The sequence below is a fragment of the Chaetodon auriga genome, chromosome 20, assembly GCF_051107435.1.
Source record: "Chaetodon auriga isolate fChaAug3 chromosome 20, fChaAug3.hap1, whole genome shotgun sequence".
In the NCBI taxonomy this organism is placed as follows: Eukaryota; Metazoa; Chordata; class Actinopteri; order Chaetodontiformes; family Chaetodontidae; genus Chaetodon; species Chaetodon auriga.
This window is the reverse complement of record NC_135093.1, coordinates 22,783,638-22,855,726: the sequence shown is the minus strand read 5'-3', so window position 1 is coordinate 22,855,726 and position 72,089 is coordinate 22,783,638. Positions and strand designations below refer to the sequence as shown.

At 41.2% G+C, this 72,089-nt stretch overlaps 1 protein-coding gene across 1 annotated transcript; it reads right to left on the bottom strand.

Moving 5' to 3' along the window:
- Positions 1-44,846: 44,846 nt before the first annotated feature.
- LOC143339331 (uncharacterized) lies at positions 44,847-56,795 on the bottom strand. The gene is made up of 4 exons (XM_076760505.1): positions 56,645-56,795; positions 46,192-46,294; positions 45,370-45,542; positions 44,847-44,914 (listed from the first exon to the last, which is right to left on the bottom strand). The coding sequence occupies exons 1-4, from the start codon at positions 56,793-56,795 to the stop codon at positions 44,847-44,849; spliced, it is 495 nt and encodes a 164-aa protein (XP_076616620.1).
- Positions 56,796-72,089: the final 15,294 nt, after the last annotated feature.

Sequence of the window (72,089 nt, the reverse complement as noted above, 5' to 3'; positions counted from 1 at the left end):
AAGTTTTGGCCCACTCAGAAATATAGTTGAATAGCCCTGTGTTATGCTATAAACGACATTTATGTTTCATAATGGCAAAAGGTAAATTTCAAGCACTTAAACTAAAATCCTAGCACTTTTCAGACCTTGAAAATACAACAATAAAATTCAAGCATTTTCAAGATTTCAAGCAACCCTATGAACCCTAAAGTTATCACATCACATCTAAATATCGTAACTGCTCTTAATATAAGCAAAGTCCTCTGATATAAGCTAAACTTGCTATGCTAACGTTACCCAGTTCAAAAGAACTAATTTTATGTTACCACTTAGATATTAACAGTCCTTGTATTCATCCAAATGTATTAAAGTTCTGTTTAACATGTAACATTAGCTACACAATTTGCACCGCGAGTGTTATGTAGCAGCTGTACATTAAATAATTAGTGGGAATATCTCAGCATAGCTCATACTAGTACTATTACTATTATTACTATTACTATTACAACTATTACTATTACTTCTATTACTACTGCTATTACTTTTACTACTATTACTACTACTACTATTACTTTTACTTCTACTACTACTACTTCTACTACTACTCCCACTACTTCTACTACTTCTACTACTATTTCTACTACTTCTACTACTACTGCTACCACTCTTTTTTACTTTTACTAGCTTCCATTTCTGCCACTTTTACACATTTCAGCTTCCACATTTTTCAGCGTTACACTGTGATGCATTTTTACTTCAGATTTCAGTTTCAGGCATTTTATGTGAGATTTCTGCATTTTCAGCAGCATTTTTCAAATTCTTTTCAGCAATGAGCATTCCCACTGTATTTTCACCAGGAAATGCAATTTTTCTAGTTAACTTTACCTTTTCTCCGAAGTGCAACGTGTCCAGCAGAGCAAGATGTGCATCTAAAACTAGCTTAAGAGCTACCGTTAGTCACACGCTTGCAGTCACGCAAGCATGACTTGCGTGACTGCAAGTCACGCTTGCAGTCACGCGGATCACCTGATCAAAACAATGCGTAGGAGCTTGCACATTGCTTGCACGGGCAAGAGAGAGGATGACACGTTTGAGGCGAGAACTCACCACATTGCTGCGAGCACCGGACAGTCTGAAACACAAAAGAGATGTTGTGTTGTGGATGCTGAAGAGGGGTCTTCTTGAACGGCAAAAGTTGTGCAGTCACTGCAATTGTCCAATGCAGCTCGCGAAGACCAGCCGTCATGATGGCTATCAATGGTGAGCAAAAATTATCACAGGAAACTCCAGTCTGTAAATTAATTTAGTGCATTTACTCAGATAGTGCACAGTCTTAGGTAGCATACTTGTGCTTTACATTTCCATGTGACGCTACAACTGAACAACATTTCAGAGGGAAATATTGCTTTCTACTCCACTACATTTATTTGACTTTTCAGATGAAGATGACATAGTAATAACATTTTTTAAAATACAACACATTGTTAAAGATGAAACCAGAAGTTTACAACCTTTTTGGCTTTTTGACGTCTTACAAAAAACAGAGTGCTCCATGGCTAGTGATTTTTTCCTCTAAACTTCTCACAATTGGTGTAATTTCAGTCATGTTCACATGATCCAGGAAAGTTTTAGAGGTCCTGGAGAAACAAAAACATACACAATGTAGTGAAACACCCTCGTTTCGGTTATGACGGTGTAAAAAATTTTAAACAAAGTATGCAAAAATTTAAGAGAGTGTGCCTTAAATTTACTTTACAGTAGCTCACATTAACATTACTGCAATAACAGACCTTTCCTTTTTCCTTTTAGGAAATGCAGGAACCACCGTTCCAAAGGGCGCACAGTGTCTGTTCGCAAAGGGTCCATATTCTACAGGTCACATGTATCCCTGATGAAATATGTGGAATTTATTTACAGGTTTGTAACATAATAATGTTACCCTTATTTTTGATTGATTTTTAAATTAATGTGTGTGTGTGTATATATAAACATACTGTCTGTGTGTGTAAGTGTAAGTGAGCAAAGGAACAAAAGAGCAAGATCCTTGATGGAATGGCTTGTGCGATGTACCAGTATAAAGCCTACCCAAGTGGCAGAGAAATCTTTCAGGCTGCTGAGGCCTTGGTGCACAAACATACATGTTTACAGGAGACAGGGTCCAAAAATGGCTGGGATGGCTGGAAGGACAGCCTTACAAACAAAGTGAACAACTACTGACGCAAGCTGTGCAAATCCGGATGCCCAGAGGTCAAGGTAAACAGCGGCAGGAGGAGCAGAGCCAATCCTGCCACTTCACCACATGCCTCCATTAAGTGGCCACTACGTGCAGAAGCTAATTATCTGCCGCGGCTTCCTTATGGGGAAACACTTGACACTTTGGACATGCTCAGAGTTGACATGGTGTTGAAATTAGAGAAAGACAACATAGATTTCTCAGTGACAGTGACACCAACATGAGCAAGACCTTTGCTGCAAGAAGGCTTGAGATTGTAAATTCAAGTCCCTCTGTGGCGCATGTTCAGGAAAGATGGCCAGCTCTGGAGCAATAGGTAACATTGCATAAAGTGCATATATTTAGAGGTATGGAATGTAGTTGATTTGATTGTTAATTTTTGTACTTGTCACAGTATCTTTTCTTACATACTTGTCACATTGTGTGTTGTGGTTAGCTATCATCTGAGATACATAGACTGAGATATTATTATTGGTATGTTTTTCATGTTAAGGGGGACTGATTGAGGTCACTTTGTTTTTATCAGGTTTGCACAGACTACTAACGCATCAACAACCAGCAGCTGCGAGTTGAACTGTATGCTGCATTGGATCAACACACAGCTCGTAAAACATCCCAACTTTTAAGAGTTATTAACCATTTGGACTGTTTACAAGGAGGTGTGATTTCGGAGAGGGACAGGATGTCTGACTTAGAAACACCTCTTCCACATTCTTTCAGGGGAGCAGATGATACAACCAGTTCAACTTCAAAGGTTACCTTTCACCTAGAGTGTCTCCAATGGAGATGCTAATTCTTCTTTACAACTCCACAACAGATACAGACAATAAAACCATCTGGATGGAGAAGTGCCAGGCCCCAGAAGAATCTCCAAAATCAGATAATGCTGATAGGCTGTAAATTAGACATTCCTGAAGCAAACTATTTTTGTATGACTGTGTGCCTCTTTTCCCATCACACGAGGATAATGAAATCTATCTGTTTGAGTTAACTTTGGATCTTCTTACAGTATTAAACCCATAATCTGTATGCTATCAATGTTTTTCCGGTGTTTCTAGCTTATAAAATGACAAAACCGTGATTTTAATTTTCCTAAAAAGTTTGTCTGAGTTTCTACCATGGAACCATACTGCCATCTAGAGGTTTGTAGCGGTTAGGTTGTATATGCTTGACATGAGACAGTTATTAGTAGTAACGATAATAGTGCTAACCATTTCTGCAAATATAATCTGCCTTTCTTTATTTCTTTGCCATATTAAGTTAGTTATATCCTTAGTCATCATGTATATTAGGACGAGTATTAGAAAATGTTATCATGATTATTGTTGAATGTTGTTGTGAACGATGTTGAAATGCCATTGAAAATTGATCATTTAAAATATATGTGATTGACCATAGTGAGAAGCAGATGAGTCCCTCATAGGAATCATTAGTTAATTTTCACTCTATAAGGTGAGATCACATTGCTCTCCTAAAAGCCATCCCACATGCACAACAGCGTATTGGTGATTAGACACACCCTGGAGCGAATATACCATCTGCAGCGTAGGGCTGGGCGATAAAAGACATGTAATCAATATCAATAAAAAATGTGTTCGATAAAACATTCAATAATTTGGTAACACTTTCTATGAAGGTCTAGTTTATAATGCATTAGGAGCACATGCATAAGCCGTTATAATGCATTTATAATGCTTCATACATGTCATTATAATGGTGTATAATCATGTATAAGAACTTATACCAAGGTTTATAAAGTATTACAAGTGTGGACATAATGTATTATAATTAAGTGCTTATAATGTTTTATACCTGCATACTCAAATGACAAGTGTTTGAATAAAGAATCTGAAGTCCTGGGTCACATAACACATTATAACCATCCTTACTCTAGCCAGTAGTAAAGACACACATAGAACCTCTCAACATAGAAAAGATACTAAATGCTCGGTTACAGAAAGGGCATAATGCCTTATAAATATCAGTAATATGCTATAGGATGACTTTAAGAGCTTTTAGTAAAGTGACAACACTGTATAAAGTTATTAGCAATTGTATGACATTATAACGCAATTATAATCACTTAGGAGCAGTATTTTGCTGGCTGTAAGTAAAGCGTAAGTTAAAAATGATACACCGTAATGATCTTTAAAACAACTTTATGAGATGAGAGATGAAAACTTTTCACCTGACTCTTGGAAGACTCTGCTGCAATAAATCAAACACACACACATTTCTAAAACATTAATTCATATTTTTTCTTCTTCTTGTGTTTCTAGTTATAACAAACATTGTAGAACAATCCAAGATGGTGGATGTCAAAATTCAAATGTGTGAAAATTCATGTAATAACCCAGGAGCAACACAACCTGACATATAATTGATCACCTGAACTAGATGATGACTCCACTGATCTGTTCCCAGATCTGACTAGTTCCCTCATTAATTCAGCCTTGCTGGTCAGTTCACGCTGAAGGTAGTCTTTATCTGACTTCAGCATTTCGATGGTTCCTTCTCGGAGTCTCCCGCGCTCTCTCTCTGCCTCCAGCTGAAGTTTGATCATGGCCAGCTCATGCTTCATAGTAGGAGCTGCACACAACACATGGAGCAAGGATCACAAAAAAGAAAACAAAAAATGACTTGTGTAAATATTAAATTTAATTATTTTAGCTAAAAGCTATGACAGGGATGCTATTCAAAGTTTGAAACACAATCTATAACCTTTTTAGGCCTATGCTGGATATGACTCAACCAGGCATCATCTAACTTTAAATTTTCGAATGTACTAAATGGTTTGAATATGACTGCAAGTTTCAGCTCTAACTTACACGCTTCAATATTATGAGCAAATCCCACATTTAATGATGCATTTTGGACAATCTACAGAAAAAGAAACAGCCTAAAATGGCAATACATACCCATTTTCTCTTCCTCCACAGCAGGAGTGGAAGCCCCGTTGCCTTTTGGCGGCGGCGGATTCACAGCTCCCCTTCTTGTGGACATGGCTATTCATAAAACATAATCAACCGAGGGTTAGCATTTGAAGCATTATGCTTTGGCTATTGTTAGTTTGAATTTGATTCAAACTTTACAGCAAAGCTCTCCCACATTAACACTAACGTTTGCTTTTGCAACATGTTGGCTGGATTAGCTTACCCATGTGGCCTGGATGCTAACCTTTAAGCTTGGCCGACAAAACTTAGGCCAAAAGCCCCCAAAATAACTATATGCATTTTGTTCATGTTTTACAGTTTGTGTTGAAAAATATTACCTTAGAGTTTGGGTTCGTTGCCTTTTGCAGACCGTAACCTCCACCACCTTCCTTTTCAAACCTGCAGTCAAGTGCGTCTTCTCTCTGTCGTCTTCGTGGTGCCCTGTGCTACGTTCAGGACTAATCAGAACTCGGAGATTCTGGCTTCTGACAATCAAATTTCGTTCATGCTGTAAATAAATTCAATTGCTTGATTTCAGTTCACTTGCATAACCTTTCAGCTAATGTTACCTGCCAACACAGGCTAACTAATTTAGTCAATACAATAGCAATTAACCTCCACATATTGCTGTAATCATAGTGTAAGATAAACTACGCAACCATTATGATATATAATTACAAATGAAATGTATGTTGAAATGTCAACAAAAATTAGATTTGAAAAGACAGCAGAATTTAAGACTTTAAACTAAAGAATTGCAAGTTGGAGAAGCATTCAATTTATTTTTAACAACTCGGAATTCCCTTTTCCCAGCGTTCCGACTTGTGTGAACGCAGCAGTCCCAGAAGGCAATTTTGGACGCAAGCGGGAGATCGCATGGATCCATGGGACATCGTAGCTGCCCGCTCTTCAGGTGAAGGATGCCAACATGGCAAATTTATTGAGTGATGAAATTCGTCGATTAATACGACAAGAAGAAGAAGAAGAAGAAGAAGAAGAATCAGGGGGAGACATTCCCCTTTATTGTCACACACACGCGCACAGCACACGGAGGTGAAATTTGTCTTCCGCTTTTGACCCATCCTGGTCGTCCTTCCTCCGTGGCAGACCAGGAGCGGTGGGCAGCCAGACCGGCGCCCGGGGACCCATTCTTCTGTCACCATTGGTCAGGTGGTGATCTTCTTGCATGTTTTTAGTGGGGGGATATTTTTACGGAGGATACCCCAGGTGAACACGGGGAGAACATGCAAACTCCACACAGAAAGGCCCTCCTCGAGCAGCAGGCACCGAAGCATGGTGGAGGACACACCCAGTGCCCGCAGCGAGATTCGAACCCGGGACCTTCTTGCTGTGAGGCGACAGTGTTGCCACTGTGCCACCGTGCCACCCAAGAAGAGGAATCCTAAAGCGTTGCATGATCTGCTCCACCTGCACCGTATTTAAAACCTGTAGAGCTGTAAAAGTATTTTTTAAAGATGAACAAAGTAATATGCATTTTTTCTGATTTTGATTTGGCAAGAGACTTGTTTTTTTATTGACCTATATTCTTTCCATAGGTCAATAAACCATTTTGTTTCTGCAAAATAAAGAGTTGCTTTAAACATCTTTATGGTTGACTTACACTTTACTTACAGCCAGCAAAATACTGCTCCTAAGTGATTATAATTGTGTTATAATGTCATACAATTGCTAATAACTTTATACAGTGTTGTCACTTTACTATTTTAATTTGTGAGCTATGCAAGCTTTTTTTTTTTTTTTTTTTTTTTTTACAGATTTAAATTGTATTGATAGGTACAGAATAACATGCACCTTTTCTTTATATTTTGTTTTTGCAAAATAAAGTTGTTTTAAAGATCATTACGGTGTATCATTTTTAACTTACGCTTTACTTACAGCCAGCAAAATACTGCTCCTAAGTGATTATAATTGTGTTATAATGTCATACAATTGCTAATAACTTTATACAGTGTTGTCACTTTACTAAAAGCTCTTAAAGTCATCCTATAGCATATTATTGATATTTATAAGGCATTACGCCCTTTCTGTAACCGAGCATTTAGTATCTTTTCTATGTTGAGAGGTTCTATGTGTGTCTTTACTACTGGCTAGAGTAAGGATGGTTATAATGTGTTATGTGACCCAGGACTTCAGATTCTTTATTCAAACACTTGTCATTTGAGTATGCAGGTATAAAACATTATAAGTACTTAATTATAATACATTATGTCCACACTTGTAATACTTTATAAACCTTGGTATAAGTTCTTATACATGATTATACACCATTATAATGACATGTATGAAGCATTATAAATGCATTATAACGGCTTATGCATGTGCTCCTAATGCATTATAAACTAGACCTTCATAGAAAGTGTTACCAATAATTTTTTTCTTCGTCGGAAGAAACCAGAAGTTGCGAAGCAAGGTTGGTTGCATGAACAAAGGCTCTCTGGTAACCTAGCAATGTAGGGAGTAATCACTGATAACTGGGAGTGACACACTATCAGTCAATCATGTAACCGTATCTTTTCGGTTACGCCATCGCGTTGTCTCGTGTTTAATTCTTCGCGAGGAGCGAGATGAGAAATAGAAAGCGAGCGCTGCAGCGAGCGAAGAAATTGACGATAAAACAGGGAAAGTCAGCTCGTCAGTATGGCAGTTTTTTGGATTTTGTAAGTCGGACCGTAGTGAGACCAATGTGGTCTGTAAAGTATGCAAGACCGTCATCCCCACCAAGACCGGTTAATACCACAAACTTCTTGTACCACCTTAGCCGCGCTCACCCTTCGGAGTGCAGCCGTATTCGCCAATGTCTAGCAACATCTGCTACCGCAGCACCACCACACAAGCAGCAGACTGCCATGCAGAGGTGCTCTGCTTCAGTGCCTTATGACAAATCATCTAAAAGGCACAAAGACATAACGGAGGCAGTGGTATCATATAGCTAAAGACATGCTCCCGCTGAGCACTGTGGAGAAGCCAGGCTATAAAGATCTCTTACACTTGCTTGACCTCAATGTTATACCTGGCCGAAAGTACTTTTCCGAGGCTGCCATTTGTTTTCTATGTCACAGATGTAAAGTCTACCTCAGTTTATTTTAATTTCTCTTATGTTTATAAAACACTGCACATATTTTAAAACACTTTATTCACCAGAAGATTAATGAGCTTGTGAACGTCCTGTCACTAAACCTGCAGAAAAAAAGTTCTCAGGTTTCTCTATGTTTACAATTTTATACTTTGCACTATTTTGTTACACTTTAGTAAGCATTTGTTACGTATTCTTTATTTTTGCACCTTAATGTTAAGATATAATTGTTGAGTGTTCATTGTGATTTTAGACTTTTATTGACATTTATTATGTGAGTGTTTTCCTTTCCTTTCTGCCTTGATAGCTGAGGGGATTATAATCAGAGGAAGGTTAAATTTAAAATAAAAATGTTTAGATTTAATGTATTTATCTCCTGGTCCTTATTTTAAATAGGTCATAAAAATATCAATAATTATCGATATCGACCGATATAAAATACTTATATCGTGATACAGTTTTCAGCCATATCGCCCAGCCCTACTGCAGCGTGCAGCAGATGCTCAGTCAGTTTTTCGTCTTTTGTTAGTCTCAGTCTTTCAGTTCTTTTCAAAATTGTCTTTGTTTTCTCTTAGTCTTTAGTCTGTCTTTGTTTGTCTTCATTGTCATCTCTTGCGTGTAGTAGCTTGACTTCTTTATTCAGAAAAACTTTTTTCTTTTTCTAATCTTCATGAAACTTTAATCTTTGCTCACCATGTTTTCCAAAGTTAAAATTCTAGTCACGTAATAATAACTTTGAAGACATTTTCGACTGGACATCGAAGAGTTTCTCAATCATATTATTATTAATCTAAAGTCTTGCCATACAGTTGCCAACTCAACTGAAGACCTGCAGCCAGTTACTGACCTGCTGGTTCGGGTTAAATAACCATCAGAAGCCGTTCCTCGTCTGCAACCGGCACCGGAGATCTTCAGCTCCTGAAACATCCCTGTCCAACATCGGCTCTCAACCATGGTTTGCTTGATTCGTCCGACAGACCGCAGCACAGATTGGAGCCACGGACGGCAGCTTGGAGCCCCTTCATGCCAGTTCGGAGCAGACATCTACAGGGGCGTCGTTGGCCAAGTAGGCATGCTTAAGCGGGTTTGAATAAGAGTTGGTCCGTGAGGTTATGATACTGTCAGTTTGCTTAAATTCTCTCAACCATTCATTCAAGAAATTAACTTTACTTAAAACTACTTCTCACTATGACAAACTCATTTTGCCATTGTTTTGCCAAGTTTCTATCTGCAGTTGTTTGTGTTACTTCATGTCATCCATATCATTTGTCATATTATCCATTATTCATATTCATTCTTATTATTGTGCTTAATAAATAATACTTTTCATACAAGTCGTGGTCAGACAGTGTCCTTTTGAACTGGATATAAGTAATCCCTGTATCGAGAAATTACGCTTCAGATTATCAGACTGGTCTACTGTTGGTTCATTCGTTATCATTACATCAGCATTAAAAGAAATGATAAATGAATTCCTTCTGAGCTAAGGATGGTTGGTGCCCCATATTTTATTAATGAATGCAACATTAACTTAGAGGGTTAATAAACTGATTCCGCTACACGTAAATCATAGGAATGTCCTGAGCAGACCTAAGGATCAGTACAGGGGCCGATCCGAGCACATTTTAATGGAATAGTATTGACCGAAATAACCCTGATCAAAAGCTGATGCTTTCTTTACTGTACTTTATTTTGTTTTGTCCACCTCACTTTGCACAGTGCTGCTCTCCTTTACAACAGCCTACAGTGCAAGGATTTTGCTTGTATATGCGAGTGAAAATTAGATTATATGAATATGAAAAATTATTTGGGCAGACCAGTGCAAGTGACTGAGACCTGGGGTTGGCAAAACAAGGACTGTAACTAACCATAAACAAATCTGTTATCTCTCCTTGTAGCACCCAATAATGTAATAATTTCCTGAAAATGTAATAAAATTTGCCCTTGACCTTGAACAAAAATGTAATAAAACCCAATAATGTAATAACTTGACCAATAATATAATAAAATGCTCTGACTAATAATGTAATATCATTTTTACTCCAGCAGATTGATAGGTCTTCTGATGCTGATCGCTTCTTGTCAATTTCAGGAGTCACATTTTCCCAGTTAAACATTCAATCATATCCTATAAATTATATAAGCTTATCAACTTTATAGTTTTCTCGCTCAATATCAGTTGGGATCGACTCCAGCCCCCTGCGACCCAAAGGATAAATGATTATAGATAATGGATGGATGGACGGATGGATGGACGGATGGATGGATGGATGGATGGATGGATGGATGGATGGATGGATGGATGGAACCAGAGAACATCAGCAAAGAACTCGGACTGGGAGCTTATCTGGGACATCCCTAGTAAACAGAGTCTGCAACAAAGTGTAAATATTTGTATATGGTTGGTATTTTAGCATATCGTTCTCTTTTCCCTCATGTTTCATGCCAGCAAACACAAGACATCAATGTGGACCGGATTGTAGATCTCCAGTGTCTACCAGTGTGATTAGTAGATTAGTGGTAGAGCATTATTTCATCCCTCAAAGGATGAAATAATTACAGAATTACTTGTCATTGGGTCTGATGCAGAGGGATTTGGCACACCGTTTCAAAGTCCACCAATCCACTGTAAGCCGCATCATCAACACATGGGCTAATTTCCTTTATACGTGCTAGGGGCTGTGGGTATTTGGTTGGATGAGGAGTGTGATTGCAATTTCAATTCTTTGTACTTCATCTCCCTGAGATGCCTGACTTCCCTTTATCTCACCAGGATGTCAGGTCTTTTTGTGTTCTAAATTGTGATGTCTAGACCTCTTAACACCAACATACAAAATCCTGCAGGATGCCTCCTGTGTTAGCCACCCCCTAGGGAGTCGGCTCCGATACCCACAGCAGACCAAAAGGTGCGAATACACACCTTTGGGTAGGGGAGGCGTTCCTAAGGTATAAATGTTTAGCTCTCCTCATGCTTGGGGTCTTTCGTCATTCTACCGCTCGGGTGATGATTGACCTTTTCTTTGCAAAGGAAATAAAACCTTGTCGGCCGGCAGAAGTCTCTATTTCATTCTTCACCAGCAGCAGAGAATTTCCACAACAGGAGACAGTGAGAGCTCACCTGCCAGAGGTGTTTAAGGATTACTCCGACACTCAGATCATTCTAGACTGTACAGAGCTACGTTGTCAAACATCAAATTCTCTTCTACTTCAGAGTGAGGTGTTCTTAAGCTACAAATCACACTGTACATTCAAAGGATTGATTGGGATGGCCCCTCACGGAGCAGTGACATTCGTGTCGTCTCTCTATGAGGGTGCCATCAGCGACAAGGAGATTCTGAAGCAGTCGGGTATTGTGCCTCTCCTAAACCCAGCTCTGGCCATTATGGCTGACAAGGGTTTCCTTGTGGAAGACTGTGTGCCCTGCAAAGTCCACATACCGTCCTTCTTATCTAAGAGAGCGCAACTGTCTGGGCCAGAGGTTACAAAGACTCAGTCTATTGCCAGACTTAGAGTCCACGTGGAATGTCTCATTCGCAGGGTGAAGGAGCATAAATTATTCAGTACAGTAATCCCCCTTTCACTCACGGGCAGCATCAATCAACTTTGCACAGTTGCCTGTCTTTTGGTCAACTATCAGAATAAGCCCTTAGTTAAAGCCTGGGCAAGCAATCGGTAATGTCAGTGCTGAGAGACAGATGGTAATGCATTGTAAATAATGATTGTCTTTTTTGTCGTCTTTTTGTTTTGTCTTTTAAATGAATACTTTAGGACGTGTACAACTATGGAAAAAATAGGCTGTGATGTGAAGGTATGTAATTGATTGCATGTAATTTCTTGTTACTTTTTAAACACATAAAAACACAGAATAAAATGTGTCACATACAAATACAAATACAATATGAAATTCAGTTGAAAGAATAAATTTGTAAAAAAAAAAAAAACAAAACATTGATTATGTCATCATTTTTGTCTTTGATTACTTGCACATGGAGAGGTATTTGGGCATATAAGTGTTAAAGAAAAACAAATCACACTTTTGTTTTATCTCCCTTAGCACAGCACTATCTCTATAAATGCGTTCAACAAACATGTCATCATGGGCACAGACAACGAAATCACACCACTGCATACCAGTAACAAGCAACTGTCCCTGGACTTGCCAATAGTAACAGTGGCTCTCTTTCAGTTTGTGTTCTCCATGGTCAACCCTAAGAAATTTGCAATCAACATAACTTGGAGCATTTGGGCATTTCATTTCGACAAGACCAATGATGGTCACTCAAGTGGATCGAACACAAGCCCATCAGGCGATGCACCCAGCCAAGGTGCATCTGGATGCACAACAAGCCCACACTTGGTCAGGTTCAGGTTTTTTAGAACCATGTAGTCCTTTAAGGCACCTGCCTACATTTCTATTCCCCTTTTCATGAGTGCAGTCTGTGTTGTCCCTCTAATCATCCTCTCAGCCAGGTTTTCTGCTGTACTTGAACCTCTTACATGGCTTACCTCCCTGAAATGTGAAGCAGTCACCCTCTCCTTCCTCAGTGAATGCCACTCAGGTGTTGCACTTTGGTTTCTGGTTGCCTCCTCAATCATATCATGGATGACAACATTGTCAGCCAGAGGTGGACAATGGTAAGACAGCACACTGCCAGCTTGCACCTTGCTGAAGATGGAATCGACAAGTGGCTTGTCAGCCGAAATGTTCATTTGGCAGATGAGGGGGACATATTCTGCTGTTATTTCAGCGTAGGCAGGTCCAGGGTTGAGGGTGGAAGTGGCTGGGAGATCACCACTATAGCCCTTGTAAAGTTTAGATCTGAAATAACATCAGGCAGTCAATAACATGCATTTTTACAACACATTGTAGTCTGATAAACAGCAAAACAGTCTGTGAATCATGTAATGTCATCTAAAATACACAGGTAATGAATCAGGTAATGAATACATTTTTTCTTACAACACATTGTAGTCTGCCTATTACATCATCTAAAACACACCTAATTCCACTGGCTGTGGTAGCACCTGGTTTGGCCTTTCTGACAACCATGGTGTCGACGGGTCCTGGCTTTACTCCCTATTTATGTGAAAGGTGGTGTTAGGAGGAAAGGTACTTGTAAAGTGTGAGTTAGACTAGATATTTAAATGATACAAACCACTGTTCGTGGTTTATGCCACTTCTGCTCAGTTTGTGTGCAGGCATGGACCGGAGGTACAACAGACATTCCACTTTGAGAGTAATGGGCTCTCTGATATAACAAAGCAACCAAGTGGTTGCACATTCCACATCCAGCCACACAGGAACAGTGGCTGTTCACCAAAACAACTGGCTGTGAGTCACGTAACGTCACCTGAAATACACAGAGACGAAGTTGAATGGATTTTGAAAAGATAGCCCAACTAGCAACAGCAATAGGAGCAAAACCAGAGGACAGGAGTTGGCGAGAAGCAGGGTACAATGTTGCAGACCAGGGGTCTGTTTCCCAAAAGTTGCTTATAACAACTTAGGGCTATGAAGGTTTTGGGAAACGCTACCCTGATTTGAGTTAGAACATGCAGTTTGAATAGCTGAGTGAGTGGAATATAACCTTTGTTTGCAGCCATAATGTTAGGTAAAAGCACGACTCAAAATGTTATGAAGTGTGACACTCCCATTTGTTTACTACAGCCCACACCAAGCTAATTTCCACACAGCTACTCTGAATCTGCATTTGGCTTCCAACTTTTTTGAAGCAAAGCTTGAACAGTAAAAGAAGTAAAACCAAGGATAGAACTTGTGTTGAACAAACCTTTGAAACATGTTCAATAAAACTTTGAACGTGACACAAAACAGAACTTTGAACAGTGTCATTTTAACTAGTCCTACTCTTAGCTGGTGTGGTGCCTCTGCTTTCTTCATTGAGCGGTAGCAGTGAGCTCTCACTGTGAGTTCATTTGCCCTATTTTTTCCTGAGACTTTAGTTAAAAACCACAAACATTAAAATAGTGACATTTCTAGCATCACACTTTCTAACACATGAAGTTAACGTGAAGCAGGACACATGACAGCCACAGCTTGCTCAGGCTAGCAAGAATACGTGTTAGCAACTTACCTTCAAAATCACACAGATACGACGACACATAAAACTTGAAACCTTTTTCAAGTTTAGAACTGGGCGTCTTGCTGGCTGCTCGGACAATCCGACGTACCTTATTAATGCTGACTTTTGGTAGCTCTAACAGGCACTGGGTAAATTTCATCTCAGCCTCCGCCATGATGAGCTGCTGTTTACTTCCGCACTCCAAACGCCGACCGGAAATATCATAACATCCTTTACCGAACCCGGAACTGTGACGTGCATAGAGGCTATGCATGTCAAAGGGGAGGAGAGGTGGGAGAGACTGTGTGTGTGTGTGTGTGTGTGTGTGTATGAACTTTTTTCTTTATGTAAGGTACTGTTTTTGCTAACTATTTGTATGATGTGTGTATGTTACCCATGCCAGACAATGGACAAAACAGCGGTCTGCATTTGATTCTTCTCACTATATATACAGTATATATAATATATTTGCAACACTGTCAGATGAATGAATGTCAGAGATCACAATGTTTAATGTTGTTTCTGTCTTAAAATATAATAGGTTGTAACTGTTGGCTATTGTTGTACTGTACTTTATTTGATTATCAACAAATATGAGCCAATTAATCCACATTCTTTCCAATTTTACAGATATAAAATGCAGAGTGAGAAGTTAGGTTACTTGATTTGCAGTAAGACAGCTAGCCTTCATTAAATGTTAGTCACTCTCTATAATCACTTTCATGAGAAAGACCATGCTGTACTATACTCAGACCTGCCAACCTGTTATTTATACAGTTTAAACATGTAGCCAACAAATGTTTTGCAGCAAGTTTTGCAACCATTATCATGGCAGATGAGGAAGATGAAGACAGGGAGGGACAGGGCAGCAGAAGTTTTTGAGTAGCCATGCTTCCGACCCTCTAAAGTTCCTCATCATGCATTTTGCACAGTGTGCAATTATGATGTAGACATAAGCCACCAGGGAGCTGCAGGTAATATATAAATTAGCCCTGGTGATGTGTGCATATGTGCTGTAAGCCAATTTAATTATTACATTCTTGTAAACAAAAACACCTATTGCAATATACAAAATAAATTATTACCATTTTAATTAAGTACATATTAAAATAATTTTTCATTAATTTTAATTAAATAAATATTGAACACTGACATGATCAGTGCTTTGGTGACAAGAAAGGTGAGCATGGCTGCAAAAGGGACCATCTGTCATATGGAGGGTTTCAGTGATGCTCTATTAAAGAAGGCAAAGTCAGCAACCTATGAGGCAAAACAGTCCAGAGCAAGTTCCTGTTAGGTGTACGAACACCCTGAGACCAGAGGAAGGCGAACTCAAAGTGAAGGCTACAGGGATCACACAGGGCACAGGCAGGTAGAAACAAAAAGGGTTTATTAACTAAGGGTGTCCACAAAAACGGGAAAACAAAAGGCGAGAGCACAAAAACCACTCTGTACAGTTCAACTAAGGGAGTCCACAAAAACGGGAGCAACACAAAGCGAGAGCAAAAACACGCTCTGAAGAATCTGAGCTCCAACTCCTCTCACAACCGAGGCTGGGCTGAGGGCTATCCACAGGGCGAGACGCTCCTAAAACAAAAAGCAAAGCACAGGTCAGCGGACCGAGAAAGACACAGGGGATCAGAAGACTGGCAGAGGAACACACAATACCACGGAGGTAAGCAGACGATCTGACGAATACTGGAGAGAAGAGCCGGGGTTAAATGCATCCGTTGATTGGAAGGTGATGAGATGCAGGTGTGTGAGAGGAGGCGGGTAGGAGGGGCTGCCGAAACAGGTGCAGCCACTTAACACGGACCTGGACAGACAAGGGAGGACAGACAAGACCACAAGGGGACAAGGAAACAGGGAAAACACAGGGAAAAAAGGGGAAGACAGAGCCCTGCCTGACAGTTCCACTCCAGAAAGGAGTGTTTACTGATGCAAAAACTGTATTTAAAAGGGCATCAGGGTCAAGGTCAACAAAATTATAAAAAATTAAATAATACAGTTACCTTGTTTTGAAAGTGTTTCTGTGTTCCATTGAAAGGCTGTCATGATACAGTATATACATGGCTTAGAAGAACATAGCATTTTTTGGTTTTCTGTTGATGGATTTGGATATTTATGTTAAGAAATAGTTAAAGAATGTGATTACAGAGTGCAAAATGTCTAGATTTTCTTTATTAAAGGTATTGTAATCAAAAATATAAGTTTTATTGTTTTTTATATAACCGATTTCCAGCCAGTGAACGGGGAAATTACTGCGTGCAAAACAATGGAGTTGCAAAAGTCTGTGGAAAAAAAACCCACAATACAAGTGGTACTCAAAATATTTTGACAAGGTTGGCAGGTCTGTGTACTCGTGGTACTGGCGGATCAGCATGCTGGTGGTATTGCTAATGATGCTTGTCCTCCCAGCACAATTAGCAAGGGACTGGACAATACACAGTAGAAGAAGGTAATAATGCAGCTTGCACAGGGTTAAAAAACAAATAAATTACTTAAAAGCAGAGTCATATAAACACAAACGCAAATGGAGCTACAAGTACATGCTGCCGCTCAGTATCTTAAAGTTCACCTAAAAATATGAACAGCGCCATCTGATGGCAGTTCAAATATTAGAGAACATTTTTGACCTTTTAAAGTTGATCAATGTGATATGTACTGTAGTGTCATCTAAATTGGATTGTGGTGGTTTAAATCCTGGCCAACTACCACTGGTCTTTTCCATGAGGAGTGTGCATGATGTTTCCCCCATCTTTATGTTGGTTTCCTCTGGGTGCTCTGATTGGCTCCCACCTAACCCTCAGAAACATATATGTTGAATTGGCTCTGATTTTCATGACAGATGTTCAGTTATGCACACTTTTTGATGACATGAAAGAATGTAACTCTTTCTAGAACTGATTTTTTTTATTCCGTGACAGACTTGTGAGATAATAAAAAGGAAAAAAGAAGCAGATGACATGTCACAGACTGAGAGTATTCAATCAAATTAGTAATTGTAAATTTTTGGCCATATTTTCCAGGATGGTGCAGACCAAGGTCCAACTATTAGCAGATCGGCCGCCTTGTGTCCATCATTGCTGACAATGAGGATGTAAACATGGTGCTATTCCATCCCCATGAAGTCAAGGTCTTTCCTCCAGGATCAGGTTGTCTTGCAGGGAACTGAGTGCTGGCCTGATGCACTCCTGTATTTGTATGGCTTGCTGTATGTCCTCCAGGCTGAGTACCCAAAAGGCATGCCATATACTTTTGAGTTCATTCAGAAAGTCCTGCTGAATGTGGATGGAGAAAAATTGAAACCCAAGACACTGTCCTTAAAAAATAAGCTGTACACTACAAAAGTAGTGTAGACATGTTGCAGACATGTTGAAGATCTGAAGATGTTCTGAAGATGTTGTGCTGTTATAGCCCATAGAATGTATAAAATAGTGGACGTAGCCTCCAGGTCTGAAAAGTGAAGTGAAATGTGGAAGTGCCTTAAACCTGCCTTCTTTTTAATGGTCAGCAGTTCATAAAGGTTAATTTGGTGCCTAAAAATGTTTTGTTTAGAATTCGGTTGTAAAGTACTAAAAGACACTCTAAGGAATCAGCTTTTCATTTTTCTTCTGTAAGAACATTATTTAAGCCTGTTTTCACTGGCCAAAATTAGCATACCAATTAATATCACAGTTAACATGAATTATGGATGCACCTTGCTCCAAGCTAGCTAGTGCTAGCATTAGCCGATAACTTCACTCCTCTTCAGCTCCACCCTCTCATCCAAATATGGCTACTTCTGGTTCCAAAAAAACAAGATGGTGACGGCCAAAATACCAAACACAAGGTTTCAAAATGGTAGTCCACAAATCAATGGGTGACATCATGATGGCTATGTCCACTTCTGCGTCCACAGTATATGTTGTAGCGCTGATTGTGACCTTACGTTTCTTACTTCATTGCCATGCTGGATTTTGTAGTTTGCAAAATAAAAAAGATACACTCAAGACCATTATGTTAATATTCTTTCTTACCTTGTATTTTGTCTTAGCAGTGAGAACGTACAACATGGGAGTTTGTATGAACAGTAATTAAATTGTACTATATTATTATTATTCATTCATTCATTCATCTTCTTTACCCGCGCATCCCAATTCGGGGTTGCGGGGGGCTGGAGCCTATCCCAGCTAGCAATGGGCGAGATGCGGGGTACACCCTGAACCGGTCGCCAGCCAATCGCAGGGCCACATACAACTCACACACTCACACTCACACCTACGGACAATTTAACGAGCATGTTTTTGGTCTGTGGGAGGAAGCCAGAGTGCCCGGAGAGAACCCACGCATGCAGAACATGCAAACTTCACACAGAAAGGCCCTGGAAAATAAGGTCATTATTAGGCCAGAATCAGTAGGTCCCAAGTAAACACATAAGGCATGTACTGTATATACAGTGGTGGAATGAAACTAAGTATTCAAGTACTGCACTGTAGGCCTACTGATTAAATTTTCTTATTATATATGTACTTAATACATCTCCACAATATTTATCTGCAAACACATTTCACTTTCAAAATAAAAGTCAGACCAATGTATCAGTTGGTCGATATTATCGGCTGATATCAGCCGATCACAGCTGTATCCATCTCCGATATATAACAATATGAAAACTTTTGAATAACATAACAAAGATTGTTTTTCTTGCAAATTATTTTCTAGTTTGTGTGCAGAATGTTATGTATTATATTTGATAGTATTGTTTTCATTTATAGTTATTTATAATCATTAAAAGAACCATATTAACATGACCTTCAGTCATTTTGGACAATAAAGTTTGCTGTTAAACTGTAAAACACATTACAGATATCTGTCAAAGTGTTTGATTACTACATTTGATGAATCAATAATGTATGTTCATGTATAGATTCTGTATATAAAGAATACAAACATTTTTTACCCACTAATATCATTATCAGCATCTGCTCCAAAATTCCAGTGTCAGCCCGACTACATTCAAAATATCATTCATTCATTCATCTTCTATACCCGCCTATCCCTTTCGGGGTTGCGGGGGGCTGGAGCCTATCCCAGCTGTCAATGGGCGAGAGGCGGGGTACACCCTGAACTGGTCGCCAGCTGATTGCAGGGCAACATATACAGACAAACAACCATTCACACTCACACTCACACCTATGGACAATTTAGAGTCACCAATTAACCTAATGAGCATGTTTTTGGTCTGTGGGAGGAAGCCGGAGTGCCCGGAGAGAACCCACGCATGCACGGGAAGAACATGCAAACTTCACACAGAAAGGCCCTGCCCGACCCGGGGACCAGCGACCTTCTTGCTGTGAGGCACGCGCACTACCTGCTGCGCCACCGTGCCGCTCCATTCAAAATATAAATCAAACAATTGATAATGATGCATTATTACGTATTATTAAGCAAAGCTACCCAACAGTATATGAAGAAATTAAAATCAGTTCTACCTTTTTATTCATTTTGACTAGGGATGAGCGAGTACACCACTATCTGTATCTGTATCTGTACTCGGAGTGGGCAGGGCCTAACGGAAATGGGTGGGGCTTAAATCGGTACATTATTTTAAGTCTGAATTGATCCAGCCATCCATCCATTTTCACCTGCTTTATCCGGGGCCGGGTCGCGGGGGCAGCAGTCTGAGCAGGGACGCCCAAACTTCCCTCTCCCTGGACACTTCCTCCAGCTCATCCTGGGGGACCCCGAGGCGTTCCCAGGCCAGCCGAGTAACATAGTCACTCCAGCATGTCCTGGGTCTTCCTCGGGGCCTCCTCCTGGTGGGGCATGCCTGGAACACCTTCTTAGGGAGGCGTCCAGGGGGCATCCGGTAGAGATGCCTGAGCCACCTCAGCTGACTCCTCTCGATGTGGAGGAGCAGCGACTCTACTCTGAGCTCTTCCCGGGTGACAGAGCTCCTCACCCTATCTCTGAGGGAGCGCCCTGCCACCCTGCGGAGGAAACTCATTTCAGCCACTTGATATACAATAAAAATATTAATATAGGCTACTTTGTGTGTTTAGCTATATGTGTGTATGTGTGTAAGTTGTCTGTAAGACTGTTTATTTTTAAATGATGTGTGTGAACTTGGTGATTCATGCAAACATCCAGTGATGGCAAACAGGGAAATAATATGTCAGCCTTGTTCACTGTATTAGTCCTAAAAGCACTGCGTTCAGTACGAGCAAAGTTTTCCAACTGACTCCAGTTGATCACCAGCCAAACTAAGAGCAAGCAGATGGTAAAAAAAAAAACCAAAAACTGGCCAATCACAGAGCGCGAAGACAGTCAGTTACCCAATGAGGATTTTCTTTCAGCACGAGCACGGATATTGATGAGTTTTACTCGTATCATGCTCGTACTGATGCTAAAACTGTGATGTATCTCCTCTGACTGCAGTAAGAGCTGTGAAGACTCGATGAAACACAGATTTGTGTTGGGTTTATCAGAGTCGTCCTGAAAGTTTTTATTCATTTGTAGGGGAATTAATTATTACCTCTAAATTAGTGTTGCATTCGTTAATAAGAGCAGGGGCACCAGCCTTCCTCAGCTAAGAAGGATTTTGTATATCATGTCTTGTAATGCTGATGTAGTGAAAACGAATGAATCAACAATAGATCAGTCTGATAATCTAAGGCGTAAATTCTCAGTACAGGGATTGCTTATACCCAGCTCAAAAGGACACCGTCTGACGACTTGTATGAAAAAGATTATTTATTAAACACAATAATGAAATGAATATGAATCAGGGATAATACCATAGATTATACGGATGATATGGATTAACACAAACACTGCAGAGAAGAACATATGGCAAGAGAATGGTAAAATGAGTTTGGCGATAGTGAGAAGTAGGTTTTAAAGGGAAAAATGGGGATGCGAATATAAAGTTAATTTGTTGAATGAACGATTTAGAGAATTTAAACAAATTGACAGTATCTCAACCTCACGGACCAACTCCTATTCAAAACCGCTTAACCCTGCCTACTTTGTCAGCGACGCTCCTGTAGATGTCTGCTCCGAACTGACGCGAAGAGGCTCCGCGTCACCGTCCGTCACTCTGATCTGCGCAGAGGTCTGCCGGACGAATCAAGCAAACCACGGTTGAGAGCCGGTGTTGGACAGGGATGTCTCGGGAGCTGAGGATCTTCGGTGTCGGTTACAGACGAGGAACAGCTTCTGACGGTTATTTCACCTGAACCAACGGGTCAGTAGCTGGCTGCAGGTCTTCGGTGCAGTCAGTTGGTTGGCGACCGTTTGGCAAGGCTTTTGACTACTAATAATAAGATTGAGAAACTCTTCGATGGCCAGTCAAAAAATGTCTTCAAAATTATTATTACGTGACTAGACTTTAACAACAAAAATAGGAATTATGCGGCTTGGCATGACAAGCAAAAATTAAAGTTTCAAGAAGAAGATTAGAAAAGTGTGTTTTCTGCAGAATTAAATCAAGCTACTCTGTGTAGTTGTGAGCAGCAACAAAAAGACTGAGAAAACGACGGAGCGGAAAAATAACTTGAAAACTAAAGACAAAGACTTAAAGAAACGCCGCGGAAGAGACAAAAGAAATATTAAGGCACGAACTTACAGGAACTAACGAACGAAAAAGACAACAGAACTAAACACTTAACACAACTAAAAACAAAACTGAACTCAAAACTGAACACAACTGAACTAAAACATAACACAACTGAACTGACTGAAGTTCGCTGCGCGCTGCTGACTTTATCATCGCTCCAGGGCGTGTCTAATCAATAGGCCGTCATGCATGTGGGATGGTTCGCGGACTCGCAACGTGATTTCATGTCACAGAGCGAGCATTAATTAATGATTCATACGAGGGGCTCATCTGCTTCTCACTATGGTCAATCGAATATATATTAAATGATCAATTTTCGATGGCATTTCAACATTGTTCACAGCATGCGTCAGACACCTTGGATGAATAATGACAACATTCAACAATAAACATGATAACATTTCCTAATACTGATCCTAATGTCACGGCAGGAGGAAGGAAGGCCAGGACCCAGGAGCAGAGGCGTAAACGAACCAAGGTTTATTTTCAAGGGTTGAAACAAAAAATCACCTGAACCAGGCACAGACGTTAATCAGCGAGTAGAACGGAAAATCACCGTAAAATGGGAAAAAGAGGAAAAAATCAAAAGAGCAAAAGTACCAAATCAACGTCACGAAAATTCACCGGACAACCGGGAGACCGTCTAATAACTTCAACTAAAGGCGACTGTGACAAGGCTTACAGTGATTAGCACAGGAGATCAAAACAGCACACAGGAGGAGCGAGACGAGAGACGAGCGATCAACCTGGAGAGCTTCGTTTGGCATGGAACCAGGAGAATAGTCCGGCACAGGAGTGGCACATGAGGTGGCTTAAGTAGCTGCGTTAATGGCTGATGAGGTGCAGGTGTGGATCCTGAGTCTGCTCCGAGTAGATCGGTCCGCCTCTCTCCCACTCCCTCCTGCTGCGTGAGAGTGAGAAAAACAAAGTGCAGTGTCAGACAGGGGAGAAAAACTGACCCGAGACCACAGCCGTCACACCTAATAAACATGATGACTAAGGGTATAACTACTTTAATATGATGAAGGAATAAAGAAGGGCAGACTATATTTGCCGAAATGATTATCACTATTACAGTTATTTATTAATAAAGTCTCACAATGTTGCTGCTGTCTTTAAAAGAATTCAGCTGCTGAGAGACGAGAGCCCATTGTAACCCGTTCTATCCAAAGACTCCACAGGTCCGATGTGTTTTGAAAGTTTATTGTAACGAAAAGTCAAAAAGGCAAACAAGCAGTCCAAGCAAAAATGGAAAATATAGTAATGATGGTAAACTGAAATAGATAACGACCGAACGTGGATAAACAAACTTAAGTACGGTCAACAAAAAATATGAGGCTCTTTTCCCCTCTGTCTTTCTTTCTTTCTGTCTTGTTTTAACTCCCGCCACCACACACAATAAGAAAATAACCACACCCCCCGCTGTGTCCAACACAAATGACGTAATCAATGGAAATGACGTAAAACCTAAAGCAAAATGGCAAGAAATATATTTTAGCTGCTACACCAAGGATGACAAATGTTGTTATGAGCGATGTTATGAGCATAGTAACATTAGAACTACATTTCCCAGCATGCCGCAGTAAATAGGAGCATGCGCAATAGCCCTGCCAGAGGACGTGCGTAATGTTCGAGTTCACAGCTATGTGTATTCAGTTCCTGGTCCTATTTGCCGCTCAAAAAGAGGCGCGACCGGATCACCGTGACATCCATACTCTAGATCAGATCAGAGACAGGTGGACACTTGTTGATGCAATGACACTGATGGAAGAACTTCTAAAAAATATGAGGCGTTCAGATACAAAGAAAAACAGAAGAAGAATAGTTAGATGGATGCAGAAACGATGTATCCTGAGGAGGACGATGAAGTGCGCAAAATGCAATCATAGCATGCATCTGGTGAAATGCCAGGTGAAGGACAGGTTGCGGTGGTAAGTAGAAGCTCTACTCTAATTATCGCTGGATCATGTCTTATGTTGTCTCATGTGTTATTGAAGAGCCAGATGTCTGAAATTAGTTAGTTAACTTACTGTAACATTATACAAACCTTTGGAAATCACTTGTTCTAGTTAGCCTGTATAATATGATATTTGTTGAGTGACACACTTTAGTTTATGTACTCAGCTTTACAATAACAGATTGAAGGTAATAAGTTGTGTTTGTGTTACCTCTTGCTGAACTGCAGTTCACTATTTATGCCACTATGTGTCGCAGCCAAATAAGCCAGAAGTCAATGTCAGGTTGTCACATGTTGTGTTAAGCCACACCCTTCTCCCTGTGCGAGGAGAGAGTCAGTCATGTTCAGTCAGTAGTGGTCAGTAATGGGTTATGCTGCACCTGCATTGTGAGAGACAAATAAATATGCTCAGATGAGCTAAAGAAAGTTTTTTTTTTCTCCGTCGCCTCCTTCTCCGGATTCAGCGCAAGAATCACCGCGCCGTTTAACAGGTTATGGGCCCAGGAGCAGCTCGGAGAGGAGCTTTTATGTGGATGTTTTTTGTTGCTGAGAGAAAGTAGCGACGCACAGCGTGCTAACGGCTAACAACAAGCATCATGGAGGCTCGAGGAGCAAGCAGGCTACCTCGGCTCTTTTTCGACGGAGATGAAGCTAAGTACGAGTTATGGGAAACTAAAGTGCTGGGATACCTGCATTTATCTGGACTAAAGAACACGGTTCTGGGAGAACCAAACACCGAGGAAGAAAGAGCAGCGGACAGTAAGAAGAAGGCTGACGCTTATGCAGAGTTAATACAACTTTTAGATGATAAAAGCCTCTCATTAGTTATGAGGGAAGCAGCAGACGATGGAAGAAAAGCACTGAAAATATTACGTGAGTATTATGCAGGGAAGGGAAAGCCCCGCATAATTAACCTGTATACAATGTTGACATCGCTGCAGAAGACAAGCAGCGAAACAGTGACTGACTACATTATCAGGGCGGAGGCCGCCATTACGGCGCTGCGGAACGCAGGTGAAACTTTCGGCGATGGTTTGCTTATTGCTATGGTTTTGAAAGGACTTCCTGAAAGTTTTAAACCATTTGCCATACACGTTGCAGACAATGAAGATAAAATAACATTCACAGAATTCAAAACTAAGCTGAGAAGTTTTGAAGCTACAGAAAAGTTAACTGCAGCAGAATCGAGTGACAATGTGATGAGCTCGGCAGCGAGGGCCGGACGGGGACCCGTGAAGTCAAGCGCGCGAGACAGAAGGAATGACGACATTGACATTGTGTGTTTTAAATGTGGAACTAAAGGACATCGCGCTAAAGCATGTCGACGGAAGACGTGGTGCGACCATTGCAGGACTGACAGCCACTGTGATGCCACCTGCAGACGTAAGAATAAACAGGATGGAGCAAGAAAAATCGCAGATGAGAGCGGCGGCGGACCTGCAGCGGAAGCAGAGGATTACGCCTTCAGGATCAAAGACACGAGCATGGGGATTGGACAGCAGCCAGCGTACAACATCCAGGATAAAGGTCTGATGGTAGACACTGGTGCTACCTCCCATATTATTACTGACATAAACAAGTTTAAACATTTTGATGACACTTTCAAGTCTGAAACGCACTGTGTGGAGTTGGCTGATGGCACTCTGTGCAGGGGCGTGGCTCAACGGAAAGGGGACGCAGAGGTGTTCCTGATCGACAACACTGGGCGGAGATGCAAAGCAACGCTGAGGGGCGCGTTGTTTATACCATCTTATCCCCAGGACATCTTTTCGGTGAAATCAGCCACAGCTTCTGGTGCAACGGTGATTTTCAAACAAGGAGAGGACGAACTAAGACACAAAGATGGTACCATTTTCAACATCCATGTGTACGGTAAATTGTATTATCTGCACACTGAGGTTGATGGTAATGATAAATGTAATACCTGTCACGACATGCAGACATGGCACGAAATCTTAGGACATTGCAACTATGATGATGTACTTAAACTACAAAAGGTGGTTAATGGTATGTAGATTAAGGGCAAGGCGGTTAAGCCTGATCAAGAGTGTGAAGTATGCATACAGGGAAAATTTGTGCAAACTAGGAGTAGAGACCCTGACGCAAAAGCTGATGCCCCACTGCAGATGGTACACACAGACCTAGCTGGTCCCGTACCTAACGAGTCTATTGATGGATATAAATACGTGCAGTCATTCACTGATGACTATTCAAATGCAGTGTTTGTATATTTTCTCAAGACAAAAGCTGACACAGTACAAGCAACTGAAAAGTTCTTAGCAGATACTGCTCCTTATGGAAAAGTTAAATGTATGAGATCAGACAATGGAAAAGAGTTTATGTGCAAAGACTTTCAAACTCTACTAAGGAAAAACAATATCAAGCATGAGACATCAGCGCCCTATTCACCGCATCAAAACGGCACAGCTGAAAGAGGCTGGCGTACTCTTTTTGAAATGGGGAGATGTATGCTCATTGAAAGACAGCTACCTAAATGTCTCTGGAACTATGCTGTTCAGACGGCAGCCACAGTACGAAACAGGTGCTTTAACAAGCGTACGGGAAAAACCCCTTACCAGATGTTAACAGGAAAAATGCCAAATGTATCAAAAATGCAAAAATTTGGATCTGAATGTTACACATACAGACAGATTAAGGGAAAACTTGACTCCAGATGTGACCCGGGACTTTTTGTAGGTTATGACAAAAGCAGCCCTGCTTATTTGGTTTACCACCCTAACACTGAGAAAGTTCAAAAGCACAGGCTTGTAAAATTTGTGCACAAGGTAAATGTGGAAAAACAAACCCAGACAGTTGAGAAAGAACAAAGCAGTGACAGAGAGGACTGGACAGGACATCCTAGGGATGACAGAGACAGACAAGAGGTTCATGAGAGCGCAGAGAAATCTCAGGGGCCAGGTGTAAGAAACAAAAATGTAAATGATGGTGCATCTGATGTTTTTGACAGCAAAGAGTCAAGTGAGACAAATAACACATCTACAGGTAGAAGATACCCTGTGAGGGAGCGGAGAAAGCCTGATCATTTAAAGGACTTTGTAACTGACAGGGAGAAGGGTGATGGGATTAATTTTACCATTGATTACTGTTACAGAGCAATGTGTAGTGTCCCACACACATTCAAAGAAGCCATGGAGTCATCTAACTCAAAACAATGGGTTAAAGCGATGGACGAAGAAATTCAGTCATTAAGAGAAAACAACACCTTTACTCTGACTACTCTGCTAAAGGGCAAAAAGACAGTGGGGGGTAAATGGGTTTATTCTATTAAAAACGACATTGATGGTAAAGACAAGTATAAGGCAAGGTTTGTTGCAAAAGGTTATAGCCAGAAAATGGGGGTAGATTATTCTGAAACTTTCTCCCCAACAGCAAATCTAACAAGTGTGAGAGTATTGCTACAAAAAGCAGCGCAGGAGAACCTGCTGATCCATCAGATGGATGTCAAAACAGCATATTTACATGCTCCCATTGACTATGAGATCTATACAGACCAACCAGAAGGTTATGAGGAAGGTGAAGGTCTTGTATGCAAGCTGGAAAAATCATTGTACGGCTTAAAGCAATCTGGCCGTAATTGGAACATGGTTTTGAATGAGTGTTTAACTGAGAATGGTTTCAAACAAAATCCAGCAGACCACTGTGTCTATGCTAAAGAGACAAAACAAGGAAAAGTGATGATGATCATCTGGGTGGACGATTTAATTATTGCCGCCAGCAATGAAGACATGATGAGAGATGTAAAGGAGATGCTTTCAGAAAGATTCAAGATGAAAGACTTGGGCATGCTTAAACATTTTCTGGGCATCAATTTCTCTCAATCAGACGGATGTGTGAAGATGTCACAGGAAACATATGTCAACAAGATACTGGAAAGGTTCAATATGGAAAACTGCAAGCCAAGGGAAACCCCTTGTGATCAAAAACTGTGTTACACAGAAGATGCTGTAAAAATGTGTGATGTTAAAATGTATAGAGAGGCAGTGGGCAGCCTTATATATTTGACAACATGTACACGACCAGACTTAAGCTTTGTGGTAAGCAAGCTATCACAGTATTTTTGTGAACCAACTGAGGAATAGTGGGTAACTGTAAAGCATGTATTACGGTACCTCAAAGGCACATCAGACAAAGAGTTGTGTTTCAGAAGAGATGACAGTGAGAAGTTAGGTCTAGTAGCCTATAGTGACGCAGATTGGGCTGCAGATACCACTGACAGGCGAAGCACTACAGGTTACTGTGTGAGCCTGAGTACGAACAGTTCTTTTGTTTCATGGAAGACTAAGAAACAGCCTACAGTGGCACTCTCAACCTGTGAGGCAGAATATATGGCTTTGGCCTCAACCATGCAAGAGTGTATCTATCTAGAACAGCTGTTGGAAAACATTGACAACTACAAGTACACACAAACAGTAGTGTATGAGGATAACCAGGGAACTATCGCCCTCGCCAAAAACCCTGTAAGCAGACAGAGGTGCAAACATGTTGATATTAAATATCATTTTGTAAGATCCATTGTAAACGAGGGAAAAGTAACTCTGGAGTATTGCGCCACTGAAGAGATGGTCGCGGATATTATGACAAAACCTGCCACCAAGGCAAAACTGAAAAAGTTTGCAGCTGTTATGTTTGGTATCTGAGAGAGTGGGGGAGATCCACATCTGTATTGTTTACCAGTGTATATAATACATGTTTCTTTTGTTATTGTGGTTTCTGTAAAATATCTCCAACCTGAGTACAAGTGGGGGTGTTGAGTGACACACTTTAGTTTATGCACTCAGCTTTACAATAACAGATTGAAGGTAATAAGTTGTGTTTGTGTTATCTCTTGCTGAACTGCAGTTCACTATTTATGCCACTATGTGTCGCAGCCAAATAAGCCAGAAGTCAATGTCAGGTTGTCACATGTTGTGTTAAGCCACACCCTTCTCCCTGTGCGAGGAGAGAGTCAGTCATGTTCAGTCAGTAGTGGTCAGTAATGGGTTATGCTGCACCATTGTGAGAGACAAATAAATATGCTCAGATGAGCTAAAGAAAGTTTTTTTTTCTCCGTCGCCTCCTTCTCCGGATTCAGCGCAAGAATCACCGCGCCATTTAACAATATTTAATATTTTTATCTGTGATAGCCAGTGTTGGGTGTAACGCGTTACTGCAATCACATTACATTATTACTATTCTGAATGTAGTAATCACAGAACAGTTCGCCAAGCCCGTTACTCACGTTACATTGCTAGGCATGCACGTGGGAACATATTTTTTCTTGGGGGTGCTGCACGGCTATGCGCGATAATTGTGCTGCTGTGCTTGCCATGGAAACGAACGAAGCTTCGAATCATTTAAGTGATATGTGTTGGTGTGATCGACCCTCTGCACGCCCTATACACTCTTAAATTATGGTAATATTAATAGGCATTTATTCCACCCCTTGTCAGCACGGGGTACTGCAGCACCCTCAGCACCCAACTTCCCGTGCCCCTGTTGCTAGGTCAATCAATTTTCAACAGGATAGTAGCAACTTCGTAAGACACGCATCACACACAACAGAGGAGTGCAAGAGTATATGGGCTGGGGGGGGGGGGGGGGGGCGTCACCGATTGTTACTTGTTCAAGAAATGGCTTGTTGTCTTAATTGTAATAAGGAGCCCAAAGAACACTCCTTTGTATGTTCTCCTTCCATCTTATGCCTCTCAGGCAATTTTACAGAGTAAGTAGAAAAACTGTAACTAGTAGCCTAATGTAGCTAATTACTTCCTCCAGGGAGTAATCAAGTAATGTAAGGCATTACTATTTTTTGAGAGCAATGTCTAATGTGTAATATATTACTTTTTTGAGTAACGAGCCCCAACACTGGTGAGAGCCTACTTTTCAGCATTTTTTGTTCTTTTTCCTCAGGGTCTGTAAGCATCATAAAAGTTCCCCGCAGTCTGTACGCAATGGCTCAATATTCACCAAGTCTCACATCCCTTTGACAAAATGGCTTGAGTTCATGCACAGGTACAGTAGGCTATTCATATATTAAAGAAATCAAATATTTTTTTTTGTTTCTTAAATATAATATTTAGCACTGTGATTTATAGATGTGTAGTTGAAGACACTTGTTGTTGTCATATGTTACCCAGAAGTTGCCCTTAGATTTTATGTAGGTGTTTAAACAACAAATAAAAGGAAAGGTTGCCTGAATTTTCCTGCTTCTCTGCCCGCAGGGTTTTGTGCTGCTATACAGTAAGGGAGCTTTAACTAAAGAGATAGGTTGAGCTGAGATTAGAGCTTTATTTTGTTTTAAAAAAAAGCCACACTGAATACTAGTTAACCTTGTATTTCTTTCTTATGCATGACCATGTATACTAATGTCATGTCGTTGCACTATATTATGGACATGGCAGAGTGAATGGAATAATTTACTGTATTTTTCGGTACCGACTATTATTTTGAAACAATACTTTTATTTTTGAAGCACATGTTACACAGGTGGGGAGAGCATGTATAAAGAGCACATGCGAGACACACTGAATGTTTTGTTCTTCACAACTACAGTTGCTGTTGCCCTGGGTTGAGAAACTGCTCAGAGACATCAGAGAGTTAGACCCACTACACATGCAGTAATCAAATGTCTCGGCATTGGATTGCACTACTGGTTCCATTTTACTGTTTGGAACAGCAGTGGTACTTAGTTCTGCCTTGTAATCTCCCTTTAAATGACTGTTCTGACCATTGCAATACATAGAATCCACTTTCAAAAGTATTGCTGGACTTTTCAACTTTGTTCCAGTTTTGCTTGTTTATTTTTTCTTTCTGTTGTGGCTGACATTGCACCAAAGGCAACCAAATGTTGCTGAGCAAAGAGTGGACCATTTGATGTACCAAAACAGTGGTAGAAAATAATGCCTGTACATTAATGTCATACTATAGTATTGGAATGAAAAAGGTGAGGCGGCTAACTAGTTTTGTTTTGCATAGTACAGTTTATTTTTAGTTTCATGTCAGCCCGATTCAATGACAGGATATTATGCAGGCCATACCAATTAGGTTTCTTATTTTTCTTTTCTGTTCTTTTCTTTTCTTTTCTTCAGGTTTGCACAAGGTTTGCAGTTGAAGCAACTTGACATGATCACTGATGGGATAGCAGCAAGCTCCACGACATTGACAAGAATGGCAAAAGTACTCAGAAAGGTTGTCACATTACATACTAGTCTCCAACTACTTGTATAATTAATTAGGTAAAAAATGCTTGATAAGTCATCACTGTAGATGTGACAAGTTAAAAGTACAATATAAGTGATCTGTTACAACTTTGAAAGAACAGTAAGTTCATGGTTGTTCAAGTTGTTCACTGATAAGGTGTTTAAAAATGGTAAAAACACATTAAAAAGTGTTAAAATTGCTAAAAAGTATTTAATTCATTTAGCTGGTTATTTCATAAATTCTTGCTAAAAGCTCAGCTTTAACAGTAACATCTGTGATCTACAGAGCAGATCTTGATCAATTTCCATACTAAGGCATTGTTATAACTTGCAGATGTTTTATTTCTACATTTGAAGGTGTGCATTGCTGCACTCAAGCGACTGAGGAAAAGAGGAATGAGAATTGGTGGTCGTCATCGATTTGTTGTTATTGATGAGAGCAAATTTGCCCACAAACGGAAGGTAGGCTATATATTTGTGTGCATCTGCACTATATTTAGATCATGCAGCACACCTTTGACAGGTTAATACTTTATCCTGCAGTGCATGTTGAAAGGACACATGTTAAAAATTTGATACAGCCCAAACCTTATTAAAGTTTCTAATTGCTTTTCTTTATTTATTTTCAGTACCATCGTGGCCGATGTGGCAACACTTGGTGCCGTGAACGGCAATGGGTGTTTGGGATGCTGGAAGTTGACGGGAATTCCAGAAGACCCATTTTGAGGCTTGTCAGGGATCGCTTAAGGCAAACGCTTCGACACCATATCAGACCCAGAACATCCATCCTCACTGATGAATGGCGCACCTACAAGGGGAAACTTGCTCAGTATGGATATGCTCAGTATTCTGTCTGCCATAAAAAAAACTTTGTTGACCGAGAGACTGGTGCTCATACTCAGCATATTGAGCGTGCATGGCAGAACTACAAGCTGGAAGTATGGCGCCATAGAGGTAATCGTACTCCTGAGTCACTGAAGCTTCATCTCAAGATGATAGAGTGGCACCACTGGTTAGGTGTACGTCATTACAATGGTGTCTTGGGCAGACTGATCCATGATGTAAAAAATCAACTCAAGTAAACATCAAATCTCACTCTGTGCATCCTGGGGCCTGTACCACGAAGCGGGATTGGCACTTAGCGAGAAAACTTCAGGGTTAACCCTGGGTTTTCAGTACTTCGAAGCTGGTTCACTTCTCACCGGGGTACATCACCATGCACCATGCTGCACAGCTAACCTGCTCCGGAGCAGGTTATGTTCAAGAGAGAGATCAACATGTATAAATCACCGCCTACTAATCAGCATTCAGAGAAGATCATGTGTAGCTCGGAGAAAGAGTGACGGGCGGATTGCAGTTAAATTAATGAGGAAATTAGCCATCCCACCACAGCAGTTTTGAGAGCGGTGTGCGCAACTACACGCAGCAGTAGCGCAACTTCTTTGATTATTCTTTCCAGACAGGCTGACAGGATGGATCAGGATCTAATGTTAAATTAATCTTCTTTGTTCTTCTTCACATCCAAAATGTCTCACACTCTGTCATGTCAAGTGTAGTTTTATTTTCTTCTCTTAATGTTCCACTGTTTAAATCTGTTGCAGTGACATTCTGCTTTTGTATACAGACGTAAATCTACCCCAGAGACTGATTGAAGCAGTAAAGCCTTGTTCTCCCAAATCCATTTGATTCCACCGTGATCACAGCTGAAAGAATAAGACTAAAATGCCATAAGATTACATCTAAGCAAGATGTTAATTTAATGGAATACACATTACATTATCAGACTGATATATCAATTTACGCATTAACATAGTCAGTGATTTTATGCCAGCTGTCCTTCCTGCATTTAACAGCTGCAGCTGTTTTGCTTTTAGTCTGGATTATGTGTTCTTCATATTAGACTTCTCCATCTTTGTGATTGGTTGTATGCTGCAAACTCCGCCCCTCTATGTGAACATGCTCACGGATTGATTGGGAAACCCTGGGTTAATATACTGAGTTGATAACCACTGTAGTGGTACCGCTTATCCTGACTGCCTTTGTTAGGTTTAGTGAAGCCAGGTAACAGAAACAGATCCTGAGTATGTTGAACCTGCTTCATGGTACGGCCCCTGCACTCGATGCATTGCCTGCCGGCAATCGTCCACATCAACAATAAGAAGAATACCGGCACTTGTGTATGGCTGTTACATCACCTCAGACTTTGCCTCACTGACTCATGTTGATCTCTCCTGACTAGATCCTTGCTCGTGTTGTATGAACTCTCAGATGTATGTTGCTTTACGTAAAATGATAATCTGCTCTGGAACCCTCTGTGGAGAAGGAATACAAGTAATGCAACAGGTTGTTTTTTGTACAAAATGTTTTGTGTTCAAATACATGAAGGAACCTGACCTGCAGGTTTTGTAGCCATGTCCTTAACTTAGTAGGTACAGTACTTTGAAAGGATTCAGTGATGGCCTCAAAAGATCAAAAGAATCAGTGATGTCATAAAGAACTATGATGGCCATGCTGTTATCAGACTATCGGTCTTGTTTTATGTTAAACAAGTTATCCTGTTTTTGGCAAGGTACCCCCCCCATAGTACATAATATACATACTGAGTATATGTTGGAACCCACTGTTTGAAGAGAAGTAATGCAAGGTGCAATGGTTTTCCAAAATGTGATGTTCAAATACATGAAGGAAAAACTTCAATCTTTTTCCTTGTCTTTTGTTTGTTTAGGTATTTGAATCATTTGACAGTGTGATTACATTTAATGACATCTTAATGAAAGGTTCAACTCTTTCCAGTTTATTTGAATTCAAGGAAAACAGTCATGACACTGTTATAAACTGATTTTATGGTGTAATTACATTTAATGACATCTTAATGAAAGGTTCAAATCGTTCCACTTTATTTGAATTCAAGGAAAACAGTCATGACACTGTTATAAACTGATTTGACGGTGTAATTACATTTAATGACATCTTAATGAAAGTTCAAATTATATCACTGTAGGAGGGAAATATGACAGTTTTAAACTCATTTGGCCGTGCAGTTACACTTAATGAAAAGGACTACATTTATGACACAATAATAATGGTCCCATGACAGCCAACATCAAAACCAACCATGTATGACAGTTTAATGTCATGTTTAGATATAAATAGTTTTTTAACGTTTGACAATGAGGTCTGATGAATAGGCTCCTCTGATGGCTTTGGGTGTCTGCTTGACACCTGCAAATGAAACTTTCTCAAAATGTCAGTTAGTCTCTTCACATACTCTGTCATATATTCATCAGTCCAAAGCAGAAAAGTCTTGTCGGGTGTCAAAGGTGGACTTATGCCTGTGGACATGGATCTCCCCATCAATACTTTATGAGGACTTAATCCAATCATAGCATTTGGCGTGCTTCAGATGGAATACAGAACAATAGGCAATGCATCAGGCCATTTCAGAACTGTAGTCATCATTGTTTTGGTCAGTTTCTCTTTTATGGTGGAGTTCATTCTCTCAACCTGACCAGAGCTCTGTGGGTGGTAAGGAACATGCAACTGCCATTGAAATCCTAGCACTTTAGCTAGATCCTGTGTTATCTTTGCCACAAAGGCTGGTCCTCTGTCACTGTTTATTCCTTGTGGCACCCCCGAATCTCGGAACAACCTCTTTCAACATGACATGAGAATAAGAAAAATGGTATATATATATATATATATAATAATATGAATAATAATGCTAATAAATATTATAATTGTCAGACATGCAAACAGAATAATAATAATAATAATAGAAATGACTAAGCAGAAGGAAACAAAAACAAAAACAAAAAAAAAAAAGAAAATTAAAGAAAGTAGAAGCAAAAGAGCAAAACAGAAATACCACAATGTAAACTTATAGTTTTTGCAATAATAATAGTAAGAATAATATCAATAATAATAGTATTCAATATTAATAAAGATGATGAGTAACAATAATAATAATATGGAGGGAGGGTGGAGGAGGAGGGGAGGTCTTTAAATTTATGGAATACCTCAGGTCCCTGCCCACCCGTATGGGACCTGAAATAGTGTGATGTGCATTAAAAAAAAAAGGTGATGTGCCACCTGAAAACAGTCCAGGGCGCAGAATTGGGGGAGGGGGGAGGGGGAAGGCCGGGAGGGGGAAGGAGATCATAGGCCATGGCCCAACAAGCGTGACCTAGCAGGGACCCGAGTGGTAAGTGGTAAGTATAAATGTAGATATATTAATTAATTAATTAATTAATGTAAATAATAACAGAAAATGTCAACGACAATAATGTTAATCATAATAGTTACAGTAATAATGATGAAAAAAAAAAAGGATGGCAATGGAGATGTCAAAGAACTGAGGTGGATGATGTGACTGGTTTGTGGCAGATTATGATTGTAAAAAAATGATGAATGATAGCCAGGTAGGGTTATGATTATTGTCAGAGGAGTATGTATTTTCTAAGGAGATGTAGTCTGTGAGCAGGTTTTTCCAGTGTATGATGTGTATGGAGTTCTAAGACTTCCAGTTCATGAGGATAGTTTTCTTGGTGACAGTTAGCACCACTAGAAGTGAACAGGTGTGTGTTTTGTCAAGTTTTATTGTGGATAGGTCTCCTAATAAACAGAGGGAAGGGGAAAGTGGGATGTGGCAGCTCATGATTTGGGATAATGTTTCTGTAATGTTTCTCCAGAAGTAGTGAACAGGTGTGCAGTGCCAGGTTGCATGAATGTAGGTATCAGTGCAGTTTAGTGAGCAGTGTGAACAGTTTCCAGATGATGAGAAGTCCATTTTTTGCATTTTGTGTCCAGTCAGATGAGCTCTCCCTGGATGCTTCCTTCAGCTCATCCGGGAGGATCCCGAGGCGTTCCCAGGCCAGCCGAGTGACATAGTCACTCCAGTGTGTCCTGGGTCTTCCTCGGGGCCTCCTCCTGGTGGGGCATGCCTGGAACACCTCCCAAGGGAGGCGTCCAGGGGGCATCCGATAGAGATGCCCGAGCCACCTCAGCTGACTCCTCTCGATGTGGAGGAGCAGCAACTCTACTCTGAGCTCCTCCCGGGTGACAGAGCTCCTCGCGCCCTGCCACCCTGCGGAGGAAACTCATTTCAGCCACTTGTATCCGGGACCTCGTTCTTTCGGTCATGACCCAAAGTTCATGACCATAGGTGAGGGTAGGAACATAGACTGACCGGTAAATTGAGAGCTTCGCCTTTCGACTCAGCTCTTTCTTCACCACGACAGACCGATACAGCGACCGCATTACTGCTGCCGCTGCACCGATCCGCCTGTCAATCTCACGCTCCATTCTTCCCTCACTCGTGAACAAGATCCTGTAGCAGAACTGGTCTGTAAATGACCCTCTTCTCCCCTCTTCGCATTGCTCAGGAGAAGTGTAGTGATAAAACAATCAGACTTTTAAGAGTTATTGACCATCTGGAAGGTTCACAGGAAGGTGTGAACCCAGGCAGAGACAGGATGTCTGGTTTAGAGACATCTTCTCACATTCTTTCAGGGCAACAGGAGTCACTGATAACACTTTTGCTTCTAATATACATCTGTTCAAGACGTTCTCATGGAGGTGCTAACTCTTTCTTGATAGCCCATGGGAGTTAAGGACAATAAAACTGCCTGGATGGACGAATGCCATGCCTCAAAGGAATCTTCAAACCAGATAATGCTGATGTGTTGTAAATTAGACATTCCTGAAGCAAACTGTTCTGTATGTCTGTGTGCCTTCTTCTTAACCTACCAAATTAACCAAATCTCTATGTTTGATTTAACCGTAGATGTTATTACATTGCTAAGCTCCTGATCTGCACAATAACAATGCTTTCCTGGTGTTTCTAACTTACAGAATGATGAAACTGTGAATTTAACTATTTCAAAGGTTTTCTCTGAATTTCTACCATGTAACCATACTGCCATATAGAGGTTCATAGTGGTTAGGTTGAATGTGCTTAGCGGGAGACATTTATTAATAAGTAACCATAATAGCGATAATCATTTCGGCAAATATAGTCTGCCCTTCTCTGCTCCTTCATCATATTAAAGTTGTTATACCCTTAGTCATCATGTTTATTAGGATTAGTATTAGAAAATGTTACCATGTTCATTGTTTAATGTTGTCGTTATTCATAAGAATTGTCGAACGCATGTAGTGAACACACATGTTGTTGTTGAAGTGCCATTGAAAATTGATCATTTAAAATACATTCGATTGACCATAGTGAGAAGCAGATGAGCCCTCGTATGAATCATTAATTAATTCTCGCTCTGTGAAATGAAATCACGTTGCACGTCTGCGAACCATCCCACATGTGTGACGTCCTATTGATTAGACACGCTCTGGAGCGATGATAAAGTTAGCCGCGCGCAACGGATGCCAGTTGAGTTTAGTTTTTTCTTTCTTCCAGTTTGAGTTTCTTCTTTCTTCTCGTCTCGTTTTAGTTTTTCTTTAGTCAAGTTGTGTCTTAGTTTGTGTTAAGTTCTTTGTCTTTAGTTTTCAAGTATTTTTCCGCTCCGTCGTTTTCTCAGTCTTTTTGTTGCTGCTCACAACCACGCAGAGTGGCCTGATTTAATTCTGCAGAAAACGCACTTTTCTAATCTTCATGAAACTTTCATTTTTGTTCGCCACACCAAGCTGCATAATTCCTATTTTTGTTGTTAAAGTCTAGTCACGTAATAATAATTTTGAAGACATTTTCGACCAGCCATCGAAGAGTTTCTCAATCTTATTATTAGTAATCAAAAGCCTTGCCAAATGGCCAACAACTAACTGACCGCACCGAAGACCTATAGCCTGCTGCTGACCCGCTGGTCCAGGTTAAATAACCATCGGAAGCCGTTCCTCGTCTGTAACCGACACCGAAGACCCTCAGCTCCCGAGACATCCCTGTCCAACACCGGCTCTCAACAGTGGTTCGCTTGATTCGTCCGGCAGACCGCTGTGCAGATCAGAGTGACGGACGACGACGCGGAGCCTCTTCGTGTCAGTTTGGGGCAGACATCTAGGAACGTCGCTGACAAAGTAGGCATGCTTAAGTGGTTTTGAATAAGAGTTGGTCCGTGAGGTTGAGATATTGTCAATTTGTTTAAATTCTCTAAATTGTTCATTCAACAAATTAACTTCATATTCGCGTCCCTTTTTCCCCTTTAAAAACCTACTTCTCACTATCGTCAAACTCATTTTACCATTCTCTTGCCATAAGTTCCTCTGTGCAGTGTTTGTGTTAATTTACCTTATCCATATAATCTATTGCATTATCCATGATTCATACTCATTTCATTATTGTGTTTAATAAATAATCTTTTGCATACAAGTCGTTGTCAGACGGTGTCCTTTTGAACTGGATATAAGCAATCCCTGTACTGAGAGTTTACGCCTTAGATTATCAGACTGATCTACTGTTGGTTCATTCGTTCACTACATCAGCATTACAAGACACGATATACAAAATCCTTCTTAGCTGAGAAAGGTTGGTGCCCGGCATGTATTAACGAATGCAACATTCATTTAGAGGTAATTCCCCTACAATCCCAAGATACTGAAACTCCTCCACTTGAGGCAGGAACTCTCCCCCAACTCGGAGGGAGCAAGCCACCTTTTCCGGTCGAGAACCATGGCCTCAGACTTGGAGGTGCTGACTCTCATCCCAGCTGCTTCACACTCGCCTGCGAACCGCCCCAGTGCATGCTGAAGGTCCTGGCTCGAGGGAGCCAACAAGACAACATCATCCGCAAAAAGCAGAGACGAAATCTGCCGGCTCCCGAACCAAACCCCCTCCGGCCCCTGGCTGCGCCTAGAAATTCTGTCCACAAAAATAATGAACAGAACCGGTGACAACGGGCAGCCCTGGCGGAGTCCAACATGCACCGGGAACAGGTCCGACTTACTGCTGGCAATGTGAACCAAGCTCCTGCTCCGGTTGTACAGGGACTGTACACCCCTCAGCAGAGGCCCTCAAACGCCATACTCCCGGAGCACCTCCCACAGAATGACATGAGGGACATGGTCGAATGCCTTCTCCAAGTCCACAAAACACATGTGGACTGGTTGGGCAAACTCCCATGAACCCTCGAGCACCCTGTGGAGGGTATAGAGCTGGTCCAGTGTTCCACGGCCAGGACGAAAACTGCATTGTTCCTCCTGAATCCGAGGTTCGACTATCGGCCGGATTCTCCTCTCAAGTACCCTGGAATAGACTTTCCCAGGGGGGCTGAAGAGTGTGATCCCCGATAGTTGGAACACACCCTCCGGTCCCCCTTTTTAAACAGAGGGACCACCACCCCAGTTTGGCAGTCCAGAGGCACCGTCCCCGACTGCCACGCAATGTTGCAGAGGCGTGTCAACCAGGACAGCCCTGCAACATCCAGTGACTTAAGGTACTCAGGGCGGATCTCATCCACCACTGGTGCTTTGCCACCGAGGAGCTTGCAAACTACCTCAGTGACTTCAGCCCAGGTGATGGATGAATCGACCTCCGGCTCCCCAGTCTCTGCTTCCTCTACAGACGACATGACAGTGGGATTGAGGAGATTCCTTCCACCGCCTGACAATGTCCCCAGTCGAGGTCAAAAGCTCCCCACCTCCACTGTAAACAGTGTTGACAGAGAGCTGCTTCCCCTTCCTGAGGCGCCGAACGGTTTGCCAGAATTTCTTCGAGGCCGACCGGTAGTCCTCCTCCATGGCCCCGAACTCCTCCCAGACCCGAGTTTTTGCTTCTACAACCACCCAAGCTGCCGCATGCTTGGCCTGCTGGTACCCGTCAGCTGCCTCAGGAGTCCCATGAGCCAACCAGGCCTGATAGGACTCCTTCTTCAGCTTGACTGCATCCCTTACTTCCGGTGTCCACCACCGGGTTTGGGGATTGCCGCCACGACAGGCACCGGCGACTTTACGGCCACAGCTACGGACGGCTGCATCAACAATGGAAATGGAGAACATGGTCCATTTGGACTCGATGTCTCCAACCTCCCTCGGAATCTGGTCGAAGCTCTCCTGGAGGTGGGAGTTGAAGACCTCCCTGACAGCGGGTTCCACCAGACGTTCCCAGCAGACCCTCACAGTACGTTTGGGTCTGCCAAATCTGTCCCGCTTCCTCCCCTGCCAGTGGATCCAACTCACCACCAGGTGGTGATCAGTTGACAGCTCAGCCCCTCTCTTCACCCCAGTGTCCAAGATATACCGCCGAAGGTTAGATGATATGACTACAAAGTTGATCATTGACCTCCTGCCTAGGGTGTCCTGGTGCCACATGCACGATGGACATCCTTATGCTTGAACATGGTACTTGTTATGGACAAACTGTGACTAGCACAGAAATCCAATAACAGCGCTCGGGTTTAGATCGGGGAGGCCGTTCCTCCCAATCACACCCCTCCAGGTATCACTGTTGCTACCCACGTGAGCATTGAAGTCCCCCAGCAGAACGATGGAGTCCCCGGTTGGAGCACTTTCCAGTACCCCTCCCAGGGACTCCAAGAAGGCCGGGTACTCTACACTGCCGTTCGGCCCGTAGGCCGAAACAACAGTGAGAGACCTATCTCCGACCCGAAGGTGCAGGGAAGCGACCCTCTCGCTCAGCGGGGAGAACTCCAACACATGACGGCTGAGCTGGGGGGCTATAAGCAAGCCCACACCAGCTCACCGCCTCTCACCGCAGGCAACTCCAGAGTAGAAGAGAGTCCAGCCTCTCTCAAGGAGTTGGGTTCCAGAGCCCAGACTGTGTGTGGAGGTGAGCCCGAATATCTCTAGTCAGTACCGCTCAGCCTCCCGCACTAGCTCTGACTCTTTCCCCCCCAGCGAGGTGACATTCCATGTCCCCATAGCCAGAGTCGTCGTCCAGGGTTTGGGTCGTCGGGGCCCCCGCCCACGACTGCCACCCATAACACAAAGCACCGGGCCCTTCTGATCCTTCCTGCGGGTGGTGGGCCTCCGGGCAGGCGGGCCCACGTTGCTCCTTCGGGCTGCGCCCGGCCGGGTCCCATGGGCAAACCGTGGGTACCCGGCCACCAGGCCTGGCTCCAGGGTGGGGCCCCGATGATGCCAAACCGGGCGACATAAGCTTCCTCGTTGTTACTTTCTTTCTCCTCTGCACTGTGTTGTGCTTTTTAACAATTTACCTCTCCTCTACACAGTGCTGGTAAGGCCAGTCTTTTTTATTTATGGATATATTTATGAGGAAGTTAATATTTTTTGTCTGTACTTGTTAATCGATAATCAAATTGATTGTTTGCACTAGATGGTTTTTGTTAAACATTGAGGAAGTTAATGTTTTCTTGTACTTGTTATAAATTGACAAATTGATTGTTTGCACTAGACAGTGTTTGTTAAACATTGAGGAAGTTAATATATGTTTGGACTTTTTATAAATTGACAATCAAATTGATTGATTGTTTGCACCAGACGGTGTTTGTTAAACATTGAGGAAGTTAATACTTGTTTGCACTTGATTGCACAAGTACAGTTGTTTGTAAGTTGTTGTTTGTTGTTTGTTTGTTTGTTTGAAATGTGATGAAAATGAGATGATTGTAATTTGGGGGGAGAGTGCATGTGTATAAGAGAGGAAAAGAGAGATAGTTTGTTTACAGGGGGGGGGGGGGGGGGGCTAGTATAACCAGGGGGTGATGTCCTTGCTGCGGTATAACTGTCTGTTTATGTCAAGTTTGTCCAATGAGATGACTGCTTTCTTTCCTTCTGAGATCACTTGTTTGCAGATGGGGAAGAGTTTTTTGCACCTCTCCATGATTTCTTTCGGGTATTGATCGTTTAGTCCATAGTCCGTTCCTTTAAGCTGTTTTCCTTGATGTTTGACCACTTCTCTCTGTTTAAAGTGTTCCAATTTGGTGACAATCGGGCGCGGTCTGTTGTTAGTGGTGTTTTTCTGTCCTAAATGGTGAACGCAGTGAAATGTGATGTTGTTGACTGTGTCTGTGGGGAGTTTGAGCTGGAGTTTCGTAAAGTCCTTTATTGATTTCTCTGGGTTGTCTGTGATGTGTTCAGGGATGCCAGAAAAAACCAAGTTATCTCTCATACTGCATGCTTGTAGATCCAGAATTGTTTCCTTCGTTGTTTTATTTTCGGTGGTGACGGTGGTGAGCTGGGTTGTAACAGAGGTGAGCTGGTCGGTGATGGCGTTGATGGTTTTATGGAGGGTTTTGTTTTCCTTGGTGAGTTTTTCGATCTGTTCATGGCTGTATTCTAAGCTTTGACGGAGTGACTGGAATTCTTTGTGTAGAACTTCAATGAGTGCGATTCTGGTGTCGAGTCCGAAAAGTTTTTGGGTTATGGAGATTAAAATGTCGCTTACCTCTGAATGATGGGGTGGGTTCGGGGGTGAGGATGGAGATGTGTGTGTGCTGGGTAGGGAACCTGAACGGGGTCTTTTGTAGGCTGGAGAGAAGCTGGATCACCACCCCGAGGGTGGCTGAAGTGGCCGCGTTCATTGTGCAGTATGTGTTAAAGTAGTGGTCGATGTAGGGTCCAGGTCGATGAATGAGGTAGTCCGTTAGTAGAGATGGAGCTGAGGTTTATGGGGAGTGAAAAAAAAGAGCTTGCAAAAAAGAAGAAAGAAAAAAAATTTTTAAAGTCTGGAGAGAAAAGTTTGTTCTAGCAGCTGGTCTCCGCCATGTTGAATCACGCACTGTCCGTCACGTGAGTCCGCGCACTGTCCATCACGTCTGCATCACATAAAAACATATCTACAATTACCAACAAGTACTTGTAGCCTTGGCAGTTTGGCATATGTACAAAATCTATTTGCATATTTACAAAAGGACCCGATGGTGGTTGCAGATGGTCATGTTTTACTGTACTGTCTCTTCTCCTAGTTTGCTGACATATCATGCACCTGTTCACTAATGTGTGTGATACTTGTGTGATGTCCGGTGCAAACCATTGCGATCGAATTATGTCATTTATCCCTGCTTTTCCTACATGTGCAGGACCATGAGCAACATGAGCAAGCACATGCAGGAGAGATCTGGGGCAAACAGGCCGACCATCAGGGTGGAGCCACAGGCCTGACTCCAAATCGCGAGTACAACCCTTGCGTATCCAAATGTTTACCTCCCTTGCATCAGCGCGGTTTTGCATTTCCACGACATCATTAACGGAAGGTACATGCATTGGGTTCGCTGGTTGTGAAGAAAAGAGTTGGTGAACCATGGAGGAGGAGAAAATGGCAGTTTGTTTGGCTGCAGTGTCAGCCAACGCATTTCCACGTGTTACAGGATCAGACCCTGATTTATGTGCAGCACATTTGACAATTGTGAGTTGAGTTGGGAGCAAGATAGCCTCCAGCAAGTTAGCAACCAGAATGTGATGCTGAATAGGCTTCCCTGAGGAAGTTAGAAATCCTCTCATCTTCCACAACTGACCAAAGTCATGTGCAACACTAAATGCATACCTTGAATCAGTGTAGATAGTAGCAACTTTATCTTTGGCGAGATGGCAAGCTCTATTAAAAGCCCACAATTCTGCAGCCTGGGCTGAAGTACCATTAGGTAATGCTTGGGCTTCCAACACCTCCCAGTCATTCACCACTGCATAGCCTGTAAGAACTGTGCTATCCGTTGGTCTACAGGCTGAGCCATCAGTGTATAGAATCATATCAGTTTGGTATTGGTGTCTGCGGCAGGTCTGGTCTTGGGGATGTGCTAGTGTCAATCGCAGCAACACAATCATGCTCAACATCTTCATCGGTTAACGGAAGAAGAGTAGCTGGGTTCAAAGGTGGTGAGCGTGCTAAAGTAATGTGGGGGCTTGCAAGGATAATTGCGTCATTGCCTGAACGGTGCGACGCTGTCATATGCTGAGTAGCAGCCGTGTCCAAGATGTGCAAAGCCGCATGAGGGACATGAACAATGCAATCATGTGCCAGCACAATGGGGGCAGATTTTTCAATCATAGTTGCGACTGCGGCTACAGCTCGAAGGCAACCAACCATACCACAGATTACAGGTGACAGTCGTGACGAGTAGTACGCCACAGGTCGATAATGTGACCCATGTTTCTGTACCAGGATGCCCGTAGCAAAGCCATCCTTCTCATGGACATACAGATGAAAAGGCTGATGATAGTCTGGCAGACCTAAGACAGGAACAGTGGAAAGTGCATGTTTCAGATCATGAAAGGCCGTGCTCATATTCTCTGTCCACTGAACGGTGGGTGGAGCTGACTGCAGAGTGGCTGCTCTCAAAACAGAGTCCATAACTGCATAGTCATGAATCCAGTGTCTGCAATAGTTTGCCATCCCCAGAAACGAAAGCATCTCCTTCTTAGTCTTAGGTGGAGGCATATTATTCAGGGAAGTCACTCTCTGTGGTGACAACAGACGCTGTCCGTCCTTCAGAACATGCCCCAAGTATGTTACCTCCGGCAGGCAAAACTGCAGTTTAGCCAAGGAAGTTCTATGACCACACTCAGCGAGTCTCTTCAGGAGCAAGATGGAATCAGAGCGACAAGCCTCTCTTGATGGAGAAGCTACCAGTAAGTCATCAGCATACTGCAGGAGAGTGCTTCCCCCTGGCAACTCCAAATCTTCCAGATCACGCTTTACCACTGCAGCGTACTCCGTTGGAATGTAACCTTGCGCCAATGTTCGCCATGTGTATTGTTTACCCTTAAAGGTAAATGCAAACAAATACTGGCTATCTAGATGCAGTGGAATGGAAAAGAAAGCTGCACACAAATCCACAACTGTGGAATATTTTGAATCGGAAGGCAACAAAGCCAAAATCGAATTAGTGTCAGGAACTAGGGGGGCAATCGGTAGCTATCTTCCTTTCTTGTACGCGTTAAGGACTTTTCTGTATCTCTTGATGACCTCCTCAGGATGACGTGCTGAAACAGATAAAAATTTAGTTAAGTATAACAAACATACAAGTAGTGAATCGACACAGGGAACCACACACATAGAAGCAAAGTGGTTGCAAAAAGTAATGAAGATTACATGGGCACAGAGCAACTGAGAGAGAGCGAGAGAGAGAGAGAGAGAGAGAGAGAGAGAGAGACACAGACAGACAGACAGACGTTGTGATGTCTACATGCCTGACACACATGAGGGGAGCAGCCTTATTTCTTGTTTTTTTTTAATGTTTGTTTGTTTTTATTTATTGTCTGTATTGCTGTAATTTGCTTTGGCAACACTGTATTTTAACGGTCATGCTAATAAAGCGTTTTGAATTGAATTGAGAGATAGAGAGAGACAGACAGTCAGTCAGACAGACAGACAGACGTTGTCTACATGCCTGACACACATGAGGGCAGCCTTATTGCCTTCCTCTCTTTACACTTACCTCTCTGCTTGCCATGTTGCCTTTTTTTCTTCTCTTTTTTCTTCCTGTTCTTTTTCTTGTGACTCTGGTGGTGGTGCTTCTTTTTCTTCTTGCGTCTTTTCTTCGATTTCTTGTCTGAATCGGAAGAATCAGTTGATGAGGATGAGGAGCTGGATGAAGAGGATGAAGAGGAGCTGGATGAAGAGGATGAATATGGGGTAAGGTTACTGTAAGGTCTGTGGCGGAGGAGGTGGAGGTGCCACTGCTTGATGCCACTGTCACCATTAGAGCTAGTCCTTGCTGCTGGTTACCATGACAGCGCGATAAACACTGTTTGTGCTGCTGTGACACTGTGTTAAATTTCTACATTATACGGATTTGTTCGGTGATTTTACGAACATACAGCTCAGTAACTTTTCATTTTTAAAGTCTTCCCTCAGTTTATAAGCTATATTGCTCATAAATAGCCTTGCTAGGACAATAATTAGTTAAAACACGGCTCTTTTTACAGCCAAATCGATGTTATCTTCGACTCGATACATAATGCCTGTGACCTCATGACATAGTTTTGACAGTTATTTCACGCTTGTCAGATTCGTATTCATTCTGAAGAAAGCGTACATCCGTAAACTGCAATCCGTATTTGTAATTTAGTAAAGTTGTAACTTTATGATTTGTATTCTCACAGAGAAAAATACACTACGTAATCTATGCATGATTTGACTGAAACAAGAGTTTACAAAATTTTTAATTATGCACAAATATAGACTAATACACACACATTTTTAATACATGCACGATATTTTAAGTGTACACGCAGAAAACTTTTTACAGTAACGTTACCCCATTGATGAAGAGAAGTTGGATGGACTGGAGGATGAAGAGAAGGAAGATGCACCAGGAGACGAGTTGGCCAAGGAAGATGTGTCAATTGTCCCACCATTATCTGTATATACAACATAACAGAAAATACAATACCAAATGCATTACTAACTATGATGATACAAGTCAACTCACATACATTCTTATCAACATTTACATTTATTAAGACTTTCAGTTTCACTGATTCATCAAATCGTGATCTCATCAGTTGGACAGATGTGTCTGCTGTCAATCAATGCTACAGATATTATCTTCCAGGTATTAACTGTACATGTGTATTGTTTGGGTAATAACACGCTCATGCTCTGATGAAGGTCTTGTCACTGTGAAATGTTGGCATTTCTTCCACTCAACTGTATATATATTTTACAAAACACCCAAGTATCATTGTCAGGTGTGCAAACATGTGTTTCCAAGAAAGTGTTAGGCCTTCTTTGGTTTACGCTTCTGCGTCGCGGCGACGCCGTACCTACGGCGTACACCCTACGCCGTCACTGAGCATTCGTAGTTCTGCGTCGAGGGAACGCGTTGTTCCGCAATTCACCGCCAAGCCGCTAGGGGGGTGTGGCTGTGTCTTTGTATGGTTTCGGGGGCTCTTGCTGCCGCGAAGAGGAGTTGTAGAGGTGGTCGTACTTGCGTACCTCCTCGATAATTCTTTCTTCGGCTTGGTCCAGTTTTTCTTGTAGCTCTCACCACAGAAACTTTGAAAATGGCGGTGTTGTTGTGCTGCGACCATAGGGCTGCGACTGAACCGAAAATTACGTTCTGAACGGACCAATCACAGTCCTCGACGTTCACGTCACTACGCGTCGACGTTTTTGGAGGTGCGCGTCAGGCTACGGCGTAGGGTCCGCGCCGTACCTACGCCCACACCCCCCTAGCGGCTTGGCGGTGAATTGCGGAGCAACGCGTTCCCTCGACGCAGAACTACGAATGCTCAGTGACGGCGTAGGGTGTACGCCGTAGGTACGGCGTCACCGCGACGCCGAAGCCTAAACCAAGCTTTGACCAACTTGTTGGCAGAGGGAGTTTCTCTCCTTAGTCAGGTCACTGATTTTTTCTGTGAGTGTGTGCTGCTTCCTCTTGGCCTCACGGAGCTTAAGCTGCTTCTCCTTAAAATGTAAAAATGTTGTTGGAGCTACAGTTGCCTCAGTATCTGGAATGATAGGATAGAGAATTAAAAAAGCTCTAATCATAAAAGCCAGGTGAAGGTAAAATAAAATAATGAGCAGCTGGCTCTAGATATCTGCACTGGATCTCTGAATGAGTGAACGTAACGGTACAACTATCATCCATCACCAGTGAACATATGAATGGATATGTACAGACTATCTATCTATCTATCTATCTATATATATATAAGATATATATCGTACCGTGACATAACCTAAAAATATCAAGATATTTCAAAAAGGCCATATCGCCCAGCCCTATGTATATATATATATATATATATATATACATAGGGCTGGGCGATATATATATATATATATATACACATAGTATGGCATGCCGTTCAGGAAATTAATCTTTGAATACATTGAATCAAACTTTGAATATATTGAATGAACCATGAATATATGGAATGAAACCTTGAATATATTGAATGAAACTTGAATATATGGAATGAAACTTTGAATATATTGAATGAAACTTTGAATATATTGTGTGAAACCTTGAATATATTGAATGAACTTTGAATATATTGAATGAAACTTGAATATATTGAATGAACTTTGAATATATGGAATGAAACTTTGAATATATTGAATGAAACTTTGAATATATTGAATGAAACTTGAATATATTGAATGAAACTTTGAATATATTGAATGAAACTTTGAATAGATGGAATGAAGCTTTAATATGCTTCTACAAAATTGAGAATACTGAATGAAATCAAAAACCTAGTTTTGTCCTTTTCATCAAAGTGACAGCCTTCTCAACGCTGCCTTCTTTTGCAAAATGGCAACAGTTGAAATATTCCAATACTTTCTTCAACTGGAAAACTTTTTTGCAACTGGTTGTACTCCAATTGACACTAACAGTTTGGAAACTATTTCGCGTCACCTTGAGGATCATATCTCCATTGTTGCAGCATTCATAGTGCTTATGGGTAATAATGTTCAACAAAACATTGCTGAAAGAACATTATGCGTCATTCTGGAAGGAATTTACGAGTCTCTAAGGGAGATGTTGGTGGACATAACATCCCAGCAGGAGGTTGATGTACAAGCGCATGGCATGGGCACACATTCTGCATCTCAGAGAGGAAGGCCGAGGTAAGTAATGTTTAAATAAGTGTATCTACTTAGTACATGGTACAATAAAGATGATACAAACCTATTATGATTTATTATCACAGAAAAATTATTGTAGGCTTCAAAGTAATAAGACAATTTATTCACACTATGTGAATTAACACATTTGTTTTTAATTTTATTTTTTGTCTTTGAAGGTACAGCATACCTGCTGCTCAACTGATTCACATGCGGGATTTAGGATTTAGCTGGATGGCCATATCTCGAATGCTGTCGGTGAACATCCGAACACTGTACAACCACAGGACACAACTCGGTCTGGTGGACTATGGGAGTTTCACTGACATTTCAAATGTGAGTCTGGATCGACTTATCACTGAGATTCTCAGACAAACTCCCTCACTGGTCATTGACGCAATTCATAAAGATAAATGAAGGGATTTAGGAGGAAGAAAACTACACTGTGTATGTAAAATATACATGCAAATGTGAGATAATGCAAAAATGTTTAAAATGTTAGCATTTCAAGTCTATGTAAAATATACATGCAAATGTGAGATAATGCAAAAATGTTTAAAATGTTAGCATTTCAACGTTTTTTAAGACATTTTTTTGGGCTTTTTGCTTTTACTTGACAGGGCAGCTGTAGAGGAGACAGGAAAGGGGGTAGAGAGAGAGGGGAAGACACACAGCAAAGGGCCGCAGGCAGGAGTCGAACCTGCAGCCACTGCAGAGGACATGTAGATTTAGCAGACAGGGCACCCGCTCTATCCAACATTCTTATTAGGAAGGAGAAACAGTTGTACAGCAAAGTCAATGAAGTTACATTTTTATGTACATCCAGTGTTGTTTATTACAACAACAACAATAACAACAAGAACAATAATATTTTTTTCTTGTTTCAGGCATATTGACACAAACCACAAGTTAAATCCATGGGGATTTGTGTATCATGGAGCAGTTGATGGCTACAGTCGCTGCATCACCTACCTGAGATGTTGCACAGACAACCGAGCATCGACTGCCTTGCATCTTTTCCAGGGTGCTGTTGATGTATTTGGACTGCCACATCATGTCAGGGGTGATGCTGGTAGCGAAAACATTGACATTGCACGGTTCATGATTGAGAATCGAGGAACAAACAGAGGAAGTTTCATGGTTGGACGTAGTGTGCACAATCAAAGGATTGAAAGATTGTTGGCAGAAGTAAACAGAGTCGTCTCAGGATACTACAAGACATTTTCCTCTTTATGGAAAATTCCGGACTTTTGGACAGCACTGACCCTCTTCACATCACAGCTCTTCACCATGTTTATCAACCAAGAATAAACAGATCTGTGGATGAGTTTGTGAACCAGTGGAACAACCACAGCTTGAGGACAATGGAGAGTCGGTCCCCACTGCAACTGTGGACAATTGGAATGCTCCAGCTTCCTCAGCATCAAAGGCCACTCAATCGTGTGCCTGTGCAACCCCCTTATGATCACCAGTGGAATGTGGTGTTAAGGACCATCAACCCCTTCACCGATGATGGAAATCATGGAATTGAACTTTTTGTCAGAGCATGTGACCTTCTTAAGAGATAGTCTACTAGCTTGAGTAATTCAGTCATTATTGTGGTGTCATACATTGTCACATAGACTCTGTTATGTGTACAGGTCTTAGGGCCAAAGATTTGCTTATAATATACTTTTCTTTCATAACAAAATGTGATGTTATCACCATGTAGATATAGGCCATGCATGTTATATTCACTTGTGGATGAAGAATTGCTGGTCTGGGTCATATCAGAGGGTGGAGATAAATGACACATCATACAGTTGTCAACTTAAAAGTTCACAAGTGCACATTAGTAAATGTGGAACACAAAACCATGATTTGAAATGTGTCTTACAAAGCAACAAAAAATATTTCGACTTGCATTTCTTCATGCCTTACAGTTGTTCAAGTAAATACTGTCTCTAGGAAAAACAACATAACTGCAATTATTTTTGAAAAACAATCAAACAAACATCCTCATCGTAACTCAAGCTCGACAAGCCCTCCATAATATTACTTCTCACGCTCTTCCAAATCCTGGTGAATTGCGTATGGCAAAATCCATATCAGATTTGAACGTGGTGTATACTGCATGAACTGGAATGCGAAGAATGTTTTCACAAGTATTTGCCTGTGGAAATCGGGAATGGGTGATGAACTCAAGGCTTGGCTTTGGAGAGAAGTCAAGGGCTGGAACACTGTCACATCCAGTGAGGAAAACCAGAATATCCTCCAGAGAGACATCATTTTCAACTGTAAGACATGAAAAAGGAAAAAATTATATGATGGCTGCATCTACCAGCATTTTCATAAAGTCATTAAGTATTATACCACTGAAGTGATGCAAAACAATGTAAGACAGGTGAGTAGTTAAATTCCCCTAAATCAGCATTAGGCATTAGTTTTTTTTTTGTTTTTTTTTAATGACACAGTAATTTGAAAGGACAGCTCATAATACTATAGACTAGTGTTGTGTAAAACTATAAACTTCAATCATATACTTTATGTATTCATAAACTCTATGTGACCTAATGAAATATGTCATGTTAAAATCAGGTTTGGAATGCTTTAGAGCAGCCACTGTAGGTAGCCCTGGTAGCCCTAAAAACACCTGTGTTTTGGGCTGTGGGAAAGTACCTAAAGTTCCTAATAAGGTATAAACAATCAGGACACCCCTCATTAAACAAAAGCAGAGGATAAGCAGGTTCAAAAACACCCGACTGGCCTGAAATAAAACCAAATAGAATCAGTCCAAGTAAAAAAAAAAAATCTTAAAGACGGCCTGAACCTCCTCGAAGCAAAGGCCACAGAGGAGTAGGACAAACAAACAAAAAATAAATAGATAGGAAGTATAAGACCATAAGAAATCCAGGCTAATTTTGCTTAAAGTTTGCTGGATGCATAAAAAGCAATTACAACCAAGATATGATTATGGATGTACAATGTTTTATATGAAATCATGTTGCCAAAATGTATTTTAAATCTAACTAGAAGATATAGTTTATTAATTTCTTGAGGAGAAATACAACTTTTTTACTCTGTTGTTACAGAGAGATGTCAGAATGATGGTGGCTGTCTGTCCCATGGGATGAGAGGCTGCTCACTGCAGAGCCAATGACCTAGTCCAACTGCACCTCCCTGGACCTTTCAAGGCATGGCCTGCCTCACTCTGTCTTTGATTGGCTTATCCAGATATTATTACCCAAACTCTAACAACAGTTCCAGAGAAATGGAGCTGGAGTGGTCCAGCTCCACCTCTCTTCATCTCCATTGGCTCTGCAGTGAGCACCACCTGCAATGGATGGTCCCCCGAGCAGTTCAGGGTTCAGTGCCGTTGAGCAACAACGGGTACTTTGGCTGTACCCAGAGGGCGAACTGGAACCTCTCCAGCTACTAATCCACACTGAATATTTGGTCTGTGCTGGATTCAAACTGCTGACAAACACTACTGCTGCCCCAATTAATGTATTTCTAATTCATATAAACTGCCTTACATCGTGGAACGTCTCAATTAAAATAATCTTTTACCAATGTCAAACTGTTGTGGCTGTGATGCAGCCAGTTTATAGTTTAAGAATAATGTCTTGTTGAAACACCGTCCAATATGCCAAACTTACATTCAGCATCCTGAAGGTAGTCTTGCCAGAAAGCCAAGGTACGGCACTCTTCTTGGAAGGCATTACTCCCTCTTTCAGCATGAACGATCCGGAAGAGATTCTCTACATCAGTTGCAGTTAAACTCTTTCCAGTGTTTCCCACCAATTAAGGAGACTGTGGCAGCCCTCCACAGTCTCGTTTGGGCCTGCCACAGTCTCGTCCCCCCCCCCCCCCCACCCCCCCGCTTTCCACCCTCCTCCCCACCTAAAAAATAATAATAATAACCAGATCCGTCAGTCAGCCGATTACACAGCTGTAGCCTACTCTACTCTATAGCCCGCGAGCGAGAGTGCGAGGAGGGTGGAAAGCGGGGGGGTGGGGGGGGGGTGGGGACGAGACTGTGGCGGGCCCAAATGAGACTGTGGAGGGCCGCCACAGTCTCCTTAATTGGTGGGAAACACTGGAAAGAGTTTAACTGCAACTGATGTAGAGAACACATACGCACGCGCCAACAGGTCGCGTTCATAGACGGTCCTACTGTCTGCTGCATTTGGCGCGATCCGGCGACACCGCATCCATACAGTCTATGATCCATACATGACAGCAGGCCGGGACGGCATTTCAAGATTGTGTGAGGTAACTGTAACTTCTCTTTTGGGCAGGTATCAAGTTCGATAACGGAGCAGTGTCGGCCATGTTGCTGATCTCATTGCACCAGTCAGCTTCTAACATACCAAACAGAGTCTAACTTTCCGCTATCCCTGGTGCTGATTTCCCGGTAGCTAGCTACTTGTCCGCTATTTCTCCCTCTCCCGCTCGCGCTATTTCTCTCTCTCATCCCTCTGTCGTTTGTGCTCTCTCTCTACCCGTTTATAAAAATTAACATGAAATTAATTATTTAATATCTCTCGTCGGCGAGAAAGAAAAAGAAAAGAAAAAGAAAAGAGGGATCCGACAGCACTGAGTCAGTGCCACAGCCTTATCGGTGAAGAGGGGTGAGGTTATGGCTTAAAAGCTGTAGCGGAGCCGGCGGGGGGGCAGAGGGTGCGGCTGCCCCGGGCCCACGGTTATGAGGGGGCCCATCGCAAGGCTGATGCCGAAAAAACAAAAAGGGATAGTCGGTCTCTTACTGCTGTATTTGTAAAGACATAATTGTAAAAAAAAAAAAAAAAAAAAAAAAAAAACACGGGGAGAAAACAGTCTGAATCAGAGCGTTTCTGAAGATTAAGAGGACATGCCACCTCTCTTGCACTGTCTGGCGATCTCTCTCTCTCTCGCGCTCTCTCGCGCTCTCTCGCGCTCTCTCGCGCTCTCTCGCGCTCTCTCGCGCTCTCTCTCTCTCTCTCGCGCTCTCTCTCTCTCTCTCTCTCGCTGTGCGTGTGTGTGCATCTGACAGAAAGTTTTGTATGCTCTAAATGAATGAACGAGTGAGTGAATGAACAAATGAACAATTGATTGAATGAGTGAGTGAATGAATTAATGACTTTGTGTCATGGTTTTTTTTTTCAAGACTAAATTTGAAATATTCCTGATATGCCTTTGTATGTTCTTAAGGATGATACCAACCTGTTATGTTCATATACAGCAATTTATATTACATTCAGTGGTCTCAAAATGCCCTAAAGAGATACATCAGGCTTGAAAACGTACACACACACCCAACCCCGAGGGTCAGAGACCCTCCCACCACAGTCTCCTAAAATCCTGTGGGAAACACTGCTTTCCAGCCTTCACGAAAAGGCACTTCATCTGTTGAGGGTATCTCTGGAGAGCATCTAGGACACCTAGAGACATGAGGCCATCTCTGAACCTGTTAAAAAGGAAGTACGTAAGATATGAAAGGTAAGATATGAACCCTGGTCGCTGCCAAGTGTTCTTGACCTGAAGTGCCTGCTCTACTGACAGTCACACACAACAGGGCACCCCCACAATGAATTTCAAACAAAAAATATTACATACTTTGACTTGCATTGGTGCACTATATAATGAAACTCTACATCCATCATTAAAATTGTTTGTATAGAGTGGTAACATAGTTTCTATGGCAGCAACTATAAACATACCTTTCAAAAGGTGCACGGGTCCGCTGGAGCACATACCAGTGAGTCAAGTCCAAAGCAGTCTCTTGTTTGTTTTGCAGTGTTATGCGAACATTGTGACCTGCAAGACTGATCAAGCTGGCTGCCTGTGCCATTGTCCGGCCCTTTTTGAAGACACTCATACAAGAGTTCAGACAGGAAACATGGATTCTGTCCCCCATGGGCAATTGACATTGCTATAATCTGGCCAGCATTGAAGTATCCATTGTCTTTCATTGCTGTTATCAAATGAAATTAAACATCACATGTCAAATGGTTACATCAGAAATGTTCAGGCTGATTTAATCAGTAAATTTCAAAAAAGGCATTATAGATAAAAACATGAAATGTCTAACATTAATCTTACATCGTCAATCATTAATCATTATAAATCATTTCAGGTACAAAGTATTAGGTACGAAGAAATCCAATAGAGACCTCACTGAGAATTAATTTAATCATAAGTGCCTTTGGAGTTGCATGTGAGGACTTTGGCATCAGGTGGACCCTCAAAGATGCCAGTTTTGTCCTTGATTTCATGAAGACAGAGTCGGAAAAACTCCCGAGTAGGTCCTCCATTGTCCACGGCACCCTCAGATATTCCATAGTCATCAGTAAACTTGACATCTACCTTCTTCTCAGGTGAAAAGTTGGATCTTCCCATGGCTCTGGATGCTCCATCCCACACACTTCTTCTTATGATATTGAAGCGCACAGTGCTGTCATCATTGACTTTAGATGAAATCTGCTCCATTATTCTCTCTAAAGTCATCTTTAAATCACTAGAACAATAATAAACAATAAAACAGTCATTGTCAGTGTCAAGGGCAATAACTCAAGTACTGAATTATAATCCAACATCCACAAATTGTTATTACAGTAATATTGATTAAAATCAATTTTCCATGTGATGAGGTGGAGGGATTAAGGAATTATAGGGATTTACTTTTTTCTTGCTTTTCCAGAAGTACTTGACCTACTGATATATTGCACATAAAATGCAAAGACCATGAGAACAATTTACCCCTCTTTGTCCAAAGAGGCACTGAAACCACTTAATCACACACACCTTCCCCCTTCACACCTTGTGTTAAAATGCACTTTTTGTGATCAGATTGCATCAGATTGTGCTTCACCTCATTAAAGTACATGCAACAACTCTGCAGGTGGAAATACGTTGTAAAATAAATAATAATAATAATAATAATAATAATAATAATAATAATAATAATAATAAATAAATGTGTAGATGTATGAGGTCAAGTGCTATCTGACTGCAATCTGATGACAAAAAAATACCACATTTTAATATCAGGTGTACAGTATAGGGGGCCATACATACACATGAAAAATAATGCATGTTATGGCACAGGTAATCTCCATTCAGGCAAGTTTTACACCATTTAAAAAATAGGTCTATTATATATTTTGACAAAATATTCACAGAAATGACTGGATAACAGAAAAAGGACAGTAGAGGCTACAGCTTGCTTTTTGCTACTTCTCTCTAGGCTAGAAAATAAGTTATTGTTATCATGGACTACAACACTTACATTTTATATAATATCTTATACTGACCTCTCACTTGCGCTGGAATCTAAAGACCTGGAAATGGCTTCCTGGAGATCAGGGTCATCAGAGAAGTACTCTTCCTCAAATAAGCCAAGATATGTGCTACAAAATAAAACAAGAATATTTTATAATTAAGGTACAAATATGATGTATGTTCACACAGACAGTTGTATTACCACTGTGCAAAGAACTTCCTTAATGGTTTAATTACTTGAATTTTCGTGAATGGACAGTGCAGTATTTAAAAGTGTAATATATGCCATTTGACTGCTGCCTTTTGTAAACTAACATGAAGAGGACAGAGTGGGTATTGCTAGGATTAGGCAGTGGCTGCACATCATTTAAAGAGCTCTCAGCCAGCGCATATGGCAACACAATCAGCCAAGGGGTTGTTGAGTATATTTGTGTTTATGTAACCACTATGAAACAATCAGCAAATAACGTTACATTTCTCTGTTTCACCAGTTTTCACCAGCCACTGCACACTGCTCACTCTAATTGTTCACTCTCTATGTCACTCTACCACTGCTGTTTTATCCTCTCTCTTTCTCTCTGATGCCCCACTCATTGAAGTGGTGATAACGGTGTGTAACTTATAAAGGCGGCTGATACAAACACAAATGAATTAGAATGGACCCATGGACTTGCTTGCACTACCGTACACCCATCCGTGGGCCAGCAAAAGTTTTATTTGTTTGTCAAAGAGGTTCAGATCAAAACAAATCCAGAGGGACTTTCTTCTCTGTTCAGGACACCATGACTCCATAAAATCTATATGTAGCAAATAGTTATTTTCTGAAAATACTGTATGAAAAGAGATGAAAAATTTAGAAAAGATGGACCTGTAGGATGTGCTGGATGAACTACTGCCAGATGCACTGGGTTGAGTGGGGCCATGGGACACACTGGAGGTCTTCTTCTCCACGATGCAGTGCCTGTTACTGCCAGCATTGGCAGTAGGGCCAACTGACAAACCATGACTGTTGGCAGGAGAGATGGCAGGAGTTCCACTGGACATGGTGAGAGTCTCATCAATAACTATGACATCCGCAGTAGTGGACATGAGGGTGTCAGCTGGGATAGAAGGTGCATCAGTGCAAATATCTTGGGTAGCAAAACACCACAGAACTTTGCCACCACTGGACAAGGAAGGGGTATGAATGGAGAGGGAATGGGCCTCAGAGGTGGAGACGTCTGGAACAATTCCTTTGGAAACATCAGGCGTACTACCAATGGCTGTAACTGTAACATGGAAAATTAACTTTTGAGTAACATTTAACTTATATGAACATCAGGACACATTTACACATTTAAGGCTTGTACAATACAAGTATTATGTGGTAGATTTTTAAAAAGTGCAATTTATTTTTTTTCTGCACAAAATATCACTTAAAATAAATCTGATTTTTAGAAAAAGACCTAACATAAGATGTAATACTTAACACATTTGTCAGTGTCAGATAGTTCTGCCAAACCAAGGTCATTCGTAAAGCTGCTTTCTCCATCAGAACATGACTGTCAATGCAAACAGATGAATACAATAACTTTTATGGGTCCAATAGACTATACTAACAACAAATCATTGTAACAGACTTTTGTATTATTTCAGAGCATACTACAAGTAACTGTTTAAATCAAGTGTAAAATACAGTATTGCCTTTGTGACTGCCACTTTCATTAACATGTATTGAAATCGTGAGTACTACTTACAGATTCTTTTTCCCCACTTAAAATGATTTTGTCAGGCCTGACATAAATGGACTTTTGATGAAAAAGTTTTTTCACAAGGTCTCCATTCAGACTTTGTGTGGGGGGTAGGGATGGCTCAACTAGTTTGTTGTAGCATGGCAGCACGATCTGCAACCTAAGGGAAGGAAAAACATGAAACTTCTATTGAAGATGAAATGAGCAGATTAAACAAGAATTTAACTTTGATGAAATAAGTATTGATGCGCAGCCACAGGTGGTCATTGCTGGTCATTGCAGGAACATATAGAGATATCTCAAGTAAAAAATCACGGCCGCACATTGACTGGACTTGCAAGTCTGGTCAGTGTGCATGTGTTGAAGATAGACAGGAAAAGGGGGAGAGAGAGACAACGGATGACATGCAGCAAAGAGCCCAGGCTGTACTCAAACCCCGGGTGTTGTGGGAAGGACTTGGCCTTCAGTACATGGGGTGAGCTGCCAGGACACCTCAGTTCAGTATAACTTAAATGGAATTGTTATTAGCTATTTACAACCATAATGTATTGACATGAAATGTGTGTGTGCATCGTGTTATATATCCCAGTAAGCCTGTTGGAAATCAGCAGCAGCAAAAGGGAATGTAAAATATATTATTTTAATTCATAACACACAAGCACTAAAAATTAAGCTTTCATAGTATAGCATGTCATGGTATTCTTGCAAATATCCAATGAAAAGAGGTAACAAATATGACAAAACAATTCCAAAACTTACCTGCATCCCTCCACAGCTGGCTGGAAGGCTGCTGTTATTGCCTGCATCACTGTGGCACTGTCCCAGTCACAGCCAAATTCCAGGGCAGACTTAATGTGGCCATTTTCAAACAGCCAAGCTTTTTTGGCACGCCTTGGCACTTGCACAGTTTTGTGGTCTGGGAGAAGAATTACCTCTTTGACAAAGGACTGAGCCCCAGAACGCGAATTACCTTGTGCCTGAAACCTAGAAACATAACAAAATATATAACTATATATAGAACAGGCAGTGTTAACAGTGAATTTATTTTACACTGTATTCATTCATATATTCTGTTGTTGATAGACAACATTTGATTTTTATATACCATTAAACTATGTTACAGAGATTAATACATCAGTAGCCTAATGCAGTTTTTTAATCCCATGGTAATTATCTCTGTCAAGCAGATTTTGTCTGCAGTCCGCTGTTTGTGTAACGTGCACAAGGCTATGGCGCCGATCATCAGATACGTTCAATACTAAACTAAATATTAAGCCTTCATTAGTCTATGAATGTGGGTGATTCTTACTGCATCTAAAAAATATATGAAGAGTTTCTGATACAGCTGCAGATACAGGAGATAAATCTGCAGTCCCGGAGAAGTGCCGCGTCAGAGCGCAGTGCCATTACGCACGGCCATTCATTATATTTTACCTTCATTAAATCACCTGAAAACGATACCAGGATGCTACTATATAACCGTACAGACCTCTACACACAGCAGAGTCTTCCGTTAATAGCTCTGCTTTTTTTTTTATGAAGAAGACGCCCTGGTACCGGGGCTCATCATAGCTTCTTTTCACACTTCTCTGTCCACAAAGCAACACACACACACTACTCCGCCTGTTGTAAAAATGTTGATATGTGTATAAAAATGTATGTAATATATTTGTTTAACGTGCCTTTTAGCATCAACCTCGCGATTAAACGGCTATTGTCAGAAATAGACTTTAAGTGTAAATAAACAGGTCGTCCAAGACATGAGCCTGCACAGAGCAGGCGCATTTATTACACCTTTACATGCCTGGTGGAGATCTGCACTAAGTTTTAAATAAAGCCTAGCTATCAGCTTACCTCCTGTGTCTTGGGCCCCTCTTTGTGTATGGGCGAAGATTGTACACAGGGGCTGTGGGGCACTCCTGGGGGATGGAAGGCATGAGGTTGGCCTGGGCTGCCTGGCCTGTTGGAGGTCTGCCACGATTAAAAAGTGACCGAACTTCTTCATCAGAAGTGGTTGTCCGGTGTTGGGTAGGCCTACGGATATCTGGATTTTGGCACCCATTTGCTAATGAGTTTATCATGTCCTCGTTGCATAAAATTGCAGCAACGAGGTCCCGTGCTGACTGACTCATGTCACGTTTTGCTGCAGCAGCATCCACACATTACACGATACTAATTACAAGATGGCAGCAGTGTCTTGTTGACGTCAGTCAAGTTTCATTCAATATATTCAAGTTTCATTCAATATATTCAAAGTTTCATTCAATATATTCAAAGTTTCATTCAATATATTCAAGTTTCATTTAATATATATTCAAGTTTCATTCAATATATTCAAGTTTCATTCAATATATTCAAAGTTTCATTCAATATATTCAAGGTTTCATTCCATATATTCATGGTTCATTCAATATATTCAAAGTTTGATTCAATATATTCACAGCTTGATTCAATATATTCACAGTTTGATTCAATATATTCAAAGATTAATTTCCTGAACGGCATGCCATAACATAGGGCTATATATATACATATATATATATGTAACCTATTTTTAGGTTATGTCACGGTACGATATATATCTTCATATTTTGCCTAAGGATTGAATTAAAGTTGAATTAAAGTTTTGATGCATACAATCACACCAGTATGATGATTCTTGTTTTACTATTTTACAGCCAATTATAGACCAGTCTGGTGAATTCAGAAAATGACATCACATTACTCTAATAGCTTTCAAAACCAAGAAAAGACAACTATTATGCCATATAACAATATCGCTTTATTGCTCAGCCCTTTTATGTATTTGACAGCTATAACATTCAATCAACATTGATTAATACTTTGTATGCACCCTGTGTTGCACACACGCGTGCGCGCAGACACACAAAATTAATCATTGGACACTTCACTAATCTGGTTTAATTTACTGTTTAATAAAGCCGATGTGTCTACGGGTCTGAAGCAGACCAGGGTGGCTACTGGATTAGCCTCGGGCTAACCCTCGGCCTAAACGGACTTTGATAACACGCAGTCTTGCTTACCGTCACCGTTGTTGTCCATGTGCACAGCATCGTCCACAGGTGTAGTTTTCTTTTTACTGAAAGTACCCGCTGTTGACTTCTTTCTCTTTCTCCCGACAGTACCTGAATTTATCTCAGTATTTTGCGCATTGCCGCTGGGAACACTGGTATCGAACATTTTACCTGACCATGTATTCATTCTTGGAAATCAATGCTAATGCGACCTGCCCATCAAGAATTTGCTGAGTAAGTGAAGGATGGGCGTGTCTGGCTAGGTTGTCACCGGTTGTCACTCACCATGTACAGTGGTGATGCGAGGTGATTGACAAGTTGCAACCAGCCAATATGATGGAGGAGGCCGGATGGCTCCTCCTCCAGCCCGTGAATACAATCATGATTGGCTTGTTTCACCCTCATCACCCCCGACCTATAATTCGTAGTAATCTGGCGGGAGCTCAGAGGAAAATGATTCAAGATGAAATTCAAGGAATCAGTTTGTGTGGACAACTATGCATGGTAAGTTTTATTTTTATTGCATGAAATGAAATTTATTTAATTGTGAGCTATTAAGAGTACCCAATATATCTTAATTCAGGTTAACATTAATTTCTAGAAATACATGACTATACACTACACTACTTAATACTAATCTACAAGATCACAACACGTCAAAACGTTGTGAGCTTATAGATCTGTTATTTTCAGAAAAAAATACTGAAAAAAAAATTCAACACTTTTGAAACATTTTAACACACATTTTATGGGGGTTCCTGACACAAAATATTTTCAGATAGGGTCCATGGCCAAATACAAATTAATTTGGGGGTCCTTGACATGAAAATGTTTGAGAATCTCTGCTGTAGGCACTACCCTGGCCTGTGTCATTCTTATCTTTATTTGTATATCTTCAGGGTTTGCAAACACCATAACCACAGAGGGAGGAAACTGAAGAGGTCAATTAGACACAAATCTATATTCAGCAAGTCAAAGGTCTCCCTCTTCAACTGGATGCGCTTTGTGTACAGGTACGCTATGGCATAGGTATATGATTTTAGTCTGTCTGTCTATGATGAAAAGTGTTCAATGATTCAATAGAAATACTGTATAACTATGCTGTCATAAACAATAACTGGAGACTATGTAGTAAAGCTTGTGATTATTATGTTATGGAGCATCTCTAGACTCATGATGATAACAGGTGCTTGGAGTTATTTCACTTTTGTGATTTATTTTGCTAAAAGGTATAATTTACAGCTTGAATTCTTTACAGTTTAATTATGGAAATATGTTTAATTGCTGTTACTTATGGGATGCTGTGTTGGTCAGCATTAGGCCTGATGGAGCAACATGAGTGTCTGACCCTGCCTCTTGAAGCTCAATGGCAATTGGCTATTTTAATCTATAGGCTCTGGCAATTAATATTAGAAATAGGATTTTACAAATACCCTATTAGTCCCAAATGTATTGATAGAGCTCTGTAGAAAATACCACAAAACACATTTTCCATCATTATTGCTGTTTTTGTCTACACAGTAGTGGACAATTGTCATATCATGGGGTGCAGTAGATGCAAACTTTGCGTATCAAACCAAAAAGATCAAAAGAACTGTGGTATAATTATTTGCCTTGTTCTATCAGATTTGCACAAGGCCTGCGTCTACGTCAAGTAGACATGATCAATGATGACATCTCTGGAAGCTCACAACCCTGTCCAAGATGGCTCAAAAGCTGCGAGATGTGTGCACTACTGCAATGGACAGATATCAGCAAGCAAGAGGCCAGTACATTGGGGGGGCGGCAGCAGTTTGTCACCGTTGATGAGAGCCACTTCAGACACAAAAGAAAGGCAAGCAGCAAGCACTATTATCAAGATAGTAATGCACCTTACCATTGAATGACAGATTATTCATTTTGTTTAAAGAAGAATGATTCCTAATATTTTATGTTTTCAACAGTATGGACAGGGACAAATGGCTGGTGGCTGGAAGAGGAAGAAGTGGGTGTTCGGGATGCTAGGTGTAAACCGGAGAGGGGGAAGACATGCAAAGCCTGTTCTTCGCTTAGTCGAGAGAAGAAGAAGGAGAGATCTGGTGCCACTTATAGCTCACCATGTTAAAGTGGGGTCTACAATAATAAGTGATGAGTGGCGGGCTTATCGCAATGCTTTCCCTCAGCTAGGTTACACCCATTTCACTGTCAATCACAGTGTGTCATATGTCGATGCCCAAACAGGTGCGCATACTCAGCACATAGAGAGGGCCTGGAGAACGGTTAAGGAAAATGTGTGGAGACTCAGGGGGAATCGTACAGAGGAGTTACTGGTAGACCATCTCAGAGTTATTGATTGGTATGAGTGGCTTGCCCGTAAGCATCGCAAAGGGCCATTAGGACGGATAATCCATGACATTGCTGTGATGTATGGACATTAAATGTCCCTCTGACATTAAATGGTATGAGTGGCTTGCCCGTAAGCATCGCAAAGGGCCATTAGGACAGATAATCCATGACATTGCTGTGATGTATGGACATTAAATGTCCATCTGAAATTCTGTTAATTCAGTGTTTAGTACAAAAAGTGACCAAACCTCATGGGTTTGTATACTGTTGTATACTGCTGTTCTGCCATGTGATGGCTCAGTATGTGTGTTTCTATACATTAAACACAATGTTCAACATTTCATCTGTGGTGTGTCTTTGGTAAAATACAGTACACAGAAAAGCCTATGGGTGGAGGTATAGTTATAAATCATTGACATACAGTTAACAAGTCATTTATAACTCATTAACTAACAGTTAATTTATGGTCTATTAACTATCTATAAGGCATCGTTATAAATCCATAACAAACTATTAACAAACGCTTAACAAGTCATTAATAACTCATTAATTAACAGTTTACAAATGATCTATTAACTAGTTATAACGGATAGTTAGTATAAAATGTTACCAAAGCAAGTTGTTCAGTTAAATAAACCATGTAGAGATCATTACAGAGACTTGTTATCTGCTGTGACTGAGAGAGAGAGACTCTGGCATCGCTGCTCTCTTCAGTTGACACTGAGCCATCATTTCCCCTACACGTTTTGGTTCACAGCCAGGTGACACTGCAACAACAACATGTGGAACTGAATTGTCACCTTTGAACATTCTGCTCTGTGGATGAGATAACTGAACAGACAAAGCACACCCTTGTGGACCCACAAACAAAATCTGCTCATACTTAAGCCAATCCTGTGTATTCAAATGCGTATCAGCCACTTGCTTGTAAGCAACTGAGGGGTTGAATGCTGCTGTACAATGACACTGTAACAGGCCTCATTGCAGACATCAATGACGCACATGCAGGTGACATTTTAGCAATGCACTGAATGTTTGACACAGTAAAAGTAGACACCATGTCAAAACCTGGTAATGTCCAGCATATATATTGCAAGAATTGAACTGCCTGTATGGCTCTGTCATCTGGAATAGTTAACCATAATCCATCTGGAGTACACCAAATAACAGCATGTAGTTTGCATAGCATCTTGACCCATTAATTGGGCTCTTCTCAGAAATCAGAAAAAAATGTTGAATCTCTGAACCTTCAATTATTACATCTGATCTTGTGGACATTGGCTCTGTAGTGGAAATACCAGCAACACCTACAGTGGTGACATAACTAGAAGTTGGAGTACACACCTGCTCATCAGCCCTGACAGTTGGAATAGTAGCTCCACTATCAACCAGAATATCAACTGTGGTCCCATTAACTTCAACCGACATAATGGGATCTTGTGACGGATTATTAGGAAGCCTAATTGTAGCTGCTTGTAATTTAGGATGTTGTTGAGCTGATCCATTTTCCTCATGGCTCCCCTATGCTTGATAGGCCTGATTGTGTGGTGTGTGTTGAATTTCATGTGGCCGCGGAGGGGGTGGTGGTAACCCTGGATGAGCACCATATGAACTGTAGCCATGATTCATGTTGGGATAGTTTGTGTAGTGATGAGGTGGCGCTCTACATTCTCGTGCCCAGTGACCAAATTTGCCACAGTTGCGGCACTTCCCTCTTTTCTGTTTATTGTCCTGTTTAAAAGAAGGCTGCTCACAACCTTTTTGATGCTTATCATCACCATTTGCATGTTGAAGCTGTAGGGGAATTACCTCTAAATTAATGTTGCATTCGTTAATAAAAGCCAGGCGCCAACCTTCCTCAGCTAAGAAGGATTTTGTATATCATATCTTGTAATGCTGATGTAGTGAACGAATGAACCAACAGTAGATCAGTCTGATAATCTAAGGCGTAAACTCTCAGTACAGGGATTGCTTATATCCAGCTCAAAAGGACACCGTCTGACAACGACTTGTATGCAAATGATTATTTATTAAACACAAAAAGTGAAATGAATATGAATCATGGATATGCGATTATATGGATGAGGTAGATTAACACAAACACTGCACAGAAGAACTTATGGCGAGAGAACGGTAAAATGAGTTTGGCGATAGTGAGAAGTAGGCGGTTTTTTTAAAGGGGAAAGGGGGACGCGAATATGAAGTTAATTTGTTGAATGAACAATTTAGAGAATTTAAACAAATTGACAATATCTCAACCTCATGGGCCAACTCTTATTCAAAACCGCTTAAGTATGCCTACTTTGTCAGCGACGTTCCTAGATGTCTGCCCCAAACTGACACGAAGAGGCTCCGCGTCGTCGTCCGTCACTCTGATCTGCACAGCGGTCTGCCGGACGAATCAAGCGAACCGCTGTTGAGAGCCGGTGTTGGACAGGGATGTCTCGGGAGCTGAGGGTCTTCGGTGTTGGTTACAGACAGGTAACGGCTTCCGATGGTTATTTAACCTGGACCAGCGGGTCAGCAGCAGGCTGCAGGTCTTCGGTGCGGTCAGTTAGTTGTTGGCCGTTTGGCAAGGCTTTTGATTACTAATAATAAGATTGAGAAACTCTTCAATGGCTGGTTGAAAATGTCTTCAAAACTATTATTACGTGACTAGACTTTAACAACAAAAATAGGAATTATGCGGCTTGGCGTGGCGAGCAAAAATGAAAGTTTCACGAAGAAGATTAGAAAAGTGCGTTTTCTGCAGAATTAAATCAGGCCACTCTGTGTAGTTGTGAGCAGCAACAAAAAGATTGAGAAAACGACAGAGCGAAAAAAATACTTGAAAACTAAAGACAAAGAACTTAACACAAACTAAAACAGAACTAAAACTAAAACAGAACTAGATGAAGGAAAAACTGAAGACAAAACTAAAGTCTGTTGCGCGCGACTAACGTTATCATCGCTCCAGGGCGTGTCTAATCAATAGGTCGTCACGCATGTGGGATGGTTCGCAGACACGCAACGTGATTTCATTTCACAGAGCAAGAATTAATTAATGATTCATACGAGGGCTCATCTGCTTCTCACTATGGTCAATCGAATATATTTTAAATGATCAATTTTCAATGGCACTTCAACAACAACATGCGTGTTCACTACATGTGTTAGACAATTCTTATGAATAACGACAACATTCAACAATAAACATGGTAACATCTCCTAATACTAATCCTAATAAACATGATGACTAAGGGTATAACTACTTTAATATGATGAAGGAATAAAGAAGGGCAGACTATATTTGCCGAAATGATTATCGCTATTATGGTTACTTATTAATAAATGTCTCCCGCTAAGCACATTCAACCTAACTGCTATGAACCTCTAGATGGCAGTATGGTTACATGGTAGAAATTCAGAGAAAACCTTTGAAATAGTTAAATTCACAGTTTCATCATTCTGTAAGTTAGAAACACCAGGAAAACATTATTATTGTGCAGATCACGAGCTTAGCAATGTAATAACATCTACGGTTAAATCAAACATAGAGATTTGGTTAATTTGGTAGGTTAAGCAAAAAGGCACACAGAGATACAGAACAGTTTGCTTCAGGAATGTTTAATTTACAACCCATCAGCATTATCTGATTTCAAGATTCCTTTGAGGCATGGCATTCGTCCATCCAGGCAGTTTTATTGTCCTTAACTCCCATGGGTTATCAAAAAAGAGTTAGCAACTCCATGAGAACATCTTGAGCAGATGTAAATTTGAAAGGAAGGTGTTATCAGTGACTCTTGTTGCCCTGAAAGAATGTGAAAAGTTGTTCTACAATCAGACATCTTGTCTCTGTCTGGGTTCACACCTTCCTGTGAACCTTCCAGATGGTCAATAACTCTTAAAAGTCTGATTGTTTTATCACTACACTTCTCCTGAGAAATGGAAAGAGGGGAGAAGAGGGTCAGCTACAGACCAGTTCTGCTACAAAGCATTTGTTTGGCATTTGATGCTGTGCCACCTTGGGAGAAAACTTGATTTCTGTATAAGCCCATTCTCTTGCTCATTGTCTCCTTCCAACTTTTAGACTGCCAATCAGGAACTGCCATTTTGTAACATGATGCAATATGTGGTTTTACATTTTGCATAAGGGTTTGAATAGCGAAAAGATCATTGTTTTCACGTTTGATTCCAGCATGAGTATCCCATGCTTTAATAAATCTCTGTATAAATTCTGGTAAGGCTCTTTGTTTCCTTGCGCACACTGGGCAACTTGTAAAAAATCGCTGCGAGACTGTACACATGCAACAATTGCAGTTTTAGCATCTTCAGCTAACCAATCATGCAATTGGAGCTGTTAATACTAGCTCTGTCCCTTTTGTTTTTCTGTCTATGGATCTAGTCACTATTGGGGTGCGTTTCATGTGTTTACCATGCTGCTCTTTTGTCTTCCATGAACTAACATTGCTCCCCTCTCTGTGTCTGTGTGTTCCGTAACTGCATGAGATGACATCTCTCTCTGTCGATGTGTGTCTGCGAATGGCACCTCCTCCTTGGAGGTGTCTGTTTCTAACTCTGAGTCAGTTAGTGTTCTGCTATCACCCTGTGCAGAGCTCTGACCCTGAGCTCCTTCCTCTTCTTGCTCAACTCTATGTACTTGAGCAGCTAACTGTGCCTCAGCTGCTTGCTGTCTTCCCTCAGCTTGTCGTCTCTGGACTATATCAGCTGCAGCATGTATAAGAAAATCATCATCTGTTGCCCTTTTGTCTATCCCTGATCCACTAAGTAATTTGGGATACAGCGAAGTCGTATTTGTGTCACTACTCACATTCCTGGAGCACATATCATTCCTACCTGATTGAATTGGAACTGGTAGATGAGCCTCACTCAGTACTGTCAACAAGTTGTCTGAGGTGGGTTTGCCTTGACGCCTCGCCCAACCATACATTATTGATTTCACACTTGCAGCAATGTCATTCTGGTGTCGGTCTTTAATTTTTTTTTTATTTCTGCAGCTCTAGCTCTACCTCTTGCCACACTCTCAAACAGTCCCTCATGTATCTGTAATCCCATCTTGGATTTCCTTTGCAGTCATCCATCATTAATTCAGCTAGTCGCAGCTTGCGTTCCTCAAAAGAACCTTCATACGGCCATTCACCCTTTGTCCATTCACACATGAGTGCAGTGAAAGGCATTGCATGGTGCCATTTTCTCTGTCTTCCTACTAGTCCAGCAGCTGATCTTGGAGAGAACATAGCCTTGTGTGAAGATGTCTTATTTTGTGAATTATCTTGTGTTTGCCTATCAGTGGACTGTTCTCTTGGATTCAGATATTTTCCTGAATTACCATATTTTGCCCGATTATTCACGGATTTGTTTCTTGCCTTGGCTGTGGACTGATTATTACCCATTTTACAACTTTCACTTAATTTATCAATGGCATTTTCAAACAACAAACAACAATATGTCAACAAACACTTCTGCAGCATCTAAATCTCCATTGTGTTTGAATTTGCATCGTATCAGTGGTACAATTTCTGAAGTTTATCTAGATGAAGCTCTATAAGAACTCTTCATCTGGTGTCTCTTTTTTCTTCTTCTGTGGTTCTCAGACACAACAGAATTTTCAGATACAGATTTACCACATCTCTTGATCACTCCGAAGCAATCATTTCTCAGCCGCCCCAGAATGTCTTCCCATGAATGTAATCTCACTGTGGGTCTTATCTGCCAACAGGGCTCAACCCAGAGTTGCCCCAGAGACCACCGTATTCACAATTCTTTATTCACTGTCACCAACTGACTACTGACATTAACATTTTCAATTCAAGAAGCTTCTTCAAAGCTTGTAACACTCCTTAGAAATTTAAAACCACATTGAATCTGGTCACATTAGCTCACTTAATCTTTACAATTCAGAATCTTTTAGCACTTTTGATTAAACATCTACTGGGAAGCTTGTTATGGCACATTTGCCCCAAACAACACTCCCAGACAAATTAGCCAGGTGTCCAGCTGAACGCATAGTCCAGCTGATACCGCCCAGACACTGATTTCTGACCTTGTAAAGGCTCGGAGGTTCATAGATTATTTCAAATTAAAATACAGTTTCTTTTTGATCTCGTCAAACACAGACATAGCAAGGCAAAGCAAAGAAAACTTCAATTTGCACTTACCAGTCTTGTTATGTTGAGATCCTGTTCGTGGCGCCAAAATTGTGGTGGAAATTCTTGTGAGCTGAAGGAAGGAGTTCACCAGGAGACTTCAGATGTCTTAGGCAGAGGTATTTATTGCAGGCTGGATGCATCAACGAGAAGCTGATGAGCAACACAATGTCCACAAGTGAACCAGGGTAGTGCCACACCAAACTCTGAAGATGTCCTTTCTAATGGGGTGTATAAATACCCATACCTACGTATGCCCTTACATCCAATCCTCTAACCGAGGACATTTTTGACCTAATTCCTTTAAAATGAGACCTCAAGCATTCTTCCTTGAATTGGTCCGGTATCTGTCTGTACAGTTTATCTATAAGACCTCGGCTACCCCTGTAGTAAGATCAGGGGAAGAGAATTCCTGTCTGATGTCTGCTAGAATGGCCTCTAAATATTATGTTAATGTGTCTCTGTCTGATATCTCTGTGTTATCCAACCTTGAGACCTTTGGGCGCCAAACTGTACAGAAGGCCTGTGATAGAAAATTCCCTCACGGAGACAAGCACAAACTGAACACTTGTCGTACTTTTCACAGTAATTGAGGAGGGAAGTCAAATTAAACCATGCTGTCCTTCATAAATATTTGCATTTGAGTGTTTCTCAAGTGGAATTGTCATTCTGAGACAGTGTGACACATAAAAACAAATGAATCTTAAGTGGTGATGCTCATTTGATTTTACAGTCAAAATCACACTACATGAGTGACAGGAGCACAACATGAACATGTGTTTTTCACAGTAACTTAAAAAGGAGTCACATGAAACATGTTGTCCGTCGTAAACATTCACATTTGAATGCTTCTAAAGTGGAATTGTCATTCTGAGACAGTGTGACACAAGAAAACAAATGAATCTTAAATGGTGACCCTCATTTGATTTTCCACTCAAAATCACACCACATGAGCGAGACAAGCACAAAATGAACATGTTGTACTTTTAACAGCAACTGAAAAAGAAGTCAAAAGAAACAATGTTGTCCTTTAAAAACACTCATATTTGAGTGTTTCTCAGGTGGAATTGTCATTCTGAGACAGTGTAACACATAAGAACAAATGAATCTTAAATGGTGACGCTCATTTGATTTTACAGTCAAAATCACACTACATATGAGCGACAGGAGCACAACATCAACACTTGTATTTTTCACAGTAACTGTGAAGGAAGTCAAATTAAAACCTGTTGTCCTTCATAAACATTCACAGTTGAATGTTTCTAAAGTGGAATTGTTGTTAACGCTGGTGGCAAAGGAAGGCCAGGACCCAGGAGCAGAGGCGTAGGAGAACCAAGGTTTATTTATCAAAAGTCCAAACAAAAAATCACCTGAACCAGGGAAAGATGCTAATCAGCAAGAGGAACTGAAAATCACTGTAAGACAGGAAAAAAGGGAAAAAAATCAAAAGAGCAAAAGTACCAAAACAACGTAACTAAAAACTCACCGGACAACCGGGAGACTATCTACTAACTATAAACTAAAGGCGACTATGACAAAACTCGCAGTGATGAGAACAGGTAATCAGAATTAGCACACAGGAGAGGCGAGACAAGAGACGAGCGATCTATCAGGAGAGCTCCGTACGGCATAAAACCAGGAGAATAGTCCGGCACAGGAACGGCGCATGAGGTGGCTAAAGTAGCTGAGTTAATGGCTTGATGAGGTGCAGGTGTGGATCATGAGTCTGCTCCGAGTAGATCGGTCCGCCTCTCTCCCGCTCCCTCCTGCCGAGTGAGAGTGGGAAAAAACAAAGCGCAGTATCAGACGTAGGAGAAAAGAAGGGAGAACACTGACCCGAGACCACAGCCATCACAATTGTCATTCTGAAACAGTGTGACACATAAAAACAAATGAATCTTAAATAGTGATGCTCATTTGATTTTACAGTCAAAATCACACAACATGAGTGACAGGAGCACAACATCAACACTTGTATTTATCACAGAAATTGTGAAGGAAGTCAAATGAAACCATGTTGTACTATAAAAACATTCACAGTTGAATGTTTCTAAAGTGGAATTGTCATTCTGAGACAGTGTGACACATAAAAACAAATTAATCTCAAATGATGACGCTCATTTGATTTTACAATCAAAATCATTACCTATGAGCGAGATAAGCACAAACTGAACACTTGTCGTACTTTTCACAGTAACTGAAAAAGGAGTCAAATCAAACAATGCTGTCCTTTAAAAATATTCACATTTGAGTGTTTCTAAAGTGGAATTGTCAGTCTGAGACAGTGTGACACATAAAAACAGCTGAATCTTAAATGGTGATGCTCATTTGATTTTACAGTCAAAATCATTACATATGAGCGACAGGAGCACAAAATGAACATGAAACATGTTGTCTGTCATGAACATTCACAGTTGAATGTTTCCAAGGTCGAATTGTCATTCTGAGACAGTGTGACACATAAAAACACATGAATCTCAAATGGTGACGCTCATTTGATTTTACAGTCAAAATCACTACATATAAGCGACAGGAGCACAAAATGAACATGTATTTTTCACAGTAACTGAAAAAGAAGTCAAAAGAAACTATCAGGGCTGTGGTCTCGGGCTATTGCATCTCCCTGATGCTGTGTTTTTTTTTCCCCATCTCACTCTGCAGGTTGGAACGGGAGAGAGAAGCGGGCCGAGTTGCGTCAGTGAGTGAGCTTCATGAGACGCACCTGCACCCAATCTGTTAATCAGCTCGGCTTCCTAATTCACCTCATACTCACCTCCTGTGCCGGACTATTCCCTTTGTTCCCCGATGCATGCAGCTCGCTGCCAGAAACTCTCTCGGCTTCGTCTCGCTCTCCTCGTCTCCAGTGCTCGCTGTTGAACTGTGTTTTCTCTGTGAGTTTTTTCATAGACGCCTTTTGTTCTGCTTTTCTGTCAGTGTTTTCCCAGCAAGACTGGTGATTTTGAGTTCCTTAATATCGTTCGTAGTTTTCCTTTTTTTCTGATCATTGTTGTTTTGATACTTTTCCCTGGTTCAGGTGATTTTCTGTTTTTGCTCGCTTATATGCGCTGTCCCTGGTTCAGGTGATTTTTTGTTATTGTATTT

What these genes read in the sequence shown, in the direction of transcription:
- LOC143339331 (XM_076760505.1), bottom strand. Translation starts at nt 56,795, where the DNA reads ATGTCCAGTGGAACTCCTGCCATCTCTCCTGCCAACAGTCATGGTTTG. An exon ending in TCAACCCAGTGCATCTGGCA is followed by an intron (nt 46,295 to 56,644) that starts GTAGTTCATCCA and finishes TTGTATATACAG; the next exon opens with ATAATGGTGGGACAATTGAC. An exon ending in GCAACATGGCAAGCAGAGAG is followed by an intron (nt 44,915 to 45,369) that starts GTAAGTGTAAAG and finishes TATCTGTTTCAG; the next exon opens with CACGTCATCCTGAGGAGGTC.